This window comes from Odontesthes bonariensis, chromosome 11 (assembly GCF_027942865.1).
Source record: "Odontesthes bonariensis isolate fOdoBon6 chromosome 11, fOdoBon6.hap1, whole genome shotgun sequence".
NCBI lineage: Eukaryota > Metazoa > Chordata > Actinopteri > Atheriniformes > Atherinopsidae > Odontesthes > Odontesthes bonariensis.
The window spans coordinates 32,133,398-32,194,345 of NC_134516.1; the positions used below are offsets into that span (position 1 = coordinate 32,133,398).

Consider the following 60,948-nt stretch of genomic DNA (forward strand, 5'->3'; position numbering starts at 1 on the left):
ACTTAAATGTTGAGGTTAAATGTGAAGTTTGTCTGAGTGTTTGAAGCTGCTTTACTCCAGTTCACATTGCCTGTTACCCAACTTTCATTGTCTGAACAGAATGAGGTTGAGCAAGCAGATATTGGGTTTAGCTTCAGATTAATTGTAATTAAAAACAGACTAGGTTTTGAAGTTTTCTAAGGCATGAACACAATATTATAATAACTTTATAGCATTTCACATAGCCTTTTTTGTTTATCCTGATGAGGTTTTGTGTTTTGCAATTCACTGCCACCTTATACTGAATATACTTTACTGAATCAACTAAATTTGTTCTTTTGTGTATTTCTTAAAGGGACGGAAGACGGATTTGGATTTTTGTAGGTCGCCAACTCTTTTCTTCTTTTTTTTTTGCCATTATGTTTTAAAATAAAAAAAATCACACCCACTTCTCGTGTTTGGTCATTTCTTCAGTTTCCTCATCATTGACGCCAAGATGAGTCCCACTGCATGCCATCATTCAAACGGTATCTGGGGTTACCATAATGGCATGTAGCCACAAATTGAGACCATTCTGTGTTTTCATATTTGACATACTATTTTATCATGGTTGACTCCCCAAGTGTGCAGGTTAGTCAAGGTCATAGTGTGTAAACCAGTTCTGACCAGAATTAAAGTGTACAGTGGCCCACATCCGGTTGAGTGCTGGTTTATTTTGGCTGACATCTGGCATCGTGATGGCTTGGTTGCGGCCCACTTCTGGCAAACGTGTGCGGACCGCCCAAGTGCCATCATTCCATGCTGTATGTGGGCCGGATGAACATGTCAGCTGTGGGCCGGATACGGGCCAAAAGAGTTTTGTACAGTGGCCCACATCCGGTTGAGTGCTGGTTCATTTGGGCTGATTTTGGCTGACATCTGGCATTGTGATGGCTTGGTTGTGGCCCACTTCTGGCAAACGTGTGCGGACCGCACAAGTGCCATCATTCCATACCGTATGTGGGCCGGATGAACATGTCAGGTGTGGGCCGGATACGGGCCAAAAGAGTTTTGCTATCTGGGAGGTGGTGGTCTGGCGGACGCCCAGACCGCAGACGGCGTAGCCGGAACAGGCGGTGGTCTGGCGGACGCCCAGACCGCAGACGGCGTAGCAGGAGACGGCGGTGGTCTGGCGGACGCCCAGACTTCCGTCGGCGTGGCGGCAGGAGACGGCGGTGGTCTGGCGGACGCCCAGACTTCCGTCGGCGTGGCGGCAGGAGACGGCGGTGGTCTGGCGGACGCCCAGACTTCCGTCGGCGTGGCGGCAGGAGACGGCGGAGGTCTGGCGGACGCCCAGACTTCCGTCGGCGTGGCAGCAGGAAGCGGTGGTCTGGCGGGCGGCCAGACATCCCGTGGCGTGGCAGCAGGAAGCGGTGGTCTGGCGGGCGGCCAGACATCCCGTGGCGTGGCAGCAGGAAGTGGTGGTCTGGCGGGCGGCCAGACATCCCGTGGCAGCAGGAAGCGGTGGTCTGGCGGGCGGCCAGACATCCCGTGGCGTGGCAGCAGGAGGCGGTGGTCTGGCGGGCGGCCAGACTTCCCTCTGCGTGGCGGCAGGATACGGCCCGGCGGACGCCCGGACCCCCGATGACGTGGCTGGAGGAGGAGCCGGGGACCGTCCCAAGGTCGGACGGACCTCCGACGGGGGGGGAGCCCCCCCTTTAAGGGATGGATCCCAGACATCCCCAAAGTCTGGGGGTGGGAGGGAGGGGCTCGAACTAGTGAGTCCATGTCGGGCTCTGCCGCCTTATGGTCAGGCCCTGCCGCCTTATGGTCAGGCCCTGCCGCCTTATGGTCAGGCCCTGCCGCCTTATGGTCAGGCCCTGCCGCCTTATGGTCAGGCCCTGCGGCCTCTTGGTCAGGCCCTGCGGCCTCTTGGTCAGGCCCTAAAGCCTCGTGGTCAGGCCCTAAAGCCTCGTGGTCAGGCCCTAAAGCCTCGTGGTCAGGCCCTGTGGCCTCGTGGTCGTGGTCAGGCCCTGTGGCCTCGTGGTCAGGCTCTAAAGCCTCTTGGTCAGGCTCTAAAGCCTCGTGGTCAGGCCCTGTGGCCTCTTGGTCTTGGTCAGGCTCTAAAGCCTCGTGGTCAGGCTCTAAAGCCTCGTGGTCAGGCTCTAAAGCCTCGTGGTCAGGCCCTGTGGCCTCTTGGTCTTGGTCAGGCTCTAAAGCCTCGTGGTCAGGCTCTGTGGCCTCGTGGTCAGGCCCTGTGGCCTCGTGGTCAGGCCCTGTGGCCTCGTGGTCAGGCCCTGTGGCCTCGTGGTCAGGCCCTGTGGCCTCTTGGTCATGGTCAGGCCCTATGGCCTCTTGGTCATGGTCAGGCCCTAAAGCCTCGTGGTCAGGCCCTAAAGCCCCTTGGTCAGGCCCTATGGCCTCGTGGTCAGGCCCTATGGCCTCGTGGTCAGGCCCTATGGCCTCGTGGTCGAGTTCGGAGTCAGGCCCGGAGGCCTCTATGGCTGGGACCAGCTCTGGAACGGCTGGGACCAGCTCTGGAACGACTGGGGACAGCCCTGGAACGACTGGGGACAGCCCTGGAACGACTGGGGACAGCCCTGGAACGACTGGGGACAGCTCTGGAACGGCTGGGGCCGGGGCCAGCTCGGGAACGGCTGGGGCCGGGGCCAGCTCGGGAACGGCTGTGGCTGCTGGGTCTCTGGACACTGGACCTGTGGACTCAGGTGTTGAAAAGGTGAGGGGGAAGGAGTAAAGCGCAGCTACCTGGTGTGGCTCCATGCCAAAGATGTCCTTTGTTGCAATGCGCTGCATGGTCCTCGCCCTCTCCCAGATGCGAGACAGGTCCACAGGCCAGGTCTGAAGAATTTTCTTGTCCAAAAAGAAATCAATTACATCATTGGCCACATCTAATTTTCTCCAGGAGGAGCTGCCCTGCTCCCAGCAGGAACAGAGGTCCTCACTCAGCCGTTGTGCAGTTTTAAAATCCGCCGCGTCCATTGTTGGCCGGATCTTTCTGTCAGGTTGTGGTTGTAGAAGGGAGGACACGGATGCGGACTTACAAAAAGTAAAGGTAGATTTATTAACAAAAAAAGCAAAGTATCAACATAAAACGCGGCAGAGCCGGAAAAAAACTGAGCTATAAACAAAAACAAAAGAACAAGGACATGGCATGGAATAAATACTTAGCTTGGAAGAAAACGAGGCGTGGAAACTAACATCAACATCACCAACAACAGTAACAGTGACATCAACAAAGATCCGGCAAAACTGAAAGGGGAGGCAGGAAACTAAATAGGGAGTGAGAGTGATTGGGGAGTGAGTGCAGCTGAGGGAAAAAACACAGGTGAAGTGAGTGAACTAATGACCTGAGTGAGGGAAGTGAAGGGAAAACTAAACATGGACTGAAAAGAAACATAACCTAAACATGAAAACCAAAAAGGTGAGTCTCTGGGCGTGACAATGTCACTGTGATCTATGTCACTAATGTCCAAAGACATGTGAGCTGTGTTTAGATTTAGCCAAAAGCTGAAGTGGAGAAGAAGATCTTGGAATAAAGAAAGTGGAAAGGGTGGTGCACAGTTTTTACAGTAATGAATGATACACAGTGGTTCCAACGGCGCCCTGGGGCTGTTCACATCTGGTCTTAACCTGATCAGACAAGTGAACTAAGTACATCTGTGAACACGTTCAACAAGGATTCAGGACACATTCTATCTGCATTCTGATGGTAATGTGAACCATTCCATCCAGGGACCATACTCTGAGTAACCAGGGTTATTTTCACCAGTTGAGTTGATACTGATAGAGTTGTATCAGTATTACAACAGAATCACAAGTATCTCAGCCTCATTATGTTGGACCTGGGCTCACATATACACAGGAGTTGTTGAGACAAATAAGGTGAGAAACTGTAAGTTTGTGTGTTTTGTGTTATTCTATGTGAAAGTGTCCATATATCCTAGTTTTTACTTCAGTATTTCCACACACTGAACTGCAGATGTAAATGAGCTTCAGAAGCGGACAGATTGTTGTGGTGGGACAACATGAAAACATAGACGCTGACGCTTTTCTGAATATATATTTGATGGAAAAGCAGAAGAAGACTATACAGAAAGCCCTGAGGAACTTCCTGATCCATGAAATCCAGCAGCTCTTTTCTCCACAATGTGGAAGCCTCTCGGCCAAACTCTGTATTTCTTGTGATGGGAGATTTCAACTCTGTAACCTCTCCCAGGAACTGCCGAGCTACAAACAGCTGGTGACATGTGGGACATCAACAGAGGCAAGGGACAAGCTTCAGGACTGCATGGAGTCTACTGACTGGGAGTCCCTGAGGGGCCCTCAGGATGACAACGGCAGCTTTGCTGACACATCAGCTTCTGTGAGCAGGTCTGCCTCCAACCAAAACCATCACAAGGTGCAATAACCTAAAGCCCTGGTTCTCCAAGCAGCTCAGAGGGCTCAGGCGCCGGAAGCAGGCGGACAGAGAGGGTGACATGGACACATTCAGGCTGGTGAGACAGTATCCCAGGAAGGCCATCAAAAGTGCTAAAGAGGACTATAGAGGCAGACTGGAGCGTGATTCAGGCACCAACGACCCTGCAGTTGTGTGGAGGACCCTCAGAACCATCACAAACTACAATGGTAGAAGCCCTGTGGTCGCCCCCTCCCCCGGGTTAGCTGACCATCTCAACACCTTCTACACCAAGTTTGAGAGACCACCTGCTGCTCCATTGTCTCCACTCCCCTCCCCCTTCTCACAGGCACTGAAACTTACAATAAGTGTGTTCAACAACACATTTTAACGTATTCTCTGTGTAAATTCTCCCAGAAAGGTATGTTTTGTGTATGTTTTTCTGTCACTTCAGTAAAATGGCAGGCAGAGGACAGTGAAAGTGCTTGTGGAACTTGGACAATGATGTACAAAACAGGAGAATGTATTATTTTTTATTCAGAAATAACAGTTTCTCAACAGTTTTTGGTTTTAATCGATTAATTTTTTTTAACCTTATTAGGAGATATCAAATCAAAATGTTCCCACACGGGGAAATCCTCCTCTTCCTAGCTGGCTCCACCCTCTTACCTATCCTTCTCTCCTCACTCTCCTAAATCTCAAAACTATCTCTCTCTCACTTAACTCCCCAAACTGTCTCCAAACTATATTAAAGCTATCTAAACTCTAGTATCCAAACAATCAAAACTCTATCAAACATGAACTGACCGCAACTTTCCAAAAACCCACATTTTAAATAGAGACTGAGGGGTTTATAATCCTGTCAAAAATCTGAACCGCTTCTGGAAGCAGTCATGTGGTACGGCCGTTGAGCGAGAGTCTGACGTCATAGTTTCCAGCTCCTCCCCTAAATGAAGCAAGCCGTCCCCTTCATAGCTCAACAGCTTCGGCTCATCTCGGAGCATCTCTACAGGAAGCTGCAGGTATGTCCAGAAAATGATACATGTTGCGGTCAAACATTTGCAGAAAAGTCTTCAAAGTGCTCTGTGTCGTTGGTTTGATTCCTGCTCCTGGACACGGGCAGTCAGAACATGTACCAGAGTGTAAAAAAGTTTAAATAACCTGGCTGCTATTCATAGTTAGCATGTCGTGCTAATGCTAATGCGCTGCTAACCGTTGTGCTCAAAGCTGTGCACAATACCAGAAACACAACCTCAGCTATAGATTTCAATAAGCCGGCCAGATGGCCAAATAAAATGGAGCTTTATCCTTTTAGCTGTGTGTGAAACATACTTCTGGGCCCTTTTCTTCCTCTTTTCTAACCTTTTGGGGCACTTTTTGACCATCTTGTCACATTTTCCTCTAAAGCTGCAGTTTTCTTAACTTCTTTCTGTAGTTTTGCTGAAATCTTTTGTGATTTAAAAAGTTTGATGATCAATGTAAAATGTAGAATGGTTCTTTCCAGACTTATCTGAGCATCATTTGGCTGTTTGATAAAACTGTGGAGAGAAAACATGTGATTTGATGTGTTTAACATACACAATATGCCATATTTCATGATTAGATCTTAAAATGGGACTTAATTATGCTCAATATAAATCCTTTAATTACATGAAGAGTTTAAGTTGTGTGAAGAGGAGTCATAGCATTATTATAAAGACTTGTGGGTGATCCAGGAAAGTATCACAGGAGCAGTAGAAATCCAGTTCTCCTCAGTATCAGTGTGTGATTTCTCAGATTTACACTCAGAAGCCCATTAAAAGACAGTCTGACTGTCCTCTTCAGAAGTGTCTCATGAAAGCTCCATTATTCACTTTCCTTTACATATCCAATATTTTCTGTTATCCACGAACCAACAAGGACTGAGCGCATGATAAAAAGGTTGTACATATCTTTTCTCATAAAGTCCATCTGCCCACATCTGGAGCTAAAATGATCTTTATTAGGAGGATCTGTGCAACTTTTAGGAGCTGATACTCTAATCAGACCACAACAAAAGATCACTTTTTACTTTTCAGCTGGACACATAAGTTTACCAGTAGAGATATACCAATATGACAGTTTCATATCACGGTTATTGGGACCAAAATGATCACGGTTATCAATATTATCATAGATGTGTTCAAAATGTTCCAAAAGTACTGAACACGCACACTAAAATCTTTTAATCTTTCTTTATTTAAAAAAAGAATACTTTTTTTTACTTTCTCTGCTCAAGACTAGATCTAGTCTTACAGATTAAAGAACTGGTACAGAAAGAAAACTCAGTTTTATGTACCTCAAGTCAAATGTGCAAATGAAAGCAACACTACCATTTTAAACAAAGTAATGTGGCAGAAACTTATTTTGTTTGTGTAACTGTTGATGATGTTGCTGTGGCAGCTGTAGCACTGGGGTTGCTTGCTGTATGCCCACTCTGTAAATAAGTAAAAAGGAAATGTGGTATTATTATTTTTTATTATATGATGATTATTATAACAATAACAATAACAACCGTTTACAGGAGTGACGTTAGGTAACACTTAACTTAGATTTCCTTTTATTGATAAAACAACAGGAACATTTTACATTTTCCCTCTATTCCGAAATCCGGTTTTTGTTGACTTACCTTACACTCGCTGAAAAGTTGTGGGTGGTGGTCACGGAGACGGCTCATCGAAGTGGAAGTGTTACCCCCCCTTCGCAGAGATTTTTTTTCTGCACAAGGGTTGATTGATCTTCAATTAATTTACCGTCAGTATCCTTTGTAAATCCAAAGTATGCCAGACTTCTGATCATGTTTTTTTTACTGAGGGGGATGTCTGGAGTGCAGGTGCCTTCAGCCATGTTTTCACAGGACAGACTGTTTTTCAACAGTGCTGTTCAGGTGCCGTTTCTCCGGGAAATGAGCAGTTTTTTTTTTTTTTTTTTTTTCTTTGGTAATCATTTTGATCTGAATAAAGTATTTGTCTATTTCTATCAGTTACGGTAATCCATCACTGTTTAAACAATAATTCAAATTTGAAACGGTAGTACTAACCGTCTGGAATTTTACCGTGGTTTATCGTTACATCCATATTTACCAGTTAAGATCATTTCAGGATAAAATAAAGGAGATAGTAGGTTATTCGAGTTTTAAAGGTCTGAGAGTTTCCTTTGCGTTTGTATGAGCAGAGTGGAAAAGTACAAACTAAGTTATTTAGTAAAATTCAGAATATGTATACATAATGTCTAAGAACAAAGCCAATCATAACAAGCTGATACTCTGATCTGACCACAACAAAAGATCACTTTTTTCTCTTCAACTGGACACATAAGTTTACCAGTTAAGATAATTTCAGAATCTAAATAAAGGAGATTGTAGGTTATTTGGGTTGAAAAACATTTCAGCGTTTTACGGGTCTGAGAGTTTCCTTCATCTCAAACTTTAGCTTTCACTAAAGCAGCTTTCTGGAATGAATCGCTGGACGAGCACTTCTGATGCCAGAAAAACACTCCTTTATATTTAAAGGACGGCCTCAGAAAGGTCCACTTCATGTTGTTCTTCAGAGTGTCTCAGATCAGTCAGACAGCTCCTGCTGACGTGCTGTCCGCCACACAGAACCAGATGATTCCCCCACTGAACCATCACATCTTCTCAGTTTCAGGCCTCAGTCCAGACTGAAGCTCCCTGAGAACTGAACTGTTCAAAGATGGGCTTCAGAGTCTAAATGTGACGAATCTGAGATTACTCTGTGTTACTTTCCTGGATCCCTGACAGCTTCTGGAAATGAGAACAGGTTTAGAAACAGTTGTTCTACAGAGTGTTATATTACATGTTTTTTTCTGAATTTGATCAAAAAGCTACAAATATTTTGAACTGTGACCTTAGTGGGTCTTTAAAGAAGCATTTTAAAGTTCACAGGGATTTAAATAAAAAGCACAGTAATGAGTTTAATGGAATGTGACTGGATGGTTAAAAACTGTGCAGAAAGGTTATCCAGAGAAGAAGAAAAGTGGGTGTGGTTTAACGTGCTGCACGCCACAGCTGGATCTTATTGTATGTGCTGACAGTTTCAGACAGAGTCCAGCAGTCAGAGGACCAGGACCAGAATGGAGCAGCAGAACCAGGATCTGAACCCCTCCACCAGGAACACAGCCGGCTCATCCTCCGGTTCCACCGGGCCACAGGTCAGTGTGGAAGACGCTAAAGACAAGAGTGTCGAGGCTCCGTGTATCCTCTGCTCATTCTGCTTTTCCATCAGATGTTGAAAAAGTGTCAAATGGCGCTTTTCCACCAGCTCGGCTCGGCGCGCTTTGTGTGTTTCCACTAGCACGCCGTACCTGCAACCGTGATGATTTTTCGTACCACCTCAGCCCTGGTTCCAAGCAGGCCGAAGCGTTACTAAAACGTGACGTCAGCTGACTGCCTTCCACTGATTGGGCGAGAAATGTTGTCACTGCAAGCGTCATAACAAAAGCTAGCGTTAGCAACCATTAGCTTACCTCCAAACGTCGTTTTTTTTAAGCTCTTAACAAAACTCTCCGGTACTTTTCAATACTGTTTTGTCTGGCGGCCATGAGTCTTCTCTGGCTCTCTTCTCTTGCCTTCTGCGCGGCAAAAAGCCACAGGGTGAGCAGCAACACGCGCAGCCGTGTTACGGCGACCCCGCCCACGTCCAGGAGGCACGTAGTGTAATGGAAACACAACCAAACCAGCCGTGTAGAGCAAATGGAAAAGCGCCAAAAGTTTGAGTTTTTCCTGGTTAAAAACAGCAAAGTGTTTCCTGGTTTCATCTCCTCTCTCTGAGCTGCAGATCCAGATGTGCTCAGACTCAACATGTGCTGCAGGCTGAATGATCTGCTGGAAGAAAATCAGCGGGCAGATTGTTGTGGTGGGACGTTTTCTGGCTCTCAGTCTGCAGATTTGAGAGGTTCAGGAGCTAATCTTCATTATTTGTGTTTAAAGTCTCTGGGTTACATGAATTGAACCTGGTGGTGGTAATATTCTGGGTCTTTAATGGTTAGATGACAGGTTTGTAGAGTTGTTTTAACAAAGAGAGACAAAGGTTGAGTTAAAACGGACTGTGTTTCCCTGATGGCTGTTGAGCTGAATGGCTGCAGACCTCTGAGTTGTAAGCTGGAACAGAGGGTTAGTGTAAAGAATGTCATGTATTACCACCGCTGTTACTTTTATTCCTTTGAACCAGCGGTCATCAACCTTTTTCAGCCCAACCTCTACATGGTGTTTAAGTGAACAACTTGGACAAGACTCTAGTTCCTTCCATCATTTAGAAATATTGTAGCTCAAGTTCCTTTTCAGAGTTTCATCATGACAAAAAGAATTAGGAAAAAAGCAAGAGTTTACTGCTTAAATACCTGAACATGTGCAGAGCACAGTGCTGATAGCTTATAAACGTACGCCCTGCGTTCACGTTTGATCTGAGATCTGACACCTGTGTTGGTTAGCTTAGAGAAATCTTTTATGTGAACTTCAAAAGGATCTAAGTCTCCTTCCTCTCTGTCATTGCAGAAACATGGAGCCCAAGAGGGATCCAGAAGGCACTGCTGTAAGCACAGTGGGAAAGTTTTCAAAAGATCATCACATCTGAGGAATCATCACAGGCGTCACACAGGAGAGAAACCTTACAACTGTGGTCAGTGTGGGGCAGCTTTTACTGCGTTATCTAGTCTAAAGTCACACCAACGTATTCACACAGGAGAGAAACCTTACAGCTGTGATCAGTGTGAGGCAGCTTTCACTCAACTACATCATCTAAAGATGCACCAACGTATTCACACAGGAGAGAAACCATACAGCTGTGGTCAGTGTGGAGCAGTTTTCTCTGCATTATTTAATCTAAAGACACACCAACGTATTCACACAGGAGAGAAACCATACAGCTGTGGTCAGTGTGGGGCAGCTTTCACTCAATTAACTAATCTAAGGACACACCAACGTATTCACACAGGAGAGAAACCATACAGCTGTGGTCAGTGTGGAGCAGTTTTCGCTGCATTATTTAATCTAAAGACACACCAACGTATTCACACAGGAGAGAAACCTTACAGCTGTGGTCAGTGTGGAGCAGCTTTCACTACATTAGCTCGTCTAAAGACACACCAACATGTTCACACAGGAGAGAAACCTTACAGCTGTGGTCAGTGTGGGGCAGCTTTCAGTGCATTATCTAGTCTAAAGAGACACCAGTATACTCATTTTATTTATACTGCGGATAAATGATTGGTTTAAATCAACAACATATTTTACGTTAGATAAGGAACGTTCAGCTTATTTTACGTTAGCTAAGGAACGTTCAGCTGGGACCAGCAACATGAACTACCAATCAGATTAAAAATATTCTTTGTGGATTACCACCATGTCTTGTCAGGACTTTTGTTCTGAATGTTCTGTGGGTAGCACATGATTGAAAGTGCTTTATAATTTTTTAGGATTGTTTTAACTGTGGACAGATCTTCCACAATTCAAGACAAATGTGGCATCAGATGTGAGTTGATGGACGGAACAAAATGCAATTTTAAAGTAGAAACCTGTTTTATTCTGTTACACTGAACATATATGTTTTGTTAAGTTCAGATTCACAAGTAGCACCAGCCGTGCGTATTTATGCAAACATACAACATCTGTAGAAGCAATATATCATTTCAGTTAGCTGTGGCTACAATACAGTAGTCTGCCACCATCAGCATAGCACTTTGAGATTCCGTATGAAATGAAAAGTGCTTTACAAATGTAATTGATTATTATTATTATTATTATTATTATTAAAGTCTAGCTTTACACTCGTCTGTATTTCTTTGTTCTGCTTTTATTAAAGGTCAGATGTCAACATTTCTCATGGTTTTCATGTTCCTGCTACAGAGATATTTTTGAAGAAAATTTGTGTTTGGTTATGAGGGAAATGTGACTCTTATCATCTCTCCCAAAGTCCCAGAAATCTTTAACGCAGTCTGAAAAAGGTTTGGAGTTGTTCCCTGTACTTTCCAGAAAGTTGTATGATGCTCATAACTGAAGCTGAAAGTTAAGGCTGTTCCAACACTGAAAGGGCACGAGGCTCAACTTCAAGCTGTGAAACTCTTTCAAATGTCTGTTGTGTTGGTGTCAAGAAAATTCTCTCAAAATGAGTCTCAGAGTCGCTGGAGACAATTAACACAAAACATTTATTCTTGCAGCAAGTAGTCTGCAGAACATATCAGGAAACTGATACAGAGTTGTCTGAGTTCAACAAATGATACTGTCGCTATTTATGTTTCCTACTACGAGGTCACTGGCCACACAAGGTTATGAGACATTCAGTAAAACAAGGCTTAGACAGAAGCTGCAATAAGATAGATAGGAGGCCTTCTCCAGCACAGACTGACCTTTGACCCTTCAACATTGTCTCACACATGGTCCTTGCTTATTCTCATAGAATAACTTCATGATATTTCATGTTTTTTGTTTTTTTTCAAACTTTGCATAACCTTATATCTTCTACATCATTGTTTAACACTTCAAGGAGATTTCCGTAAAACAAATCATTGAGAATTGACTCGGGTTCATGCAAGGCACTACTTTGCACTTTAAACATCATCTGCATCCTCGTGTAGCTCGTCATCATCATCACTCTCTACCTGTTGATACATTGTGCAGGTAAGGGTGGTCTCTGTCTTTGGAACAGTCCTCTCAAGCATGGGATACAACAACAACCACAGGTGACTAGTATGGCTGCTACAACAGACAGAGATAGCAGTACTGAAGCAAGTAGTCCGCTCCACCAGCCAAACCACTTCTCTATCATGCCAGTGAAGGGGTCGTTGATCCCAGAGTTCTCTGCTAGCTCTGCAGAGAGTGATGTCAGTCCCTCTAAGGCCTTGGTGATGCTGCCATCAGGGGAGCTATTGTTAGGAATAAAGGAGCAACGTTTCAAACATTTTACACACTTTCTCTGCCAGTAACATTTCCAAAGACATTCTATTTTGCCATTCCATAAGGGAAGTTGGACCTAATTGTTCAGCAATGCCTTGTAAATGTATTTTATCCAATCAACATTCTTATTTATTGTTGCCCACCAGAAAAGAAAAGATTCAAAACCTGAAGCAACTTGAGTTCTAGCTTTAAGACAGTAAGAGATGTGAAAGCAGCATCAAAGCTGAACAATGTGAACTTTAAACTTTATTGGATGTGAAATGAAATGTGCTGAAGAGCAGGATTTCTCCAGTCATCAGTCATCATGATGTGAGTGCTCAGCTGCATAGAAACATAAGAAGAAGCTCCACTTTAAGACTGTGTGATTACAATAATCATGGTTTCCTTGACTCCTCTCTCAAACCATATGTCTTCTCTGTCCAGAATGTGGACATTACTGTCCTAAAAAGAGTGTCCCTCCTCCTTGAGATGTCGGTGCACTGCTGAGTCTTGACCTGAAGAGGTGGCTCTCCTATGTTGGGCCATGCGCTGGTGGAGCTGCTGTTTGGTCTCTCCTACAAAGAGGTCTGCACAGTCTTTGCTGCACTGCACACACGACACCACCCTGTTTGTGTTTGGGTGTTTCATCCTTTGGGTGAAGCAGTCTCTGTCTGAGGGTGTTCTTGGGTTCATTGAAATTAGTTGTATAAACTCAGTTCAATGAGGCCTACAAGCTATGAATAGCTGAAAGAGACTTTAGGTAATATTTCTATATTACGGATTTAAAGATGTTCTGAGTCAAAGTGAGCAGAACACAGGCAGAGTTCAGTCTAAATGAACAGAACAGGAGCTTTAAACTCCTCTGCATCCCTGTGAGCAGCATGAAGGCGCCCTCTAGTGTTAGTTTGCAGATTTCAGCTGAGAACCTGCAGGACGACGTGAGAAAAGAGAGATTTAAATATCTGTCACATCACACTGTGTCAGTTTGTTCACAGGACTCACAACCTGTAACACTGATGCTGCTTTCAGGGAACTTATTCCTCTTATTGTTTGTTTTTTTCTAAACTTTAACTTTATCAATAAGTGGCAGACCAAACAGCGCAGTTAGCTCTCCATCTGTGGCCTCCAGACACGACTGAAACTGAGGAGTCTGCTGGAAACTCCACTTTACTTTGACCCGCTCCACCCAAACTCGTACCTGTGACGATCCTTAAACAATACGTGGAACAGAACAGTGAGAGTTCAACAGTTCTCAGCCCCACCACAAAACCTTTTCATTCACTCGGATGAAATCATCCTTTCTTCATCATATTCTCATTAATGATCAGAGCTGAGTCAGATTTCTTAGAAAAGTCTATCACTGACAGCAGCAGAAAGTGACTAAATATACTGAACATAATTACAATGTTTTCGGTATTTTTATCTTGTGCTACTTTATACTTGTACTCCAGCACATTCAGAGACTCTGTTGTACCTTTTAGTCTACTACTGATAACTTCAGCAGATTCAGAGTGATACTAAAAAACATCAGAAAGAGCAGAATCAGATCATAGAATATGATGTAAGATCACACACATCACCTTTAATCATTCATAACACCTTATTCCAGTGTGCCGTTCTACCTCATTTATTATATTCTTTATGTTAAAGTGTGTTTTCATGTGAATATTTTTGTAGTTTGAGTTAAATCAAAAGTAAATCTACAGTTTTTACCTGAAACAAAATCTCTGTGGTTCTGATTCTGTAACTTATGTCCAAGAATTCTTCTTCCACTTCCTGTCTCTGAGTACAAATGACATCTCCTGTAATGACTGACATCATATAATATTGTTACATTTAGGTTTGATTTGAGTCACTTTGAGGTTTTATGTCGTTCTTTTTGTTTTCTAAGTTCCTTCCAACGTCTCAGAACACATTCAGAAACAAGTTTGAAGCGTTTGGGACCAAACAGGTGAAAGCAGAATATGATCCTGAAGCAAAGCAACTCTTCCGGCCACAGATGGTTTAAACAAATATCTTTGAAGCAAAGCAACTCTTCCAGACACAGATGGTTGAAACAAATATCTTTGAAGCAAAGCAACTCTTCCAGACACAGATGGTTGAAACAAATATCTTTGAAGCAAAGCAGTTACTTGTTGCCACCATGAGGGATGCTGGTGGTGTGACAGCCTCACTCCCATTTTCACAGAAACACAACTCATGATCAGGATGAATCCACAATTTATTATTCACAGAAAAACATCCAGAATCAGAACATTTAGTTTCTGGGTTACCAGGTAGATCATTACTGAGAGTTTTCAGAACAGCAACAACATTTGATCTCTGAAACAAATCAAAGTAAGTTTAACCACAGAATTATTTTCACATTTACAAAGTGATGAGATCTGAAAAGAACCTGTGATAAAGGAAGGTCTGCTGGTTTCTCTGTTTGGCTCCATGAAGTGGAAGAGAAACAACAACACACAAACACATCAACACAAGTATTCAGCTGACATTTAGAGCTCAGAGAAGTTTAGATTTTCATGTGGAGAAATCTTTCTGTGAATAAAACTCAGCATCAGCAGTGATATCCTCCATGGCTGCACAAACACAGGAAAAAGCAGCAAATAAAGAGCAGAACAGCAGCGCAGAGACATCACAGCAATGAGCTGTCAGCAACAAACTGACTAAATCCCTTTATTTCACTTCACACAGCTCAGCTGTGGATCCAATCCTAACTCCAGCACAGAGCGGCTGAGTGAATGTGGTCTGGACTCTTTGGAGGAGAATCATGGTTTCAGAGCCGCTGTAGAAGGACAGAACACCTGCTCTGTGATCCAGGTACACTCCCACTCTGGAGGACTGAGGACCTGAGATGGAGGCTTTCACCTTGTTGGACCAAAATTCATTCAACTGTTTAGGTAACATTTTAATGCCCAAGATTTGTCATTAAATCCAAACCCACATGCATCCCCTGTTCTGCTGATGTTCTTGTATGCGGCTGCTACATCAGCTCCTCCCCCTCTCCTCTCCACCTCCCAGTAACAACGTCCAGTCAGACTCTCTCTGCTCAGGACCCGACACCATTCTGTCAGTCTGTCTGGATGAGCAGAATAAGACTGAGGCTGTTTCATTCCTGTCACCTTTCTGTTCCTCTGACAGTAACAGATATGTGTTTGCTGTGTTTGGATCCAGTGTGATGTCACAGGAATATTTGAAGAAGTCAGCTCTGCTCTTTGGCTCTGGTTCTGGTTCTGGCAGTAAAACATCCACTTCAGTGACTGTCAGTGAGATGTTGGTCCATTCCTCTCTCAGGATGTCCTGTAGTTTATCTCTGAGCTCTGACACAGCTGCTGTCACATCCTCAAAGTGCCTCAGAGGACGGATGCTGATGCTGGATGAGTGTGTAGCCCCCCTGAGTGCTGACACTGAGGGGCAGCTGTGCAGAAAGTGGCTGTGATCCTCTGTGTGTGAGAGCTGCTGCAGCTCAGCATCTTTCCTCTTCAGCTCAGTGATCTCCTGCTCCAGCTTCTCCTGAAGCTCTTTGACTCGCCTCCCTTCACTTTGCTGCTGGGATCTGATCTGCTGCTTCCCATCAGAGCTTCTTTTGTGGAGGAGACGGATCAGCTCAGTGAAGATGTTCTCACTGTGCTCCACTGTTTCATCAGCAGACTGATGGATGGCCTCCACCTGCTGCTGAAGCAGCTTCACATCTTTCTCTCTGTCCTGGATTCTTCATTCACCATCTTCTGTGTCTTCTGTGTCACTAAGAACAGCAAATGAAGAAGTAAAGGAAGTAAATCAGATCCTCTATGTGTCAAATGAGTGTGATCCTGGCCGTATACAAACCAGTCAAACTTCTGCTTAGTTCAGGTTAAGTTGAAGGTTTAGTCAGTGGTGTTATTTATTTAGTCATTTACAAATCCTCTGAAAAGAAGACCAACTGAAGTTTGGTGGATTAAAGCCTGCTGTTTAAAGCACAGAGCAACGTCACCTCCCAAACCCAACCCTGCCACTGGCTCTAAAGGAGAGGAGCCTGTTAGCGGAGGGCCCTGCTCAGAGTCCTGCTTTAGTGAACTACAGCAACCAAGTAAACCTGCCAGACTTCTGTTGGGATCAGACTGATCTATGAGAGCTTAAAGATTCCATAAAGAGAAACATGCAGCTGAACCTAAATAAAACTTGAACAGAGAACTTACAGGAAAGGTTTTTAATGCTTTTATGCATCAATCTTTACTTCATTGGCTCCCTCCATGGGATTCAAATTTGGAACATTTTTCTAATAAAAGAAAAAAATGTCAAGGCTCAGAAAGCACCTTTATTATTGTTTTACTCTGTAATATGTAGGATCCATAAACTCATTTATCACCAGCTCTATCAGCATGGAGAGAATCCCCTTTTCTCCCAAAAGATCCCAGGTGCTGCTCCTGAGGTGTTTCTGTAAGTTTATCACACCAGCTGGTGAAATGATATGAGTCCCTCTACAGTTGTTGGAGATATCAGCTGAGATTCAAACTAAAAGACACATTTTGTGTCTGAAACTGTGAGAGACTGTTCAAGTGGGACTGAAAGCAGATTCAGAGGGTTGTGATGTATGTGTTTCCACCCAAATGATCTGATAACTGTCAGAGATGCAGCAGTGCTATGAAATCCACTTTAGAAGCTGCAGTTATTGGACACAATGAAAGCTGAGCATCTCTGTGGCTCAGAGGAAAACTGAGCAACAAATGTTGTCAGTCTAAAGCTGAAATACTAAAGAATACTGCTCCTTATGTGGAATACACCAAACTCCAGAGAAGCTGGAAGCACCACTGCCACTGAACTTGTGACATCATCACAGTTTACCCAACTTCCTCCAACATCTATGTCTCTTGAGGCCTTTACAAAATATATTTCTGACACTGATTTTTCTGATGAAGTGCTTTGTTTTATTGCCACTTAAATGAAGCAAACAATGCCCTTGTTGTTTAAACTGCACCAGCGTTGATTTATCTCTGTAATGTCTTGTGTTCTGTTCTGGGTGTTCATTCATTACAGATTGTCCAAATAGTGAAATCTAAGTGAAAAGAAGCCTGATATAAAGCAGAACTATTCATGATAAATGCTCTTAACCTGTTGTAGTTTCAGTGAATGTGATCAACACTCTGCAGCTGGTGTATTTAAGGTGATTTCTATAGTTTATATAGAATTATTCTATAGTTTATATAACATACAAATGAGGATATAACGATGCAGCTAACAGCAAAGCTAACAATAAGCTACATAGAAGGAAAAGCATCAGCTAGGCTCTGTCAGAGGTGACAGTGTAGAAACAGAGTGCAGGCATAGAGGGAAGTACAGGTTAAGAGGTAGATTACATTTCTACACCTGAACAGGGACTTGAACCCTGGACCCTCAGATTAAAAGTCTGATGCTCTACCAACTGAGCTATCCAGGCCCTATGAGAGTGTGTCTGAGTGACAGCTGACATCTGAAACACTTCCTGAGTCCAAAGCTGTGACGCTGTTTTCTGAACAAACGCCTGGTTGATGTGAACTTGTGTTGCAGCCACTGAGCATAAAGAAGAAGGCCTTCATGGAGGGAAACAGGGAGTTAAGGAGGAGTGTGAAGAAAAAAGGAAGAGAGCAAGTCGGTGGGAAACTATCTGCAGCAGAACAGTGTGAGGGATGTGTGGTCAGGAATGGAAAAGCTCCCAGGCTTTGGGATAATGTGGGATCAGACAGATGGAAGAGTTCAGACAAACTCAGCATGCTGCTGCCTCCTGCTACAGACCTCACATCCTCCATGTACCAACAGCTTCCCTGTCACACCTCAGCACATCTACATGAAACTATCAAATCTATAGGAAAAAAAAACTATCGCCTCATCTGAATACAAACAAAAGAGATGATTGTGGATTTTAGGAGGAGCAGCAGGCAGCTGAACAGCGTCTCCATCCTCGGTGAAGAGGTGGTTGAGGATTACAGATACCTGAGGGTTCACCTGGACAGCAGACTGGACTGGAAATGCAACACTGAGGCTGTCTACAGGATGGGACATTCAGTAAACTATTCCTATAACTGTATGTATGCTAACTGAGTTGGCATGGGTTGGTGCACTAAACACATGTTACAGAGTTTAATATTTCTGCATCTTTTAGTAAAAACAGGAAAGAATGAGTGTATATTTCCAGCCAAATTCCCAATAAAGCTGCTCTCATCAGCAGTTCAGAATATTTGATAATTTATATTGATAATTTAATATTTATATATGTAACTAAAATACATAATACTCATAAGAGTTCCTGATTATTATCTATTTATGGACATAACACTGAGATGCTCCATATGTTAGTCCATTGTTGCCAGTTAACTGCAGCCTTGCACCTTTCAGCAGCAGCTGTTACCGCTGAGCAATCAGTTCCCTCTGCACTGAGGATCATATGAAAGCAGCTCCTGCAGCTTCAGGTTAGTGTCACAGGGCTCTGAACTTTGTGTTAGTGCAGTTTGGCAGCAGCAGGTCCCAGGCAAGCTTTAATTATATAGCACCAAAATGAGGTGAGTAACTTCTAGTCTGTCCCAGTGCTTCTAAGTGGTGGCACTGAACCTCTGCTGCCTTAAATGTCTGAGGCAAGCAGAACCTCATTTGGTCGCAGCATTACACTATGAATATGCAGTTAAGCTCCACAGGACTGGGCATGTTAAGGGGAGGTGGTGGTTGGACCCCACTGGTCTCTAAATGTACTCAGAACTTCATATGAGATGTCCCTGTTTCTGCAGGGTTTTGTGGATTTCTTGTGTGCTGATTGGAAGCATCACCTGCATTCCTGCACAAAGCGGTAAGCTGATCCCAATCAAAGCTCAGCAACTAAAAGCAGTTTAAATTGACTCGGGGTGTAAATGGAAGGCTGATCTTAATTCTCCGTTTCCTCACCCATGTATTCAGTTTATGGACAAGCTCTATCTAAGCCAACGTATCAGAAAGCAGCTGGAACCAGTGGTTCTGCAGCACAGCAGCATGGCGCTCAGGGAGGTCAGTCTGGAGCTCCTGGCAGCAATTACCAGTTTGAAGATGGGAGCTGGAGCCTTTCATCTGACACCAGCGGCGAGGACGAGCCAGTCTTCACTCCTGTGACCGACGAGGATCAAGTCTACGCTTACAAATCTCGGTCCCGCTACAACAAGAAGCGTGTGCTGTTCAGCCAGTTCCGCTACAGCCCAACAGAATCTGAGCCAGACCACGGCAAAACATCTCAGCACAAGGTTCCAGTTCAGAGCGGCTTCTGAGGATCTTTCTGGTGAGGCTCCTTTTACTCTGCATGTGTGCTCTCTGTAGCTGCTGGTAGGTGACTGACTTTCTTTGTCTTGCAGATCTGCATATTCTAGAGGCATCGCTGCTGCTACCGCTTGAATAAATGGCTTTAACTTGAATACTTTGTTGCTCCCTCAAATGGCTCCTAGCTGTCTCTGGATCATCCAGTTGTGGGTTGGAGGGGATAGTTGAGGGCCTGACAGGTTGACATGACTTAATCCTATAAATAAGGTGTTGGCATTAACTTAAGGACAGTATCTGCTCAAAGGTGAGCTTGTGAAGGTCTTGACGGCTTCAACTTGGAATGTATTCCCAACTAAAACTGACTGAAAAGCCAACTGCAGCTCTCTGACAGCAGTGGGTAAAGGTGTGGCCTTGAGCTCTATCAGAAGATTCCACTGCTGCATATTGTGCTGAGGGGGAAACCTTTACACTCTGTAGCAATCCTCACCCTACAGCTCTGGGTAAGGGCAGACCCATCAGATGCTGGGGCCATGTGAAACCTGGACAGTAGTTTCTGCAAGTCCATGACCGAGGATGGCTTCATAACTATCTTCCGGGGCTGCAAAGGTCTACTTTGAATAATTGTAAAGACGCTTGTGCTACACAAATCAAAAGATGTGGCAGCTACTTTTAGTGGCTTGGGAACAAAATTTATAGGCTCAATGTTGTCACTTACTCACTACCTGGAAGTAAGTTGGATCAGGTGGTGGGGCAAACATCTAGTGGAGGACCCTGTTCATGACATCTTAAACACAAAGCTGACTTTTTATTAAATACATTACCGTTGCGTCACGGAAACTGAAAGGAGCCTCTCAGCCTCAATAGCAGAGGTGTGGCCAGAAGGTCATCATTGCCTATCAGGACAGTAGCATAGGACCTGCTTGTGAATATTAGCATGTAGGGAAAAATTCAAGCTGAAGAAAAAGGCCTTTTGTGTTGGGTTGTTCAGGAGGTTGACCTGAAGCAGGTACCAGGTGGCCAAAAGGGCTGCATCATCAGTAGCTGCTCAAGCTAAAATTCAGGGATGGGAAGAATTTGTCATCTGTTCCCATTTCTTTGGTTGCATCTATAAAATAACAGTTTGACATGCATGAAATGGCATTTCTGCAGAAAACGGGTGATTCCCTGAGATGCATCTGGACCTTCAGCTGTTCAATGAAGCCTCATCAGAAATGGTCTCCATGGAAGGGTGGCTGCCAAGAAGTCGTTCTTAAGGAGGGGAAACGGGGAGAAAAGGCTGAGCTGTGCCTAATGACACAAGAAGTGGACTGAAAATCAGTGGCAGCAGGTCTGATGGAGGGATGAATCCTCCCCAGAGCCCGGGGAGGGTTAGAGAGTAGTATAGAATACTTTGTGTCAAAAAAAAGATTTATGGGGGGTAATAAAAGTGTGATTTATGAGGGGGGTAATAAAACTGTCATTTGACAGGTGACCTTTTGACCTCCGTATGTCCTGTCACATCAAAGGGTTAGCTCACATCAAAGGGGTAGCTCACATCAAAGGGTTAGCGATAACAAGTGGTCGGTGGTGGGTGTTAGGGGGGTTCAATATGTTTGAGTAGTAACAGTATTGACAATCAAATCAAATTTATCTGTATAACACATTTCGTGTACAAAACAATTCAAAGTACTTCACGTAAAATAAAAACAAATCAAGTAAAGTCTTTCATTGTCAGATACACAGAACAACAGAGTCGGGCACTGAAATTCATGACATAAGTACGCTAACAATAAATAGTCAATATAGATACTATAAAATATACATTTTACGTTAATTACTAGTGCTATACTGAACATATAATACACTTAATAGCCTATGCTAATCTAAGATCTATACTAACCTAGAAACCCAAGATAAAAATACAATATTGTGTAATATTGCATGTTGTAGTGCATTTCAGCAGGGAGTGTAAGAAGCATTAAAATATATAAAAGAATATAAAGAGAAACAAATAAAATAATTTAAATTAATTTAAAAACAAGCAACTGTCCAGATAAATTAAAATATATCGTGCAGATTCCACACATAGACACATGAGAAAAGTAATGTTTTTAACCTGGATTTAAAAATGTCTCCATTTGGAGAGAGTTTAATCTCCACTGGCAGTTTGTTCCACTTGTTTGCAGCATAACAGCTAAATGCTGCTTCTTTGTGTTTTATAAATAAAAAGATGGTAAACTGTCAAGATTTAAAATACTGCGTTCTTGATTGTTTCAAAAAGTATGTAGACAGGCTATAGATAGTTTAAATGCTAATATGTTAAAGTTTACACGAGACAGTCAGACGATTCAAATCGCATTGTGGCAAATCAAGGAGTGAGTTTCCACAGCAGGGGTCCACGGGAACCTTTCAAAATGGGTGGTTTCAGGGTAAGTGATGAATACAGTAAAAAGGCTGAATTTCCACTCTCATCCCGTAAGGTGACTTGGGGGATGTTGGAGGTGTGATAAGAATCCAGCCTGACTTTAAGAACCAATGAGATGACAGGAGGGTGGGGGGTTTTGGTAATGGATAAAAATAAAAATAAAAATGTCTCTATTTGGTGAAAGTTTAATCTCCATTGGCAGTTTGTTCCACTTGTTTGCAGCATAACAGCTAAATGCTGCTTCTCTGTGTCTAGTTTAAATGCTAATATGTTAAAGTTTACACGAGACTGTCAGACGTTTCAAATTGCATTGAGGCAAATCAAGGTGTGAGTTTCCACAGCAGGGGTCCACGGGAACCTGAAAAAAAAAAAAAAAGATTATTCAAGAAAACCCCTGAAACAGGAAGCACAAAGAGATGTTAATGTGACCTCACACCAACAGTATATCTGCATCCGCACCAGACAAGAATAACTCAATAAACTGGCTTATGTTACCCCTCATACTTTATGTTACTTTGCTGCTAAAAGATTTATTTATCTCCAGTTGAGCAGTGTAAAGAACATTTACTCAACATTTAATTAGCTATATTCAATATGATCTGCTGTATTCAATGCAATTTATTATTAATAAAGGTAATCACACACACAGCCAGAGACAAACAACGACAAGTTTTCAGGAGTGCTGACAGTTTTCTATTCTCAGGTAAACTTCATCTCAGGGCAAATACTACCCCAGACAGATTTGTCAGCCTTCTTCAGGTAGGCTACTTCTAAATAGGAGTCTACACACCTATTAACTAACCCGGGGTGAATAAAAGCTTACAAAAAAAAAAAAAAAAAACCTTATACATCCATTGTTGTGCCACAACCCAGAAGTAGATCTCCTAGGGATGTTTAGAGTTGATATTGAGAATGATTTAAGTTTTAAAAAAATAAAAATTTAAAAATAAAAAATAAAAAACAAAGCAGATGTAAAAGAAAAACCCTCCTAACGACATGCAGAGAAATAAACTACAGTCAAAATAAAGTTTTCAAACAGAGTTCGAGCACGCTCCTAAAACACCTGAGCACCAAGTTACCCACAAAGTGATCAGAACTGATCAGAAGTGTAAAGAGATAGATGTTCCAGGCAACTACAGGCTTAGAAAAAATTATTTGGAGATAACGGTAAGTCACTCGTCTAGCAGAGTCAGGTTCTCAGCAGTCATCCTGAGAACTACCAATGTCTGCTTCTAGCTTTTATTCTGAGATCTTGTGAATTTCCAGTTAAACATTTATATCAGATATGTGTAACAGATAGTTAGATGTCCAAGTCACATCCTGCATTTACTGTTACAAAGTTAACTCAAATGTGAACTAAATCTTCAACCTTTTAGGCGTGCAATGCAATTGTCCAACCAGGAACTGTAGAAAATAACCCAGCTTTATGGTGAATTACACCTAAGCGGCACCAGTGTAAAGTATAAGCTTCAATAAGCCAATTCACATATATTACTGCTAAAATAATGTTAATATTGCAACATTCCAAAATAATGGACCTGAATCCGACTTAACGCCTGATTGTAGCATTAGGAGATAACCTAACTGTACTTAAGATGTTAACCAGCAAACAAGGCCCGAGTTCATTCAGCCTTAAAGACTTTCAGACTCTGCTTATCTCCAGTTGAGCAGTGTAAAGAACATTCACGCAACATTTAATTAGCTATATTCAATATGATCTGCTGTATTCAATGCAATTTATTATTAATAAAGGTAATCACACACACACAGCCAGAGACAAACAACGACAAGTTTTCAGGAGTGCTGACAGTTTTCTATTCTCAGGTAAACTTCATCTCAGGGCAAATACTAAACCAGACAGATTTGTCAGCCTTCTTCAGGTAGGCTACTTCTAAATAGGAGTCTACACACCTATTAACTAACCAGGGGTGAATAAAAGCTTACAAAAAAAATAAATAAATAAATAAATAAATAAATAAAAAAAATAAACCCTTACTGATTCTACCTTTTATTCTGAGATCTTGTGAATTTCCAGTTAAACATTTATATCAGATATGTGTAACAGATAGTTAGATGTACAAGTCACATCCTGCATTTACTGTTACAAAGTTAACTCAAATGTGAACTAAATCTTCATGGCAGCAAAAGACTCCAGCGCGCACACACACAGAAAAGTAGTCAAGAGTTATCTTTCCACAAAACCTTTTAGGTGTGCAGTCCAAACAGGAACTGTAGAAAATAACCCAACTTTATGGTGAATTACACCTAAGCGGCACCAGTGTAAAGTATTTTTACAAGTATAATGCTGCACTGTACAAACATGTTTAGTGCGATAAGTCAAAGGTGAAAGTGTATAACAATAGACTCTGCTCTTCAAAAGCTTCAATAAACCAATTCACACATTCCCGATAAAATAATGTTAATATTGCAACATTCCAAAATAATGGACCTGAATCCGGCTTAATGTCTGATTGTAGTATTAGGAGATAACCTAACTGTACTTAAGATGTTAACCAGCAAACAAGGCCCGAGTTCATTCAGCCTTAAAGACTTCAGACTCAGCTTAATCCATCCTTTATTTGAAATCAAAACACGATAACCTCAACTGAGATGGCTTTGTTGTAAGATTCAAACACAAACAGTTGTTCGATTTGATGTGTAAATACTGGAACAAATGAGCATGCAAAGAACACATATTGATCTCCTGGAGACTCAGGATTAAATATAATAAAAAATGATCAAAGTCTAATCTTTCTTGAATTGTTTAAAACATTGGTTACTGCTTCAGCTCCGTTTTGTGTTGTTTTTCTGATAGTTTAAGCCCCAAGAAAGAATTGATTAAGCTGAAATTAAAACTCCATGCTTTAGTTTTGCATAAAGACCTTAGAAATGTACACTTTATGCCCACCAAACTCTTGTATGCTCTTAGATTTTACATGAATGTAACCTTAAAACCAATACTAATATTATTCTTAAGCTTGATTTGTAAAATATTTTGAACATGAACAACTTTTCTTGTCTCCCCAGCAAGTATCAACCATAAACCCCCCTCTGTCTTCCCTCACTGACCACTGAAGACAGGCAACACAGGCCACTCTGTAAAATCAATATTTTACAAACAATGAAAACCAGAAATATATACGTAGCCTAGGTGTCTCATGCAACAGCAGTAAAGGTGATATTTAAAAAGCGAAACGTTATTTCATTTAACTAAAAGAGGGCAGGAGGGTTAAATTAACCACACAATATTAAATATTCTGCATCCAATGATTAATTTCTCACATCTTTGAATTACTACTCTTGCGAACATTTCATGACACAGAAAATGTATCCTAAATTGTATATCCAACCAACATGAAAATTCCATACACTGCAGACGATGGCAGCAATAACCAGTGTTTCAATCTTATTCTACTTTTTATTACCATTACCATTATTTTATAACCAAAGAAAAACTATGCCTTTCATCAAATTTAAAAACTAGACTGGATACAAATGAGCACGTTCACCAAATGCAGTCTAAAACAGCAATCAAAGAGACGATAGATTAATTTCAGAAGTTGGGTATATAGGGAGACTTTCCAATAAAGAATATCAATTTGCTATCTGGAGGGACCAACATTGGATATAAATCAGTTAATTTACATGTTGAGGGTCGACTAAGATAAAAGAATCCTAGTTTTTCCCCCGTTGTTCTTAATTTCTGACCATCCCACACCTGGACTCAAAATAGTGTCACATGATGTGGAAAGTTTGAAATGCAATGAAATTACACGTGCTGCATCGTTACTCGTTATTATAAACGCGCACACACACACACACACACACACATAAAAACGTACATTCATTCATGCACAAACACACCCACACGCATACAAACACGCAAACATGCATATAAAAACACACACAGAGAGATACACAAGCATGCACATAGTTTAAGAAGGGGAAAAGTTGTAGAGAAAAAAAAGCACAAGCAGGAAAGAGAGGGGAGGGATGCTTTAAATGGAGAGGGGACATGCTTGATCTGTTTGTTCACAAAGAGTTAAGCCCAATGTTTTCAGGTGTTCTAATCACTTTTTGTTTTTACATGACACTTGTATTTGTATGTGGCCTACTGGCCATGAGATTTTTTTAACAAGTTGAAAGAAAATGACAAGGATGAAAAGAAAATGTGTAATGTGTGAAGTGATGGGAGATGCTTTAAAGGGGGAAGGGGCATACATGCCAATACATATTCTTTTGTTCAAAAGAGTTGAGCGCAATGTTTAAAGGTGCTCTTGTACATTCCGCTGTACTGCTGTTACAGCCAAACACTTTGAATAATATAAACAATTTGATTTTCAAACTTTCAACTGATTTCTTTAATAACTGCACTACACAATACTTTTACTTTCAGTACTTGAGTAGTAATTTTAAAAATAAACTACTTGCAATACTTAAGTACAAAACATGTGTAATACTTTAATACTTCCACTTAAGTACGGTGCTTAAAGAGCACTTCTACTTCTACTCAAGTCACTTTTTTGATAGAGTACTTGTACTTCTACTCAAGTCTGAATCGTTTGTACTTTATGGTTCTAACACTATTCTTTTCCTGAAATAGTTGAAAAGATCGATTCAAATGACTAGTTATTTAGGAAGCTGTAGTTTGGGGTGCTGTTAAACTTTTACAGCGTACTTTTATCGCCCAGCAAAAACATCTAGCGTGTTTCATGAATGATGGACTGACTCTGCGTCAGTAGCCTACTATTAGCCTAAGCTGCGTTAGAGCGCAAAGGTGATCCGTTTAAATGTCAAATGCTATCTTCTTGAAGCCTGCACCTTTAACGGAACATTGTCAACTACATCTACACTAACCCAGTTATCAAAAAGCCCAGGTTTCTTTACACTGTTTCTTGGTAGTCAGTCAAGATCAGCTGTAAATATCCCCACACAGAGCCGTAGTTACACAGCAGCTGAGCAGTTAAAGAAATCTACCCGCAGTCCATGAGGCTGGAACCGGTTTGGAAGAGACATTTATATATATATTTATTTACATAACTACCCAGTAAAACAGTCAGGAGACCATCTTATGTAGGCAGCACTTAATATAGGCTAGAGGAATTACAATGATATGTTTAAAGAAAGAAAAGAAAAAAAATAATACGCACATAATTTACAACTTTGAGGACTGCTGCTATTGCGAACAGCGTCAGCCGTGACATTTTCAGTCTCACCTGCTTTTTTTTTCTGCTGCACCAACCGATCATACGGTCTGGTCTGTAGGTAGTTTAGGGGCCCGCACCGTTTCAGACCGAAAATGTGTGGAGAGCGGGGAGGACCGAAAGAGTTTTCCATGGCACTGCATGCAGGGACAATCTGACCAGGCCTCAGTAGGACTCACATTCTAGTCAGAATGTGAGTCTGATACCGCTCAATAGAGATTTGGGTATGGGGCGTGTTTCAACCGAACCAGGAGAAAAAAATGCCTCTTCGCTCAAGTGGATAGACCTACAACCAATCAGAGCAACGTAGTATGTGACGTAGATTAAGCGACACACACTTGTTGTAGGAAGGACGGCAAAAACATCTTTTCTATCGATAAAAGCCTTTATCGCGTTCCTCTGTTCGTCTTTCAAAATGAATGCAATGTGGAGATCCTGTAGAACAGACTCGATGGCAGAATCTACACACCCTAGCTCTCCAGCGGCAGCCGTGTTCAGCTCTTTAGTGACGTAGTCGATAATGTCCCTGTTGATCATCTGTCCATCATCGTATAAAGCCCGCCCTGGCAATCTGATTGGGTCGACCAATTCTTGGTCGGGCATAATGATTTCCCAACTGAGCAGAGCCAGACCGAACTTCCCGACCAAAACTTTTATGGGCGGGGCTAAGTTTGGCTGGCACCCAGGCTAGCTCTTTGGGGTGAGTAGAGTAAAATCTTCCGTTGGGGGGGGGGGTCTTTGATGTCCTACTGAGGCCTGGTCAGATTGTCCCTGCATGCAGTGCCATGGAAAACTCTTTCGGTCCTCCCCGCTCTCCACACATTTTCGGTCTGAAACGGTGCGGGCCCCTAAACTACCTACAGACCAGACCGTATGATCGGTTGGTGCAGCAGAAAAAAAAAGCAGGTGAGACTGAAAATGTCACGGCTGACGCTGTTCGCAATAGCAGCAGTCCTCAAAGTTGTAAATTATGTGCGTATTATTTTTTTTCTTTTCTTTCTTTAAACATATCATTGTAATTCCTCTAGCCTATATTAAGTGCTGCCTACATAAGATGGTCTCCTGACTGTTTTACTGGGTAGTTATGTAAATAAATATATATATAAATGTCTCTTCCAAACCGGTTCCAGCCTCATGGACTGCGGGTAGATTTCTTTAACTGCTCAGCTGCTGTGTAACTACGGCTCTGTGTGGGGATATTTACAGCTGATCTTGACTGACTACCAAGAAACAGTGTAAAGAAACCTGGGCTTTTTGATAACTGGGTTAGTGTAGATGTAGTTGACAATGTTCCGTTAAAGGTGCAGGCTTCAAGAAGATAGCATTTGACATTTAAACGGATCACCTTTGCGCTCTAACGCAGCTTAGGCTAATAGTAGGCTACTGACGCAGAGTCAGTCCATCATTCATGAAACACGCTAGATGTTTTTGCTGGGCGATAAAAGTACGCTGTAAAAGTTTAACAGCACCCCAAACTACAGCTTCCTAAATAACTAGTCATTTGAATCGATCTTTTCAACTATTTCAGGAAAAGAATAGTGTTAGAACCATAAAGTACAAACGATTCAGACTTGAGTAGAAGTACAAGTACTCTATCAAAAAAGTGACTTGAGTAGAAGTAGAAGTGCTCTTTAAGCACCGTACTTAAGTGGAAGTATTAAAGTATTACACATGTTTTGTACTTAAGTATTGCAAGTAGTTTATTTTTAAAATTACTACTCAAGTACTGAAAGTAAAAGTATTGTGTAGTGCAGTTATTAAAGAAATCAGTTGAAAGTTTGAAAATCAAATTGTTTATATTATTCAAAGTGTTTGGCTGTAACAGCAGTACAGCGGAATGTACAAGAGCACCTTTAAACATTGCGCTCAACTCTTTTGAACAAAAGAATATGTATTGGCATGTATGCCCCTTCCCCCTTTAAAGCATCTCCCATCACTTCACACATTACACATTTTCTTTTCATCCTTGTCATTTTCTTTCAACTTGTTAAAAAAATCTCATGGCCAGTAGGCCACATACAAATACAAGTGTCATGTAAAAACAAAAAGTGATTAGAACACCTGAAAACATTGGGCTTAACTCTTTGTGAACAAACAGATCAAGCATGTCCCCTCTCCATTTAAAGCATCCCTCCCCTCTCTTTCCTGCTTGTGCTTTTTTTTCTCTACAACTTTTCCCCTTCTTAAACTATGTGCATGCTTGTGTATCTCTCTGTGTGTGTTTTTATATGCATGTTTGCGTGTTTGTATGCGTGTGGGTGTGTTTGTGCATGAATGAATGTACGTTTTTATGTGTGTGTGTGTGTGTGTGTGTGCGCGTTTATAATAACGAGTAACGATGCAGCACGTGTAATTTCATTGCATTTCAAACTTTCCACATCATGTGACACTATTTTGAGTCCAGGTGTGGGATGGTCAGAAATTAAGAACAACGGGGGAAAAACTAGGATTCTTTTATCTTAGTCGACCCTCAACATGTAAATTAACTGATTTATATCCAATGTTGGTCCCTCCAGATAGCAAATTGATATTCTTTATTGGAAAGTCTCCCTATATACCCAACTTCTGAAATTAATCTATCGTCTCTTTGATTGCTGTTTTAGACTGCATTTGGTGAACGTGCTCATTTGTATCCAGTCTAGTTTTTAAATTTGATGAAAGGCATAGTTTTTCTTTGGTTATAAAATAATGGTAATGGTAATAAAAAGTAGAATAAGATTGAAACACTGGTTATTGCTGCCATCGTCTGCAGTGTATGGAATTTTCATGTTGGTTGGATATACAATTTAGGATACATTTTCTGTGTCATGAAATGTTCGCAAGAGTAGTAATTCAAAGATGTGAGAAATTAATCATTGGATGCAGAATATTTAATATTGTGTGGTTAATTTAACCCTCCTGCCCTCTTTTAGTTAAATGAAATAACGTTTCGCTTTTTAAATATCACCTTTACTGCTGTTGCATGAGACACCTAGGCTACGTATATATTTCTGGTTTTCATTGTTTGTAAAATATTGATTTTACAGAGTGGCCTGTGTTGCCTGTCTTCAGTGGTCAGTGAGGGAAGACAGAGGGGGGTTTATGGTTGATACTTGCTGGGGAGACAAGAAAAGTTGTTCATGTTCAAAATATTTTACAAATCAAGCTTAAGAATAATATTAGTATTGGTTTTAAGGTTACATTCATGTAAAATCTAAGAGCATACAAGAGTTTGGTGGGCATAAGTGTACATTTCTAAGGTCTTTATGCAAAACTAAAGCATGGAGTTTTAATTTCAGCTTAATCAATTCTTTCGTGGGGCTTAAACTATCAGAAAAACAACACAAAACGGAGCTGAAGCAGTAACCAATGTTTTAAACAATTCAAGAAAGATTAGACTTTGATCATTTTTTATTATATTTAATCCTGAGTCTCCAGGAGATCAGTATGTTTTCTTTGCATGCTCACTTGTTCCAGTATTTACTAATCAAATCGAACAACTCTCCATGTTTGAATCTTACATCAAAGTCATCTCAGTTGAGGTTATCGTGTTTTGATTTCAAATGAAGGCTGGATTAAGCAGAGTCTGAAGTCTTTAAGGCTGAATGAACTCGGGCCTTGTTTGCTGGTTAACATCTTAAGTACAGTTAGGTTATCTCCTAATACTACAATCAGACATTAAGCCGGATTCAGGTCCATTATTTTGGAACGTTGCAATATTAACATTATTTTATCGGGAATGTGTGAATTGGTTTATTGAAGCTTTTGAAGAGCAGAGTCTATTGTTATACACTTTCACCTTTGACTTATCGCACTAAATATGTTTGTACAGTGCAGCATTATACTTGTAAAAATACTTTACACTGGTGCCGCTTAGGTGTAATTCACCATAAAGTTGGGTTATTTTCTACAGTTCCTGTTTGGACAATTGCACTGCACACCTAAAAGGTTTTGTGGAAAGATAACTCTTGACTACTTTTCTGTGTGTGTGTGCGCGCTGGAGTCTTTTGCTGCCATGAAGATTTAGTTCACATTTGAGTTAACTTTGTAACAGTAAATGCAGGATGTGACTTGTACATCTAACTATCTGTTACACATATCTGATATAAATGTTTAACTGGAAATTCACAAGATCTCAGAATAAAAGGTAGAATCAGTAAGGGTTTATTTTTTTTATTTATTTATTTATTTATTTATTTTTTTTTTTTGTAAGCTTTTATTCACCCCTGGTTAGTTAATAGGTGTGTAGACTCCTATTTAGAAGTAGCCTACCTGAAGAAGGCTGACAAATCTGTCTGGTTTAGTATTTGCCCTGAGATGAAGTTTACCTGAGAATAGAAAACTGTCAGCACTCCTGAAAACTTGTCGTTGTTTGTCTCTGGCTGTGTGTGTGATTACCTTTATTAATAATAAATTGCATTGAATACAGCAGATCATATTGAATATAGCTAATTAAATGTTGCGTGAATGTTCTTTACACTGCTCAACTGGAGATAAGCAGAGTCTGAAAGTCTTTAAGGCTGAATGAACTCGGGCCTTGTTTGCTGGTTAACATCTTAAGTACAGTTAGGTTATCTCCTAATACTACAATCAGACGTTAAGTCGGATTCAGGTCCATTATTTTGGAATGTTGCAATATTAACATTATTTTAGCAGTAATATATGTGAATTGGCTTATTGAAGCTTATACTTTACACTGGTGCCGCTTAGGTGTAATTCACCATAAAGCTGGGTTATTTTCTGCAGTTCCTGGTTGGACAATTGCATTGCACGCCTAAAAGGTTGAAGATTTAGTTCACATTTGAGTTAACTTTGTAACAGTAAATGCAGGATGTGACTTGGACATCTAACTATCTGTTACACATATCTGATATAAATGTTTAACTGGAAATTCACAAGATCTCAGAATAAAAGCTAGAAGCAGACATTGGTAGTTCTCAGGATGACTGCTGAGAACCTGACTCTGCTAGACGAGTGACTTACCGTTATCTCCAAATAATTTTTTCTAAGCCTGTAGTTGCCTGGAACATCTATCTCTTTACACTTCTGATCAGTTCTGATCACTTCGTGGGTAACTTGGTGCTCAGGTGTTTTAGGAGCGTGCTCGAACTCTGTTTGAAAACTTTATTTTGACTGTAGTTTATTTCTCTGCATGTCGTTAGGAGGGTTTTTCTTTTACATCTGCTTTGTTTTTTATTTTTTATTTTTAAATTTTTATTTTTTTAAAACTTAAATCATTCTCAATATCAACTCTAAACATCCCTAGGAGATCTACTTCTGGGTTGTGGCACAACAATGGATGTATAAGGTTTTTTTTTTTTTTTTTGTAAGCTTTTATTCACCCCGGGTTAGTTAATAGGTGTGTAGACTCCTATTTAGAAGTAGCCTACCTGAAGAAGGCTGACAAATCTGTCTGGGGTAGTATTTGCCCTGAGATGAAGTTTACCTGAGAATAGAAAACTGTCAGCACTCCTGAAAACTTGTCGTTGTTTGTCTCTGGCTGTGTGTGTGATTACCTTTATTAATAATAAATTGCATTGAATACAGCAGATCATATTGAATATAGCTAATTAAATGTTGAGTAAATGTTCTTTACACTGCTCAACTGGAGATAAATAAATCTTTTAGCAGCAAAGTAACATAAAGTATGAGGGGTAACATAAGCCAGTTTATTGAGTTATTCTTGTCTGGTGCGGATGCAGATATACTGTTGGTGTGAGGTTACATTAACAACTCGTTGTGCTTCCTGTTTCAAGGGTTTTCTTGAATAATCTTTTTTTTTTCAGGTTCCCGTGGACCCCTGCTGTGGAAACTCACACCTTGATTTGCCACAATGCGATTTGAAACGTCTGACTGTCTCGTGTAAACTTTAACATATTAGCATTTAAACTATCTACAGCCTGTCTACATACTTTTTGAAACAATCAAGAACGCAGTATTTTAAATCTCGACAGTTTACCATCTTTTTATTTATAAAACACAAAGAAGCAGCATTTAGCTGTTATGCTGCAAACAAGTGGAACAAACTGCCAGTGGAGATTAAACTTTCACCAAATAGAGACATTTTTATTTTTATTTTTATCCATTACCAAAACCCCCCACCCTCCTGTCATCTCATTGGTTCTTAAAGTCAGGCTGGATTCTTATCACACCTCCAACATCCCCCAAGTCACCTTACGGGATGAGACTGGAAATTCAGCCTTTTTACTGTATTCATCACTTACCCTGAAACCAACCATTTTGACAGGTTCCCGTGGACCCCTGCTGTGGAAACTCACTCCTTGATTTGCCACAATGCGATTTGAATCGTCTGACTGTCTCGTGTAAACTTTAACATATTAGCATTTAAACTATCTACAGCCTGTCTACATACTTTTTGAAACAATCAAGAACGCAGTATTTTAAATCTTGACAGTTTACCATCTTTTTATTTATAAAACACAAAGAAGCAGCGTTTAGCTGTTATGCTGCAAACAAGTGGAGCAAACTGCCAGAGGAGATTAAACTTTCACCAAATGGAGACATTTTTAAATCCAGGTTAAAAACATTACTTTTCTCATGTGTCTATGTGTGGAATCTGCACGATATATTTTAATTTATCTGGACAGTTGCTTGTTTTTAAATTAATTTAAATTATTTTATTTGTTTCTCTTTATATTCTTTTATATATTTTAATGCTTCTTACACTCCCTGCTGAAATGCACTACAACATGCAATATTACACAATATTGTATTTTTATCTTGGGTTTCTAGGTTAGTATAGGTCTTAGATTAGCATAGGCTATTCAGTGTATTATATGTTCAGTATAGCACTAGTAATTAACGTAAAATGTATATTTTATAGTATCTATATTGACTATTTATTGTTAGCGTACTTATGTCATGAATTTCAGTGCCCGACTCTGTTGTTCTGTGTATCTGACAATGAAAGACTTTACTTGATTTGCTTTTATTTTACGTGAAGTACTTTGAATTGTTTTGTACACGAAATGTGTTATACAAATAAATTTGATTTGATTGTCAATACTGTTACTACTCAAACATATTGAACCCCCCTAACACCCACCCCTAACCCCCACCACCAGCCACTTGTTATCGCTAACCCTTTGATGTGAGCTACCACTTTGATGTGACAGGACATACGGAGGTCAAAAGGTCACCTGTCAAATGACAGTTTTATTACCCCCCTCATAAATCACACTTTTATTACCCCTCCATAAATCTTTTTTTTGACACAAAGTATTCTATACTACTCTCTACCATCTCCTAAACACGGGACTTGTGTTTGACACCAGTCTTTGAACTGCTGTGAGACCGTTGTTTCCTTCATTCGTTTTTCACCTTTTTTTCCAAAACTACTTGGTCGAAAGGTGTAAAACATTAAAAGTACTGGGTTAAAGTTAGAAAAGCATCATGTTTAGGAAATAAAATACACTTTTGGGGGAAAAACTTGGCCAATAAGACCAGGAGCTCCTGACCTGTCTCACACATTTCAGTAAGACCTCGGGAAATTGGACCAAAAAGGTCAAGAAGGTCACCTGTATGGCACACACCTGTGTGGTGCCGTGATAAACTCTCAGAGGCCGCTGTCAGCTAACAGCTTGAGGAAAAGTTTGAAGGATCCTTAAACATGTAGGCATTCATGTTTCTGAGGACCTATTAAAGATCAAATTAAAATAGATGCATATTAAACATTTTGGTACATAAAAAGTCAACATTGATGAAGACCACAGGCACCTTTTAAAAAGGAGTTGAATAACCTGAGCATTGTTTGGAACTAATAATCCAGACATGACAGATCTGTAAATGTCCACTCCAGCCTTTATTCCTCTGAAGGGTGACAGAATTCATTTCCAACATCAGCTTTTAGCTCTCCCTAATCTCTCATGTTCAGTGTTGGTAATAACGGCGTTACTAACGGCATTATTTTTTTTCAGTAACAAGTGATCTAATTAATTACTTTTCCCATCATTGCAACGTCATTGCCTTTACTGAGAATGTGAAGTGCTGTGTTACTACAGTTTGGTTGAATGAAGCCCAAGCTGTCAGGGTTTGGCCACACATCAGCTGCCTGGAGAGAGCAGGGGTGGGGATGATGTCACCGTTTCAAATGTGATAATGATTGGCTGGGTGCCCGGATGCCCTGCTCACGCTGTCTCACTGCACGCTCTGACTGCCAAACACAACAAGACAGCGACAATGGCGACGAGCCAGGGAAGTTCAAAGGTAGCATTCTCTAACTGGAAGTACCGGCACTACTTCTCACTGTTTATGTAACATGCAAGCTATGCCCAGGAAAAAATGCTTTATCCATGTCTGCCTCGAGCAACTCACATTTGTTGCTGCTGCTAACATGGCAGGCTGCAATCTATTGAGTTAAAATAAATACCAAATGTTCTAAAATACTGTATGTAGTGTTTTTATTTTTTAATCAGTTAATGTGAACATATTTTACGTTAAAGATGTTATAGAACATAATAGCAGATGGAACATGAAAAATAACGTCATAATTACTTTTACAATGAGGTAACTGAGTTACTAACTCAATTACGTTTTGGGAGAAGTAATTTGTAACTGTAACTAATTACTTTTTTAAAGTAAGATGACCAACACTACTCGTGGTCGAGCCATAACACTAATTATCTGTCTTTGTGATGAAACTCCAGACCCAACTGCTGCTGCCATCCACTCCTGTAGTCTTGGCCAAGGAAAAGGTCTGAATAAACTCTGTTCTTCTCTTGTCTCATAAATATTCTGGTTCTCTGGACTTCGACTTGTAAACAATCAATTATCAGTCAGATTCCAGTTCCTGCTTCCAGCCTCTGCTTTATTCCCATGATTGTCAGGGTGCTAGGCCGTCTTCCCACTTCCTTGTTGTCTGGTGTGTCCCCGCGCTCTGTGTCTGTGTGTGTGTGTGTGTGTGTGTGTGTGTGTGTGTGTGTGTGTGTGTGTGTGTGTGTGTGTGTGTGTGTGTCTGCCTGCCTGCCTGGGAGTCTGGAGCTGGGCTGGGCCTGCAATCTCCACACCTCACCTGGTTCTCATTTCCAATCAAGCCACCTCTCCTGCTGCAGTAAAGCCTGGTTCAGATCTCCACTCCTCGCCAGTTTGTCTGTTCACCCACCGTGGTAACACCAGTTGGCTGCTACATCCGGCATACGTATGTTTTGTGTTGTTTCCTTAAAGGCCTACAGAAAGCTGACACTACACCCAATACATAATGATAATACATACACAGAGGAACAATAATGATCATTGGACTCTACACCAAAACATTTCATAAACGCATGAACTTTGCGATTTTGAATTTGCCGCTTGGAAATCCTTCCTGGATTTACAGACTGGGGGCGGGGCTTCCGTGTGACGTCACAAGTGCCATGGTTTTTCCTGGCTGCCGCTATTGTAGTATGATTGTTGAGTGGTGAAGGCAATAAAACGTTGGGTTCAGTGCAATTTTTATTGCGATTAGAAGTACGAAGTGCTGTGGGTGCGTGTGTTGCCCTCAGCACCAGCAGCTCACACCACCGGGGACAGAGGAAGCAGAGAGACCTGCGGTCTTGTGTCTGTGTCTCCCTGTCCGCCTGCCTCCTCAGGGGGAATCCACCTGGGGGAGAGCGGACACACCGCGGGATGGTTGCCCTGAAATCAGCCGGCAGAGCGATTTTAATCTTACTTATTTATTCATTAGATATTTATTTATTTATTTTGGACGATCGCTCTGCCGGCTGATTTCAGGGCAACCATCCCGCGGTGTGTCCGCTCTCCGCCAGGTGGATTCCCCCTGAGTGTCCGCACCGCAGGGAGCCGAACACGGCGGGATGGCTCCGGCTGATTTCACCAGAGAGGAGGCAGGCGGACAGGGAGACACAGACACAAGTTCCGACCGCAGGTCTCTCTGCTTCCTCTGTCCCCGGTGGTGTGAGCTGCTGCTGCTGAGGGCAACACACGCACTTCGTACATCTACTCGCAATAAAAACTGCACTGAACCCAACGTTTTATATTTCCAAGCGACGTCCCGCGGCACACATCAAAATTTGCCGTGAAGAAGCTGTCCAGGTCTGGCAAACTGCTGCTTCGCTACTAGAACTACTGGGGGTTGTTCCAGCAGCTGGCACTCGTGACGTCACACACCTGTCGTTCCAGTTTGCCAAATTCGAGTCAAATGTGGTGATAGTTTATTGGGCCTAATCAGGACTATCCAGGGGCCTAAAATTATTTTAAAATCATAAAACAATTCCATGGTATATAAGGAATCGATCTGCTATTTCAGTTTTGTGCAAAAAAATCACCTTTCTGTAGGCGTTTAATTCTCTCTCCGTCTACATTAGACTCCCACCGGTCAAGGAATCACATCGCTCGGCTCAGCCTCCCCGTCCGGCCCAGCTCTGGAAACTGAATGCTCACTCGCCTGCTCCAGAACACCACTCTACCCATCTACAATAAAGACAATTATTCACTGGCATTCTCCCTCTTCTGGTCCTCTGTTCTGCCTTGTGGGTCAGAAATCCCATCCAACCCCTAACAATAATTCTTTACTCTAAACAACATGTATTTTTGTTTCAAACTAAAAAGGCAGGATCAGTCTTCCTGCAATATGATACATGATTAAATAAATGCTGTGCTGCATCTGGGAGTAATTTGCAGAACTAGCAAATAATTGCTGGACAAAATGTTGTCCTCATCTTTAGCTTCCTTTGACCTAAACTCAGCTACAAGTCCACCAGATGTAGCCCTACCCTGCTGCTATGGCCCACTTTGAATACATTTTAGGGACTTATGTCCAATCCAGACAAAAAGAGCTTTCAGACCACCTGATGACTCATTTCCCCTCCCAGGATGCATCAAACCTGATTGATGAGACTTCAGCTGCTTTACTGAACCAGTTGCAAACATTCAACTCTTTTCTTACCTTGAATTCGGGTCATTCTTCATTATTTTCACCACAATCAGACAGTAAGATGTTTACGGATTCTGTTCATCTCCTCAAACACAGTCATCATGAAATGAATAAGGCATGCTATGTGTGAAAGCAGTGTGGACTCAGAGAAACACAACAAGTTTCAGAGGTGTCAGAATACTTTTAAAGCTTTAAACTTAAGAAGGAACATGTTGAAGAGGGAGTGTTCAGCCAGGTCACCTGTTTCAGTCCTATCCATGCTCAGATGGAAAGAAAATGCTCTCTTTCTGCCCAGCATCAGTGATATTAATGAGCATCTTCTCCACCTGATTGTTGCTTCAGAGTCAACATGACCAGTCTGCCTGATACCAAAGCAGGATGCCTCCCACTGACTGGCTGTTAGATGGTCAGTTACCATTTTGACCTCATCATGATCCCTGCCTAATATGAGATAACCCCTCAGTGAGGACATGATGGAGGAAATAAGCAGATGATGGCTGATAGGAGTCAGGAGGGAGAGTAAGACTGATGAAGTTTATTCATTTTAAAACAAATCCCAACAAGGTTACAAGCAGCTGTTAAACTCAGGTAAAGATGAAATCAGATCCTGTTGCTGCCCCTCCCTCCTACCTGCCCTGCCTCCATCAGGGGTGGAGCTCTGACTGATTCCAGGCAGCAGCTCACCTGTGTCTCAGTCTGAGGAGCGGAGCGTCTTCTTCAACACTTGGTTTGAACAAACTGTGAGTCTGAACTTTGCCTTCAGTAACTTTCCTGTTTGTTTCTGCTCTGTAATGTCTGGGTATAATGCTCACTTCTTATTTCAGAACAAACTTTGATCACTCTTGTGTTTGAAGGAAAATCTGCATGATCATCATTTACATTGTTATTGATTAGAAACACATTATCTATTTGTTTTATTCACAAAATAAATAACTTTGTGTTTTAATTTGTGGGAATAACTGTGGTTTCTTCCATTAAAGTCAGGCACAGAAACTCACTGCTGTTTATCTTTAATGCCCTTAAAGACAGAAAGTAACAACCTGATGAAGGTGTGGTTTTGTTGTTGTGTAACAGGAGTCAGACAGGTTTTTCAAAGGTTTTCAAGGTTTTTAAATTCCATCACCTTGATCATAATGTTAGAGTACAGTCAGTACATGTCAGATCAGTTTTTCCCTTCTCAGTGTTACTTGTCTTGTCTTCACTGAATAAAAATGTCTCTTCATCCCACAAACAAACTTAAAATCTTAAAGTTTTAAATCTGCACAATTGTACCGCTAAATTAGAGCTGCAAAAACACATCATTTATCTGTAGATTATCTGAAAATTAATAGATTATTTTTCAAAGGAAAAAAAGGTTTTCCATCTCATGGAGTTTTAATGAAACTTCTCTTTTTCACATATGGCAGAAAATTAAACATTTCAAACCATATGTCAACAAAAAACTGCTGAAATCATCACCTTAAAAATGAAAAACATACCCGTAAATAACAAAACAGTTGTTGGTGGCGTCTCTCATCGAAATTCCTGTTTAATCAGCTGAGTGTGAATAGACAAGTGGCTGTTACTGGGGTTTTACAGTCTTTTTTAAAGTCTTCTTCTTGTTTAATTTTGACCTTTTCTTGCATGTATTCATTTAAAATATCTGTTTTATTTTATAGCATCATTTTTCTGAGACTCCTGAAACACAATTAATGACATTAAGGATTCAACCGAGACAGATATGAAACAGAGAATCAGCCAATCAAAGGAGCAGCTGATCTTTTTACAGCCCAAATGATGGAAAGGAGGATGTGAGTTGATGTGCAGATGAATGATTTGTGTTTCCTCTGCAGATGAAGGTAGAAAGTGTGTGTGAGCTGATGTGAATTCAGCAGCATGGATCAGTGTGAGGACACTAAAACCTCTCTCTGTGGGGAACATGAGAGCCAGAGCAAAGCTCAGAGGTGAGAGGACCATCTCTAACTGTCCATGACTCTTCTCCATGTCAGAGCTCAGCACTCACATCACCAAACCACCTTTATTCACAGGAACCAACCTGAACCAGAACCTGAACCTGAACCAGAACCTGAACCTGAACCAGAACCTGAACCAGAACCAGAACCTGAACCTGAACCAGAACCTGAACCTGAACCTGAACCAGAACCTGAACCTGAACCTGAAACCGAACCAGAACCTGAACCTGAACCTGAACCTGAACCTGAACCTGAACCTGAACCTGAACCCAGCTGTGTGTCCTTTAAGAGTGAGAAGTCGAGGGGAATCATTTGGGATTTCAAACATGATGTTCCATCAGCCCAACAGTAAGTAGCTGTCAGTATTCAGTGGAGGCTGCATCATGTTTCAGATGATAAGCAGTTTCCAGCTGAATTACCTGAGACTTGGATCAGTTCTTGATGTCTCTGATGAGACTAATTAGCTGCATCATGTGTGTAATGTGATGTTTTAGCTCAGTCCTGCAGCTCTTTATTAAAACAAAGGGAGAATATTGCTGAATATCTGTCCACTGATGTGGCTTTTTCACAGGATGCTGATTATGTAGTGAACAGGGTGGCTGATGTAGAAATATTACGTTCTCACACGTTGTGTTTAATGACGTCAGTTTAAAACAAACTTCTGAAAAAAACAAATCAAGCCAGTAATGTTAGTAACTGATCTGTTATTAATTCTCTCCTAATAAACCTGCTCATGTTATCTGGTGAAAAGATCTCATTTTTTAATCTGACACTGTATATTCCAGAAAAATCAAATATTCCAAAGTCAGTGTTTTCCAGAGTGGTGCAGCTGTAGTTTGTCTCTGAAAGAGCAGAATGAATCTGATCAAACAAACAGTACAGACTGAGTCAGAGAACCACACTGTAAGCTCAGAGCTGAAGTCTTCCTGTTTTCTCTGGTAAAATTACATCCAGCTTCCAGTTTCACACACCTGCTGAAGTCTGCCTGCAGAGTGGCAGAGCTGCCACAAGGGGGAGCTCTAACATTGTTCCACAGCAGCCACACTGACTCTCTGACAGGCCGTCTCACTGCAGACTCAAACACTATCACTGAATACTTTAGTTTGAAGAAAACATGTGTTTTTCTCTCAGGATCCATCAGAGACCTGAACCTGGACCTGAACCTGAACCCAGCTTTGTGTCCATGAAGAGCGACCGGTCAATGGCGCCGCCTCTTGCATTCAAATCAGACCAACATCCATCCTTTCAGAGGTGAGCTGAGTGTAAATGTTGTAACAGAGTAAAATGTAACAGAGTCAGTTTGAACAGTTTTTACTCCAACATGTGTTTAATGTGAGCTCAGCTCTGCTTCACATCCATTTCTATGTTCATATGTGAAGCGGTGTGTGTTGGATGTTTCCCACAAACACAGCAGTCAGAGAGGAAAGAATGGATGTTGGAGGTGTTTCTGAGTGTCTATAGGACAGCAGCTGGTCCAGCAGGGGGCGCCTTTGTGCTTTGGCTCTAACACAGTGTTGGTAGGAACTTCCACTCAGGCGGCAGGTGCTGCTGGATGGAGGAGGACAGACAGATTTATTTAGAATTAAAAACCTGAACGTCTGAACCACATGGAGCTGATGGAGGTGTGGTGTGTTCCAGGTTCAGCAGAGGAACAGTCAGCAGGGTGCTGGTTAGATGCTTCAAGCTTTGAGAAGTTCAAATTAGTGAGCAACAGAACAAAAGCTTGTCCTGAAAGACTGAAAGAAACTTGGTAAGCAGACAGGAACTCTGCTTCTTCCAGTTAACTAAACACAGCTTTGATGCTACAATGAAAGTTTGTCTCCTGTCTTTGGGAAATAATCATCAGATGATGTTGCACAGTCATCGTCTGAGGCCTTCACACTGGGAGCTGCCCAGTACAACCAGTCCGATCCTAGCACACACTGGCTCTGGCTGCCTTGCTCCAGGGCACTTCAGCAGGGAGGGAAAGCTTTCTGAAGGGGTGGGTGAGAGCTGCTGGGACCCAACCAAAGTGAGCTGAAAGCTCCAAGCAGCTGCAGACTGAGCTGTTGGTTCTCAGTGGGATCAGCAGGACCAGTAAAGCTTTCCCACTACAGGGAGTCCTCTGATCCACTGTTCACATCCACACATCCCTTCATGGAGCTTCACCTTGTGTTGGTCTCTGTGTGGACAGACAGAATGTGAGCTCATTCTTCATGATTCCTCCACAGAGTGGACCAGCAGAGCTCAGAGGGTCCCAGTGGTCCGTCTGCCCAGCAGCATCAAACACAGCTGGACTCCATATTTATGGTCTGTACATGTACAACAACTACTTTTCCACCTGTTCTGTCCACAGTCCTCTCCATGCTGCACTTTGTAGACCAGTGGGTTGTCAGTGTGTCCAACATGGATCTGATGTTTGGCTCCATGGTTTCAGTCTGAGTGGCTCATTCATATAGTTTTCTGTTCCAGCTGCTGGAGGACAACATGCTCACTTTTGTAAAGGAGGAGCTGAAGAAGATGCAGAAGGTTCTGAGTCCAGATTACCCAGAATGCTTAGAGAGTCAGAGGGAGGGTGAGGATGAAGAGCAGAGGAGCAGCAGAGAGGCATTAGTGAAGATCACAGCTCACTTCCTGAGGAGAATGAAGCAGGAGGAGCTGGCTGACCGTCTGCAGAGCAGTAAGAGGATTCCTCTAAAGATTTAACCTGCTGGATAAAGGACTCATTTACTGATGTCTCAGCACACAGAACAGCAGATGTTCAGATACTCATTCTTTACAGGGTTTACATGTTTATTTACTGATGTTATTTCTTGTCTTCATTCAGAACTTTGTGTACGTAAACTTAAATCTGCTCTGAAGAAGAAGTTCCAGTGTGTGTTTGAGGGCATTCCTAAAGCAGGAAAGAAAACCCCTCTGAATCAGATCTACACAGAGCTCTACATCACAGAGGGAGGGACTGGAGAGGTCTGTGATGAACATGAGGTCAGACAGATTGAAGCAGCATCCAGGAAAGCAGGCAGAGCAGAAACATCCATCAGACATGAAGACATCTTTAAAGTCCCACCTGGAAGAGATGAACCAATCAGAACAGTGATGACAAAGGGAGTGGCTGGCATTGGGAAAACAGTCTTAACACAGAAGTTCACTCTGGACTGGGCTGAAGGCAAAGCCAACCAGGACATCCAGCTCATGTTTCCATTCACTTTCAGAGAGCTGAATGTGCTGAAAGAGAGAAAGTTCAGCTTGGTGGAACTTGTTCATCACTTCTTTACTGAAACCAAAGCAGCAGGAATCTGCAGCTTTGAACAGTTCCAGGTTGTGTTCATCTTTGACGGTCTGGATGAGTGTCGACTTCCTCTGGACTTCCACGGCAAGGAGCCCCTGACTGATGCTACAGAGCCCACCTCAGTGGATGTGCTGCTGACAAACCTCATCAGGGGGAAGCTGCTTCCCTCTGCTCGCCTCTGGATAACCACACGACCTGCAGCAGCCAATCAGATCCCTGCTGGCTGTGTTGGCATGGTGACAGAGGTCAGAGGGTTCACTGGCCCACAGAAGGAGGAGTACTTCAGGAAGAGATTCAGAGATAAGAAGCAGGCCAGCAGGATCATCTCCCACATCCAGACATCCCGAAGCCTCCACATCATGTGCCACATCCCGGTCTTCTGCTGGATCACTGCTACAGTTCTGGAGGATGTGTTGGAAACCAGAGAGGGAGCAGAGCTGCCAAGCACCCTGACTGAGATGTACATCCACTTCCTGGTGGTTCAGGCCAAAGTGAAGAAGCTCAAGTATGATGGAGGAGCTGAGACAGATCCACACTGGAGTCCAGAGAGCAGGAAGATGATTGATTCTCTGGGAAAACTGGCTTTTGAGCAGCTGCAGAAAGGAAAGCTGATCTTCTATGAATCAGACCTGACAGAGTGTGGCATCGATATCTCAGCAGCCTCAGTGTACTCAGGAGTGTTCACACAGATCTTTAGAGAGGAGAGAGGGCTGTACCAGGAGAAGGTGTTCTGCTTCATCCATCTGAGTGTTCAGGAGTTTCTGGCTGCTCTTCATGTCCATCTGGCCTTCATCAACTCTGGAGTCAACCTGATGGAGGAACAACAAAAGTCTCAGGAGTCTGAAACACTGACAGAGACTCTCTTCCATCAGAGTGCTGTGAACAAGGCCTTAGAGAGTCCAAATGGACACCTGGACCTGTTCCTCCGCTTCCTCCTGGGTCTTTCCCTGCAGACCAATCAGAGGCTCCTACGAGGCCTGCTGACACAGACAGGAAGTAGCTCACAGACCAATCAGGAAACAGTCGATTACATCAAGAAGAAGATCAGTGAGAATCTGTCTGCAGAGAGAAGCATCAATCTGTTCCACTGTCTGAATGAACTGAATGATTGTTCTCTGGTGGAGCAGATCCAACAGGCCCTGAGTTCAGGAACTCTCTCCACAGATTATCTTTTACCTTCTCAGTGGTCAGCTCTTGTCTTCATCTTACTGTCATCAGGAAAACATCTGGATGTGTTTGACCTGAATAAATACACTGCTTCAGAGAAGAATCTTCTGAGGCTGCTGCCAGTGGTCAAAGCCTCCAACAAAGCTGTGTGAGTACAGATATAGAGGGATGTGTATGAATATTCTGCTGCTGTTTCTATAGGAGAGCAAGTCCCAGATTCCTACTTCTCTCATTATTTCCTCCTCAGATTGAGCAGCTGTACCCTCTCAGATGAAGGATGTGCAGCTGTGTCCTCAGCTCTCAGCTCCCAGTCCTCCAGCCTGACACAACTGGACCTGAGTATCGACGGCTCAGGAGTGAAGCAGCTGTTTGATGGACTGCAGAGTCCTCACTGGAAGCTGGAAGCTCTCAGGTCAAGTTTCTCTGCTGTTTCAGCTTCATACAGTCTCTGTGATGCAATAATCTGAAAACATCTTCACATCTGTTTTAAATCCACAAAGTAAAACGTCTCCAGATCTGTGTCACTTTCCTCTGATCTAGTCTGTGCAGCGCACACACACACATGAACTCTGGTGGAACATTTATTTATATTCTGGTAGAGTTACAGGAAATGATTCAGTATATCTGTTGTAGTTTTCTCAAAGCGTGTCATTTCCATCCACAAACACGAGTTTAACATCATGAAGACAAAGATGTGCAGAAATGTGAAAATATACATCAGATACGTGCAGAGTGATTTTTATGTTTGTGGATCCCTTTGTTCATGTTAAACATGTTGTAGCGACCAATCCCTCCTTTGTCGCTGCTGGATGCTGATTGTTTTAGTTTTGACGTGTACTTCGGGCAATAATCCAACGAAAATCCTTCCTTTTGGCTTGAAATAATACTTTGCTTTTAATTTCTTTATAAAGCCACAATACTTATAATTTTTACCATACAATAGACAGATATCGCTTAAGCACAGTCGAAAACTGTTTGCTTCCCACTCATCAGCATCACCTGTGCCACACTGAGCACGCTGATTTAAACCTGCCTGACCCTCGCCAACATCCAGTAAGGGTCAGTGCACTGGAGAGAAACTGCCGCCTTGTGGCTTGGCAGTGAAAATGTTCATAAATAAAACATGGCTCCTACACACCAGCCCCTAATTGCGTCTGGCAGAAGACAAAGCAATTCAAAAACATAAATTAAAGGAGCTGTACAACCGGCATTTTGAGCCTTTCAAAATGTATGAATATGCACAAGAGCATAACCCAAACTTTATATAACCCACTGTGCATATAAATCAAACTGTGGCTTCACACAACAGACATAATTTTGTTACAGGTCTTTCTATTAAGTTTGTTTTGGTTTGAAGACTAACCACACGCACCAAACCCTTCTTATCTGGAAAGGTGATCTCATCTGTGTTTCCACTCTTCGCCGAAAGGAAAACTACATCCACATGGGGAAGCTCCTGTTGGTCCTTTGGCTCGACATTGATTTTTTTTCTTCTTCTTTGCATTAGGCTCAACTTCAGCGTCGATCGTCTGCTTTACCTTTAAAGAGCTCTTTCTCTTTCCTTTTTTGCTCAGCAACTTAAAGTGATACTCCGGAGTAGATTCAACCTGGGGTCATTTGAACCGTGATATCCAGCCAAGTAGCCCACCCGCAGTTTTTTCGATATTGGCTGAACATCAGCTGAGTTAGTGAGTTATCCCGAACAGCTTCATACAAGGGTTAATGGATCCTGCTCCGTATCTCCAAAATTACCACACTAAAATCACATGCCATGACACCAAACTTCTACAGTAGTACAAATATGGTCTGTACTCACAAAACGATGCATTTGGAAGTTTGAAAATAGTCCAGGAGTTTATTATTATCAACACAAGCCTGATAGCTTCTCTGCAGCTAAAGCTGCGTCGACGTCACTTCAGGAAGCTGGGAGCTTCAAAGTAAGATGAGGGTTGATCTACTACTGTAGACAACAAAGTATATGCTATATTCTACATGTTTTTTTTTTATTTTTATGTTGTAGAGTTGTGAAATTATTTTATCAATGGAGAAATTGAGCAGCCTTGCTGCTCAATTTCTGAACCTGAAACTTGACTTGTTTCAGGTTCTTTCTGGCTTTCTTATCATTCCAATGTACATTAAAATCTCCAATAATTATAATTTCTTTATTTAAAGCAGGGCTCAGTACACACCCCAAAGCTGTAGGGGGAGCTCCGTAGAAAATAGGCGACAGTCTTGCCAGACTGTCGTAAACCCACCAGAGGCAATTTATGGTTTATTTTTCAAGACACTGGCAGAGAGTTGGAGAAGTAGAGATGCTTAACTCGAATCTTTTGGGTAATCCGGGCTGATTGGATCATTTCGAGGAGGGGATTCGAGGTATACGGACCACTTGAATCACTTGAGTCACATATTAAAAAAAAACAAAAAAAAAAAACCTTTCTGCCATTTAGTGGCTATGCGCCTCGCCTTTTTTTTGTCCCATTTATCAATTCATTTTGATAAATCAAAGAGCAGAATACGGCTACAAGTTCATTAATTTATTTTTGTCAAGTAATAATTCAATGCCATTTTATTGAAAGCCAGGCACAACAGCTAGTGTGTGCACTTACACAGCGACAAATGTGGTAGCATTAGGTGAGGCAATGCTGAGTTTAGACCTACAAGTAAACAACATGGAATGATCTTGCCCTCCCTATATCACTAAATGATTATTTTTCAACGACTGTGCAAGATGCATGAAGCCACGATAACCGAGCCTGTAGCTGCCGACTGTAGCTGCCGACTGTAGCTGCCTACTGTAGCTGCCTACTGTAGCTGCCTACTGTAGCTGCCTGTAGCTACCTACTGTAGCTGCCTACTGTAGCTGCCGATTGTAGCTGCCTACTGTAGCTGCCTACTGTAGCTGCCTACTGTAGCTGCCGACTGTAGCTGCCGACTGTAGCTGCCTACTGTAGCTGCCTACTGTAGCTGCCGACTGTAGCTGCCGACTGTAGCTGCCTGTAGCTGCCTACTGTAGCTGCCTACTGTAGCTGCCTACTGTAGCTGCCTGTAGCTGCCGACTGGGCGCTCACTCGTCAAGTCATGAGACAGAATCGAAACTTGAAAAGCTCCGAGTTGGCATGGATTACTTGCCCGTCTGACCGCTGAATCGCTGGGTCTGGGTGACTCAGCGGTCAGACGGGCAAGTAGCGTTGGTTCTGCCATCAAGATATCTATTACAAACTATTTTACAAATCTAGAAGCTAACCGCATTCAATTTAGCCGTCGACAGCTAATGGAGAGGGGGTGTGTCTATCAGGCTACCTGGCTCGGCTCAGAGCCCTCTACAGGGATTAAGAAGAAGTTTTAAGTTGTTATAAAAATCCAATTTAGCAGATGGTTTACGATACAAGCAAATTACAATGAAAGACATTGCAGGTGAGAGTGAGATTTCTACACCAACATACTCGAGCTGGATTTCTTCTGGCCAGTTTATCTGTCTACATTTTAGAGCGCTTTTAACATAGAGAAGAACACCTCCACCCCTCCCATGTGCCCCGTCATTCCTATAAACATTATATTCTGGCATAGTTACCACTGAATCTGGAGAGTTGTGTGATAACCAGGTTTCGGAAAGCCCCAGAGAGTCAATGCTGGAGTTGCAGAGCAGATGTTGAAGCTCTTCATTTTTAGATGCCATACTCCGTATATTCAAGTGTCCACCGAACAAGCCTTTTGGTTTGGCTCGCGGATCCCAGATTGTTTTTGCCTGATTAAGTGTGTGGAAAATCTTAGATGTCCAATGTTTTTTAAAAACAGGATTTCTCTCCTTTTTTTGTGGTAGAGGCCCGGTTAGCTGTAGCCCGGATGGTGAAGGCCCGGTTAGCTGTATCCCAGCTGGTGAAGGCCCGGTTAGCCGTGGCTCAGATGGTAGATGCCCGGTTTGCTGTGCTACCAGTTTGGTTACTTGCACTGGTGATCCAAGTTGTAGGCCTAGGGGCACTGGTTGCAACCCAGGAGAAGGGAGAAGTGGTGTAGGCCCAGGCGCTGGCCCAGGAGTTAGCTCAGGAGTTACCCCAGGGAGTTTCGGAGCAGGCCCAGGAGTTAGCCCAGGGAGCAGTGGTGCAGGCCCAAAAGTTAGCCCAGGGAGCAGTGGTGCAGGCCCAGGAGTTAGCCGAGGGTGCAGTGGTGCAGGCCCAGGAGTTAGCCCAGGGAGCAGTGGTGCAGGCCCAGGAGTTAGCCCAGGGAGCAGGGGTGCAGGCCCAGGAGTTAGCCCAGAGAGTTGTGGTGCAGGCCAAGGAGTTAGCCCAGGGAGCAGTGGTGCAGGCCCAGGAGTTAGCCCAGGGAGCAGGGGTGCAGGCCCAGGAGTTAGCCCAGGGTGCAGTGGTGCAGGCCCAAAAGTTAGTCCAGGGAGCAGTGGTGTAGGCCTAGGATTTAGCCCAGGGAGCAGTGGTGCAGGCCCAGGAGTTAGCCCAGGGAGCAGTGGTGCAGGCCCAGGAGTTAGCCCAGGGAGCAGGGGTGCAGGCCCAGGAGTTACCCCAGGGAGCAGTGGTGCAGGCCAAGGAGTTAGCCCAGGGAGCAGTGGTGCAGGCCAAGGAGTTAGCCCAGGGAGCAGGGGTGCAGGCCCAGGAGTTAGCCCAGGGAGCAGTGGTGCAGGCCCAGGAGTTAGCCCAGGGTGCAGTGGTGCAGGCCTAAAAGTTAGCCCAGGGAGCAGTGGTGCAGGCCCAGGATTTAGCCTAGGGAGCAGTGGTGCAGGCCCAGGAGTTAGCCCAGGGAGCAGTGGTGCAGGCCCAGGAGTTAGCCCAGGGAGCAGTGGTGCAGGCCCAGGAGTTAGCCCAGGGAGCAGGGGTGCAGGCCCAGGAGTTAGCCCAGAGAGCAGTGGTGCAGGCCAAGGAGTTAGCCCAGGGAGCAGTGGTGCAGGCCCAGGAGTTAGCCCAGGGAGCAGGGGTGCAGGCCCAGGAGTTAGCCCAGGGAGCAGTGGTGCAGGCCCAGGAGTTAGCCCAGGGTGCAGTGGTGCAGGCCTAAAAGTTAGCCCAGGGAGCAGTGGTGCAGGCCCAGGATTTAGCCTAGGGAGCAGTGGTGCAGGCCCAGGAGTTAGCCCAGGGAGCAGTGGTGCAGGCCCAGGAGTTAGCCCAGGGAGCAGTGGTGCAGGCCCAGGAGTTAGCCCAGGGAGCAGGGGTGCAGGCCCAGGAGTTAGCCCAGAGAGCAGTGGTGCAGGCCAAGGAGTTAGCCCAGGGAGCAGTGGTGCAGGCCCAGGAGTTAGCCCAGGGAGCAGGGGTGCAGGCCCAGGAGTTAGCCCAGGGTGCAGTGGTGCAGGCCCAAAAGTTAGCCCAGGGAGCAGTGGTGTAGGCCTAGGATTTAGCCCAGGGAGCAGTGGTGCAGGCCCAGGAGTTAGCCCAGGGAGCAGGGGTGCAGGCCCAGGAGTTAGCCCAGGGAGCAGTGGTGCAGGCCCAGGAGTTAGCCCAGGGAGCAGGGGTGCAGGCCCAGGAGTTAGCCCAGAGAGCAGTGGTGCAGGCCAAGGAGTTAGCCCAGGGAGCAGTGGTGCAGGCCCAGGAGTTAGCCCAGGGAGCAGGGGTGCAGGCCCAGGAGTTAGCCCAGGGTGCAGTGGTGCAGGCCCAAAAGTTAGCCCAGGGAGCAGTGGTGTAGGCCTAGGATTTAGCCCAGGGAGCAGTGGTGCAGGCCCAGGAGTTAGCCCAGGGAGCAGGGGTGCAGGCCCAGGAGTTAGCCCAGGGAGCAGGGGTGCAGGCCCAGGAGTTAGCCCAGGGAGCAGTGGTGCAGGCCCAGGAGCCAATTCAGGGAGGAGTGGTGGTAATCCAGGGAGCAGTGGTGGTAATCCAGGGAGCAGTGGTACTAGCCTTGGGAGCGGTGGTGGTGGTAGCCCATGTGCTAGCCCAGGTAGCTGTAGCTCAGGTTGCCTAGGTAGCTGAGGAAATAGCCTATGTAGCTTCAGCTTTGGCCCAGTTAGCAATGGTTGTGGCCCAAGATTTAGTTCAACGTCATCAGCCAAAAGCACTATTATGAAGACCTGAATTGTTCCCAAGACTGATTAAGTTTTATCCAACTGCCGATGTTTACCTGGAGGTGAGGTTGGTCTAGCATGAATTGTGAAGAGAACATGCTGACTCCTCTTTGCCGGGTGCAAGATTTGATTGTCTCTTTTCCGCGGACATATAAGACAGACAAATAGATAAAAGCATTCAAGGGTAACAAAGAAACATGTTGATGGCAAAAGCTGATGCCTTTTTATGTTATTAAAGGTGGGGTATGAGATCTTTGAAAAACGTTTCCTGCAAGCTATATTTTTGAAAATACACAACCTTGCCTCTCCCTTCAGCCTACCCCTCAAAACCACGCCTTCAAAACACATGAACTAGTCACGAGTCTGTGAACGCGCAGGGGGGAGGGTGGCTGACAGTTGATTGGCATGTCAGAATCCAATAGAAGTAACTCTCATCAATGATTCTATTGGTCAGACATTTCCTCTTGCAACACCCTCTACAATGGACTAATTTTTTTTTTTTTCCAAACATTCTATTTTAGTGGGTGCAATGGGTTCATGAGGAGGTTTTCAGACAATATGATAAAAAATGCTCCAGAAAACATCTCATACCCCAGCTTTAAAGGACTTTTTAGGTGTACACACAGAGCCTGCCAAACTGTGTGTCACCCTGGCAACCATCTTGTTTCACATGCAGGAATGGATCTCACATTTTAAATCAGTGTTTTTCTTCCATTTTAAAGCATGAAACTACAGATTAATCTGTATATCTGTGGATCAGCCTTCATGAATCACTAATAAAGTGTTTCTGTGTATAGTGAGATATTTGTGGGCGATGGGACACATTTTTATCATCTCTGCTGTGGACTAGTAATTAAAGTCCATTAAAAATATGAATATAAAATACCAAGAATGAAACCATAGTGCACATCACCAGATTCAGAGACTCCTCAGTAGAAGTTACAGAGATATTGTGGCTGCAGAGCAGCTTCACATCATTACTGTCCCTTATGTGACTGTTCTTATTAAATGTGACTGAATGTAAGACTGTTTAACATCTTCTCCTCAGGCTGAGCGTCTGTAACCTCTCAGATGAAGGATATGCAGCTCTGTCCTCAGCTCTCAGCTCCCAGTCCTCCAGCCTGACACAACTGGACCTGAGTAACAACAACCTGCAGCAGGATTCAGGAGTGAAGCTGCTGTCTGGACTGCAGAGTCCAACCTGTGGGCTGGAAACTCTCAGGTGAGGCTGTTTTCATGCTGGAGCATGTGGACTCCTTGTTTCACTCATGATGCGTCTCTGAGCATAAAAACCACCGCACGGACATGATCACAGGCTTCTAACCCTGATGTTCCCTCTAATGCCCCTTTTCCACCGCCGAGCTAGCCCTACTCTACTCGGTTCGATATAGCGCGACAGTACACGGCATCAGTAACATTTACTTTTCCACCCAAACTGTGGCCTGGAAGTGGGCGGAGTCGGCCCGGTCACCATTAACGTGACGTCGTTTTCAGGTGACTACAAAGTGTCACGCCGCGGTTAGTCAAAAGTAAACACAACGATGGAGTGTAATGTGTAAAGCAGTTGACAATCCATATTGTTTAGATAAACCAAGCTCTTTATTAAAAAAGACAGTACAAAAGTAAACAGCAGGAGTTGTCTCAGATACAGGCAGGTGACGCCAGGTAGGTGCCGGTGGAATGCAGATAGCAGCTGTTGCCTCAGCTGCAGATTGCGATGCCAGTGTCGGTTCTGAAGCCTGCAGGATTGGAGGATCTTCGCTGACCTCATCAACCGAACACTCCTCAGTTGCACAAACCGAGTCTTGAGGGAAAAAAAATAAAAAGTGAACATACGAAACGCATACACGTAACCGCATAGGTGAGACACTGTGCTAGTCTTCCAAAACAGCGTTGTTTGCTAGCTCACTCAGAACAACTTATGAGACACCTGTGTAACGTTTTACACAAGTTAAAGACTGAACATGTATTTGTCACGATATAAAACATGCATTTGTTAAGATATAAGCGTTGCACCAATGGGATAAGAACAACACTCACCATTTTCCATCGCCTCCAACGTCGCCGTATCCACGCCACTCTCTCGGTTCGCCGGGCGGTGACCGTAAATGCCGTCCATTTGGTCAAACCACTTCCATGTTTTTCGGTTTGACCCGCTCCGGCTGTTGTGGTCCTTTACCTGCCGGTAATCACTCTTCAGTTTGTCTCGGCACTGCTGAGAATTCCGGTGATAGCCATGGTTAGCCATCAGCTTGGCTTCTCATTTCTTGTCGCTCCGTCCAGTTCCTTCTGTATGCGGTCCTCAGCCACCACACACAGAAAGGTCTGCACCTCGCTCACTGTCCATGGGCTGGCTTTCCTTCTCTGGTCTTCCATATTCGTAGTTTTGTTTATTCTCTGTAGCTCTCGCAGGTGTGTTTTCATACATGGCGGGTGTTTATTTAAAGCTTCCCGAGCTTTGTCGCGTGTATGACGTAATTTCACCTGACCAATCAGTGGACAGCACTGATCATGTGACGTTTTAGCACCGACTAGTACCGACTAGATCCACCTCTGAAGCAGGTACCAGCCGGTACTAAAAATCGTAACGGGTCTCACCTTCAAACCGCGATGGAAAAGCTCCCAATCAGGGTAGAGTCGTATCGTGTAGAGCCGTACTGTTACGGAAATGTTCGGTGGAAAAGGGGCATAAGTGGGCTTTCAGTCCACAGTCAGCATTAGAGCTGATTGATTGTGATCCCAGCTGTTCTTTTTCTCTGTAACTGTCTCCTCAGGCTGAGCGTCTGTAACCTCTCAGATGAAGGATGTGCAGCTGTGTCCTCAGATCTCAGCTCCCAGTCCTCCAGCCTGACACAACTGGACCTGAGTAACAACAACCTGCAGGATTCAGGGGTGAAGCAGGTGTCTGCTGGCCTGAAGAGTCCAAACTGCAGACTGGAAACTCTCAGGTAACAGAACACCTGTGGATGCTCGTTGTATGATTGTTCCAGCAGCTTTAGGCCTCTGACACCACAGGAACTCACCTTAACCTGGAACCTGAACCTGGAACAACCTGGAAAGTCTTTTTTGGGTCATTTGGTCAGTTTCCTTTTGGGCTGCGTTCTCCTCCAGTAAATAATGTAGAGTGCAGATTCCTACAAAGTTCTTTGAGTGAGTTGTCCTCCTGAGCCCACCTGATGGGCGGGGCCAACCAGCTGTAAACAAGCGTTGGACCTGGTTCCTTCTGACTGAACTGATACGCATGACATTACGTTCCCTTTCAGTGGATTCACTCGCTACAACACATACAGTATTGGGACACGTATACTCGCCCCGCAGAGCAGCCGTCAAACCTGGCTCAGAACCATGTTCGGGCTTCTAGGGGCCCATGATTAAGAGGGGCCCAGAGAGGCCCCAATAAAGTTATAACACTGACAGAAAATAATGTGACACTAAGTTATTAACTAACTTATAGTCACAAATATATTTTATTTACAATGTACCGGTAACAATAACTTTATTTGTTTTGGAAACATTAAGCCCAAGCCCCCCCCGACCCCGTCCCTCGCTATTTATGTAAAATGGTTCAGTCCGGCTGGATCAGCTGCAGCGCCGCAGCAGGTAAGAAGGCAGAGAAGGCAATATGCCTCAAAGTCAGGTAGCCAAACACGAAAAGAAAGGAAAGAAAGAGGAGAAGGAACACATTTTTGCAAACCAAAAACAGACTGAAAATCAAAATGCATAGTTTTCTGTAAAATAGCATCATAAATTCATCATAATTCATCATAAAGCCTCCTGACCGGCTGTTTGGGGCCCATGAAAATAATTCTTAAATCCCTAGCGGCGCCCCTGCTGACGAGCGTCTCAGGTTCACATCAGTGAAATCAGCTTCTTCTTCACTGCTGCTCTCACTGTGGTGCAGAGCATATTTCTATCTGAACAGGACTCAGTGGGGAGTGTCTGCATGTGTTCGGGGCTAAAATGGCAGCAGAAACCAGGTCGATGTGTGTAGTTTGATTGTGACTCAGATTTGTGAAGACACGGAGTCAGTGATGTGAGACAGTTGCAGACATTCAGCTTCAGCTTCAGAGCAGATCTCTCAGAGTTTCTGTTGTTGTGTGTGCCTGCAGCCTGTCAGGCTGTCTGATCACAGAGGAAGGCTGTGCTTCTCTGGCTGAAGCTGTGACCTCCAACCCCTCCCATCTGAGAGAGCTGGACCTGAGCTACAACCATCCAGGAGCCTCAGGAGAGAAGCTGCTGAGGGCTGCACTGAAGGATCCATACAAACTCAGGTATGGAGAGGCCTGCTGCAGCCTCACAGTGTCTGACAGAGGAGGCAGAGCTGGGAACATGTTCTCTGTCCTGCACTCAGCCCTGTGTTTTTGCTTCCTGCTGAGTGTTACATGAACAATCACACATGTAGGAGCCTGTTTCCTTTGCTCACAGCACCAACGCTGGTTGGACATGAACAGCAGATATTTGTGGAGGAGGTCTCCAAGGAGAACATCTGCAGGAACAACAGTGAGAAGTGTCTGTTGGTCCTCTGACCCTGGATCAGATACAGAGATGGGTCCAGGACATGTTAGCCTAGCTTAGCACAAAGATTTCTAGAACCATGTTCAGCGTACATCTGGAAATGCGTACATGTGGGTTAGACCTGCGTCCTGAGAGAGGATCTGGATGTTTGGCTGCCCTGACACATTCTGAGAGGAGGAGTCAGCAGAAACAATGTGAACATCAGGAGAGACCATGATGTCAGAGACAGAAGAGATTTCAGCTCAGTGTTTAAAGCTCATATTTGGCTTCAGAAAGGAGAGAAAAATCAAAGTGAAAATTCTTCCAAAGTTGAACAGTTGAATTCAGAGACAGAAACTTCATCATCTCCATCATCTGACTGCAGAAAACATTTAGTTTGAACTTGTTTTTTATTGGGTTTTCAGCGCCGACGTTCAGTTTCTACACTTTTCTCTATCCAGCTGGAGATGATAATTACACACATTATATCCAAATTAAGATCAAAAGCAAACAAGAGACCAACAGAACAAATATCCACTCCCAATGAAATGCATGAAACATCCATCCATCCACCTTCTCCACCCGCTGAATCCGTCTTACGGGCCGCGGGGGGGCCGGAGCCCCTCCCAGCGGGGCCAGAGGCGGGGTTCACCCTGGACAGGTCGCCCTCCATCACAGGGCCACATTAAATATGTTAAATCAAATATACACATTCAGACATTCATTTGTACAAGCCCACACAGAAATAAGTCATGAGGAAAGCAGCACTGAAACATTGTGAGTCTCTGTGTGGATGATGGGAAACAGGTGGCAGAGCAGGAAGGCTAACCAGTCTCATTGTGTTCATAAAGAGCCGACAGGACTCCAGCGGTTAGTAAAGATGGACTTTAGGAGCCTTCATAGATATGTAAAGTGCTCCATCTGATGGAGGTCCCAAACCTTCTGGATCGAGATGTTATATGAAGGGGGGGTTCAGCCATCTAATAGTTCTGCAGCTCAGTGCTGCTGTGAGTAATATATTTACAGATGTTTCTCTGGCCTCCCATTCAGCCCTTTAGGCATCACTCCTAATAGAGCCACAGCAGGATCCCGAGGTACAGAGCATCAGATACCTCTCCCCAGAGTGTCTTTACTTTGGGACATAAGCAGAATATATGGGTATGACTGGCAGCATGTGCTCCACCATTCCTCCAGCATCAGCTGGAATGGGACCGGCTCATTCTAGATACTATTTCTGGAGTCCTGAAACATGTGACAGTTATTTTCCTCCTTTCAGGGTGGAGCCTGCTGGAGAACGATGGCTGACACCAGGTCTGAGGAAGTGTAAGTGTGTTCTTCATCTGATTCATGACATCCAGCCATCGTCACACTGTCACATCACTCATTGATCAAAGTGAACAGATGATAGATCAATAACTGCAGCTGGACTGTGTTTGTTCTCTCCATCAGATTCCTGCCGACTCACAATCGACACAAACACAGTGAGCAGAGAACTGAAACTGTCTGACAACAACAGGAAAGTGACATGTGTGGAGGAAGATCAGTCATATCCTGATCATCCAGACAGGTTTGATGACCTGTATCCTCAGCTGCTGTGTAGAAATGGTCTGACTGGTCGCTGTTACTGGGAGGTCGAGTGGAGAGGAGGAGTTGACATATCAGTGAGTTACAGAGGAATCAGCAGGGGAGGAGGAGACTGTTTGTTTGGAAGGAATCATCAGTCCTGGAGTCTGTTCTGCTCTGATGGAGATGAATACTCTGTCTGGCACAATAACAGAGTAACACCCATCTCCTCCTCCTCCTCCTCCTCCTTCTCTGTCTGTAACAGAGCAGCAGTGTATGTGGACCGTCCTGCTGGCACTCTGTCCTTCTACAGAGTCTCCTCTGACACACTGATCCACCTCCACACCTTCAGCACCACATTCACTGAAGAACCTCTGCATCCTGGATTTGGGTTCTGGTCACATGGTTCCTGGTTGTCTCTGTGCTGAGTATACAGAGTGTCCTCCTGTCAGAGAATCCCTGCTGAACAGATAGTTCAGGCTGTTCATGTCTGTCTCTTTCACTCAGAAACAGCTTTTCAGATTCATGGACTCAGTCAGTTTCTGTTTGAAACTCTTCTGAATGATTCCTTGGAAACTTCTTCCTCTTCCGGTCCTTTAAAGATGGAAGCTGCCATTCTTCCAGGATGTTGTTTTTCTGTGTGTTTCCAGTCAAAGCTTCACACTGAGTATCAGCAGGTTGTGTTTCTCTGCAGCTCACTTCAGCTGAGCCCATTCAGCTGAAGTCAGCTGCAGTTAGTTTGCTGCACATGTGACAAACTGATACTTTTAATTTAGAATTTCTATGTGAAAAAAAGTATTTAAAAATGAGATCAAATAATTTGCAGTTTTCTTGTCAACATGAAACTATATTTCTGAAATATGTGCTTGAACTATAAGTGGATGTCTTGGCTTTGCAATCAGTGCTCTAATTCAGGACTTTACTACCCAGGCTCCGCCCTCGCAGTGACGCAACACCTTCGGCTCTGCTACACTTACTCAGGCAAACTGCTCATTCAGGTGGATTCGAGTTCCCGAAAAAATGGGAACTCCACCCACTTTGTCGGGAAGCAATCAACTTTGAGCAGCGCCAACGGCCCAGGGTAGAGGCGTGTTCAAGGTAGTGATGTGGTTGAACTGCCACTCAACCCATGGATTGTACACGGAAGCGCTTCATTCAATATCAACATGGAGCAGCGTCAAGCTTTTGACACTGCTGTAGATGCTGTAATGAAAGTGTTCGACGGGAGAGTCTCGTTAAAAATCGAGCAAAGAACAGCCCTTGAATCATTTCTTGACTGGAAAGACGTTTTCGCCTTGCTCCCTACTGGCTTTGGTAAGAGTTTAATCTACCAGTTAGCCCCGCTGGTAGCTAAATCATATGTCAGAGGAAAGAGTGGTGTGATTGGCTTAAGCTTTGGCACAGCCTTTTCTGGCCACAACCAGTAGCAACCCGAGGGAGGCGGGTTGACCAGGCCATTTCGAATCGTATTCGTTATGGTCTTGGTCAGACCAGAATCTTGAAGAGATTTGAAAGTCTATGTTAATCAGGCTAGGACTTTACCTTTAGAAGCCTCCTAAGATGATGTTTGTTGTGATTTATAAATATCATGTAAAAATAAAACTGAACTGAATTTGACTGACCCTAACCTTATGTATCTGTTGACATGGCAACGTTTCCGAACACACCATTGAAAAAACCCGCCATCGGCACCGGGCCGGTTGGCCACCTCTCTCCAGCACATCTGTCGCCGGGGCAAAGATTCGGCTCATTTGGAACTTTCTCTTTGAACATTTTTCCCGCTGCGACACATCTGGTGGAATACGCCGCCTCCACTGGTCATCGACATGTTGCAGACGCCTTCATTTAAACGCAGGATCCACCACTGAAAGGGACGCATCTTCATGGCCTTTAATGGCTTCTTCTTCTTCTTCTTCCATCAGTTTGAACCTGAAATCATGCTGCATTCACTTGACCTAAAACAGGGAAGTTAAGAATCTTTCGCTCTTACTTTCTGCTTCATTATTAAAGATAAATTCCAGTTAACTTCAGGAGATTTTATATTAACTTCCTTTGATGTTTGATGAGTGGAAAATGTCATTTCTGTCTTTTTTAAAATTGAATTTAGTCAAATTCTTTATTAAATGCTAACTGCTTGTCACGTCCATGGACTCATTTGTTAAGTGTAATGTTTTAGGTGTTCAGTTCTTGTTCATGTTTAGTTTTTCAGTCTTGCTATTGGTTTTCCCCTTCACTCTGCTTATTAGTTAATTCCCCTCACCTGTCTGTCATTGTCTCCAATCACACCCAGCCCTCTATTTAGTCTCTTGTCTCCCCTGTCTGTTTGTCGGATCTTTGTGTGTGTGTTTGACCGGCCCTGCATGCCATGCCACGCCACAACCTTTTCAGTCCTGAGATAAGTACGTTTTTGGATTGGAGCCTCAGAAGGTAATTGAGCTGTACAGCCCCTCTTCCTTACCTGCACCGCAGCCCCAGGACCCAGCTGTCCCAGAGCTGGCCCCGGCCCCAGCATTGTCCGAGCTGGCCCCAGCATTGCCCGAGCTGGTCCCAGAACCTGACCCAGAACCTGACCCAGAACCTGACCCGGAGGCCTTGGGGCCTGACCAAGAGGCCATAGTGCCTGACCCAGAGCCTGACCAAGAGGCCTCAGGGCCTGACCACGAGTCTGACCCAGAACCTGACCCGGAACCTGACCCAGAGGCCTCAGTACCTGACCAAGAGGCCACAGGGCCTGACCAAGAGCCTGACCCAGAACCTGACCAGGGACCCGACCAAGAGGCGGCAGGGCCCGACAAAGCCTCAGGGCCCATGGGGCCCCGGCCCATGGATTCACTTTTCCGAGCCCCTCCCTCCCACCCCCGGGCAATAGGGATGTCTGGGAGCCATCCCTTAAAGGGGGGGCTCCTCCCTCGCCGGACGTCCAGCTCCCTGCTGGACGGTCTCCGGCTCTGCCTGCTGCCACGTCAACGGAAGTCTGGGTGCCAACCAGACCACCGCCTGCTGCCACGTCAACGGAAGTCTAGGTGCCAACCAGACCACTGCCTGCTGCCACGTCAATGGAAGTCTAGGTGCCAACCAGACCACCGCCTGCTGCCACGTCAACGGAAGTCTGGGTGCCAACCAGACCACCGCCTGCTACCATGCCGTCGGGGGCCTGGGCATCCGCCAGACCGCCGCCTGTTCCTGCCGTGCCGTCAGGTCTGGGCATCCGCCAGACCGCCGCCTGTTCCTGCCGTGCCGTCAGGTCTGGGCATCCGCCAGACCGCCGCCTGTTCCTGCCGTGCCGTCAGAGGTCTGGGCATCCGCCAGACCGCCGCCTGTTCCTGCCGTGCCGTCAGAGGTCTGGGCGTCCGCCAGACCGCCGCCTGTTCCTGCCGTGCCGTCAGAGGTCTGGGCGTCCGCCAGACCGCCGCCTGTTCCTGCCGTGCCGTCAGAGGTCTGGGCGTCCGCCAGACCACCGCCTCCTACTGCCCGAAGCCGGTACCACATGCCTGTTTCTGCTCCCCCGCCGGACCAGCTTCGAGCACCTCCCTCCCTCCCTCCCTTGGGCCATCTGGGAGCCGCCCCTTGAGGGGGGGGTTTCTGTCACATCCATGGACTCATCTGTTAAGTGTAATGTTTTAGGTGTTCAGTTCTTGTTCATGTTTAGTTTTTCAGTCTTGCCATTGGTTTTCCCCTTCACTCTGTTTATTAGTTAATTCCCCTCACCTGTCTGTCATTGTCTCCAATCACACCCAGCCCTCTCTTGTCTCCCCTGTTTGTCGGATCTTTGTGTGTGTTTGACCGGCCCTGCATGCCATGCCACAACCTGTTCAGTCCTGACATTACTTGTATTTTTATTCTTTTTTATCAAAGCAAACTGTTCAAACACGGTTTAAATGTCTGTTTAGTAGAATTTCCTCAGGGGACGTCTCTCCTGACCCAAAAAGCACAAAGTCCACTTTCAGACAGAAGTACGGTAGCCTGAGAGGGACAAATTTCACCCCGTTGCATCTTAATAAATACAATGAAACAGTTTTAAAAGACAGATCTTTAATCCTGCAGGGTCGAGCTGCCCTCAGATGTAGATTTGATCCGTGCACACAAACTCTGGTTCATGTCGCCATCATGGCTCCCAACAGTCGGAAGTCGGCTAATGAACCACAGCTTCGATATGAAGGCGGCTCACAGCTGCAGGCACTTGGTTTTACTTCCGTTTAGCCACATTTACAAGATTTTAAGCCTGAGTTCCACATCCCAGACAAACCGCTGAAACGTGAAACAAAGTGCTCAGCTTCAAACGGGCGAGTTTTAGCAGAAAGCACCAGCAGAGAGTCTGTTGCAGCTCTGAAAGACCTCCGAAGGGGAAGTCTGAAATGGTGCTCAGGTCATTTTTTTACTGTCGGTAAAGAGTTCGCCTCTTTGCTTAGCCACCGGGACGCCGTCCGATGTTTCCCTGGAAGAAGAAAAGCAGATGGAAGACTCTGTGGGCGACCTTTCCAGCAGAGGATGTGAAACATGGAAGTCTGCTT

The 60,948-nt window shown here is 43.9% G+C and overlaps 2 protein-coding genes and 1 non-coding gene across 3 annotated transcripts; 2 read left to right on the forward strand and 1 right to left on the reverse strand.

Annotated features, from left to right (window-relative positions):
• Positions 1-2,737: 2,737 nt before the first annotated feature.
• On the forward strand, positions 2,738-10,616 carry LOC142391249 (uncharacterized). The gene is made up of 4 exons (XM_075477018.1): positions 2,738-2,815; positions 4,196-4,342; positions 4,413-4,724; positions 9,906-10,616. The coding sequence occupies exons 1-4, from the start codon at positions 2,738-2,740 to the stop codon at positions 10,614-10,616; spliced, it is 1,248 nt and encodes a 415-aa protein (XP_075333133.1).
• Positions 10,617-17,624: 7,008 nt separating this feature from the next.
• trnak-uuu (transfer RNA lysine (anticodon UUU)) lies at positions 17,625-17,697 on the reverse strand. The gene has a single exon. It is a non-coding gene; the product is annotated as a tRNA-Lys (tRNA).
• A 20,962-nt stretch (positions 17,698-38,659) lies between these two features.
• On the forward strand, positions 38,660-57,691 carry LOC142391903 (NACHT, LRR and PYD domains-containing protein 3-like). Its single transcript, XM_075478082.1, has 13 exons — positions 38,660-38,735; positions 39,828-39,938; positions 40,023-40,295; positions 41,079-41,198; positions 42,158-42,236; positions 42,399-42,606; positions 42,754-44,530; positions 44,630-44,794; positions 51,429-51,602; positions 53,155-53,328; positions 54,490-54,651; positions 56,151-56,197; positions 56,324-57,691. The coding sequence occupies exons 2-13, from the start codon at positions 39,871-39,873 to the stop codon at positions 56,863-56,865; spliced, it is 3,789 nt and encodes a 1,262-aa protein (XP_075334197.1). The 5' UTR covers positions 38,660-38,735; positions 39,828-39,870; the 3' UTR covers positions 56,866-57,691.
• The last annotated feature ends 3,257 nt before the right edge of the window (positions 57,692-60,948 follow it).

Bases quoted from the DNA above. Each gene is read 5' to 3' on its own strand.
- LOC142391249 (XM_075477018.1), top strand. From the start codon at position 2,738: ATGCCAAAGATGTCCTTTGTTGCAATGCGCTGCATGGTCCTCGCCCTC. The intron at 2,816-4,195 runs GTCTGAAGAATT...AACCTCTCCCAG, and splicing joins GAGACAGGTCCACAGGCCAG to GAACTGCCGAGCTACAAACA. The intron at 4,725-9,905 runs GCACTGAAACTT...CTGTCATTGCAG, and splicing joins TCCCCTCCCCCTTCTCACAG to AAACATGGAGCCCAAGAGGG.
- LOC142391903 (XM_075478082.1), top strand. From the start codon at position 39,871: ATGGATCAGTGTGAGGACACTAAAACCTCTCTCTGTGGGGAACATGAG. The intron at 44,531-44,629 runs GTGAGTACAGAT...TTTCCTCCTCAG, and splicing joins AAAGCCTCCAACAAAGCTGT to ATTGAGCAGCTGTACCCTCT. The intron at 56,198-56,323 runs GTAAGTGTGTTC...TCTCTCCATCAG, and splicing joins GACACCAGGTCTGAGGAAGT to ATTCCTGCCGACTCACAATC.